This window comes from Hypomesus transpacificus, chromosome 2, assembly GCF_021917145.1.
Source record: "Hypomesus transpacificus isolate Combined female chromosome 2, fHypTra1, whole genome shotgun sequence".
NCBI classification, from domain to species: domain Eukaryota; kingdom Metazoa; phylum Chordata; class Actinopteri; order Osmeriformes; family Osmeridae; genus Hypomesus; species Hypomesus transpacificus.
In genome coordinates, this window is record NC_061061.1 from 7,273,996 (window position 1) to 7,344,752 (window position 70,757).

Genomic DNA, 70,757 nt, shown 5'->3' on the forward strand with positions numbered 1-70,757 from the left:
ATACCCATTTGAATCCTGTGAGTTACGAACCCAGGCTCAAACTGAAGAGCACATTGAATGTGCTCTGGAATCTGGCATGCCTGTTAAAGGTGTGAAAGGACCAAGCATTTTACTACGTGTCCCACATTTTAATATAATTGAGTCCTGTGTCCCAGATTACATGCACAGTGTCTCTTTAGGTATTGCAAGGACAATGGCCAAGCTGTGGTTAAGTAGTGAGAATCATCAAACAACATGGTATATTGGCAGATCAATTCACATGTTAGATGAGAGGCTTCTAGGCATCAGACCTCCATACAATGTTTCAAGGATACCTCGTTCCTTAAAGGACAGAAAGTTCTGGAAAGCGCACGAATGGTTGATGTGGTTGCTATACTATAGCATCCCGGTGTTGAAAGGAATTCTGCTTGAAAAGTATCTCCTTCATTGGTCTAAGCTTGTCCATGTGTAGCTATCTTACTGGCTGAGAGAATCAGCTTAGTTGAAATTCAGCAAGCTGAGGAGCTACTACTGCAATATGTGGTAGAGATGCAAGACCTTTATGGGCTTGAGAACATGACTTTCAATACACACCTTTGCCTTCATTTAACAAGGAGTGTTAGAAACTGGGGTCCGCTTTGGGCTCATTCTGCATTTGTATTCGAAGCATACAACAATGATCTCATGAACATGATCAGAAGTACACAAGGTGTTGCTCTTCAAATCCTTAAAACATTTAGGATGCAAAAAGCCTTACCAGCACTGAGAGAAAAGACCATGGGCAATGCCAGTGTTGAATGCAAAGACTTGTTTGATCAATTTTCACTGCCAAAGAAGTTGAAAAATGTGTACCAAAAAGGAAAAAAAATGATAATGATGATTGCTTGGCAATACACAGTGTCTTTCATACATTCGATAGGATCTCTGTGAGATATTACAGGAGAATAGTGGTGAATAATGAAGTAATTAATTCGGAGTCTTGCACTAGGACAATTAGACCCAACTCGTACACTGTTGTACTTAACGATGACAGTTTGTTTTCAGTGAAAACGTTCCTCATGTTACATACTGGGACTGACAACACTTGTTATGCAATAGGGCAGTACTTCAACAAAACAAAACATTTAACCTGTCTTTGGAGGGTGGATTTTGGGACATTCCAGGCCCTGGCAAAATAACGGAGATTAGGTATGTTGCCTGCCCTTTCCAGTTCTCTGTACTCCTGCAATGCTCCCTTCATTCTGTTCTCCTTCCACATGTTGTACCTGCCCTTTACTTTTCCCTGTTTGTTCACCCTCCCTTGCACTTCACTCTCCCTTGGTCTGTCTGTCTCTTTCCTGGGTGCCATTCTATTCCGCAAAATGAACAATTTGTAGTTAAGGCAAAGTGCAGAAGAGTACACCTACATACATTAACAGTAGGCTAGGTTTACTGCTTGATAGCTCACTTAATGTGTCGTGACTACCACACAAGGCCTAAATATGCTTTTACTTCAATGTTTTAACAACATGGCCTTTATTATTACTAATTGTTCAGGATATTATTGACATAAAATAATCTGACCCAAATTACAAGGCCCACTACACACAGCTCTGACGGTTAGCAACCTTAGCCTCTAATTCCTTCTAAAAAAAAATGCCTAGGATACATCACTTAGGTTCTGTGTTGTTAGAAATTTGACTTTTTCACTTTTAATCAGGTTATTTATGAATAAACTATTGACACATTTCATTTTATACCCTAAAAATGTTGTCCCAAATTACCTGAAACATGCCGTCCCAATTTACCACACCATGTTTAGTAATTTGGGACAGCAAGAAAAAGTTCAAATAAAATTAATATAAACATAATTTCACATTTTAATTTTTTGTTTTAGTACACTATTACATTACACATATTTGCTCCACATTGGTGTCCACATTAAATTAAGCATATACATTTTACAGCCTTATATTAAAATCCACCTAAAGCACATGTCATTTTTCTCACCTCTTGACTTTGGGGGTCAACTTCCTGTTTGATGCTGACCACACATCCTGTGTGATGTCACCTCCGTTATGTCATGTGACTTTAGTTATATGCCTCCTAAGCATTGTATGAGCACCCCTAACTTTACCATAGCCTTTTCAAGGCAAAAGTAAAATGATTTTTCCTTATGTCCCAATATACCTGAATAAACCTTACCTATGTGTCTGTGTACATTTAGCTGTCAAAGTAAATCACAAGAAAACAATTAACAACACATTTTTGAAAAAGGTTTTCATATGTTTTATTGTAAATGCTGGTCATTCTTGTCAACACTGCCTTGCAGAGCGTGCAGTAATGTTGGTGGGAGTGATTTCTGTGAGACCCAGATGGAGGGAGGGTATAGTCTGGGTCAGTCGCCATCATGTCATATACTGTTTGACCTGCAATAACATGAAAGGTTTTAGCTTCATTACATGGGACCAAAAGAGTTACTATTAGACAGAAATTATACTAAAGTAAGAGTAGATAGCCTATATGTTACAACCCTTTGGCCATGACAATTAACGGAATAAACAGGAGAAATTTCGCCGATAATAAAAGACTTGAACTTGAACATAACCTGTGCCCCATAATTCGTCCAAAACTACACGTAGATGTAATGTTAGATATTTCACATTTGTCGACATCACTTAAATATCTTACCTTTATGAAAATGTTGAGCGCAAACATACATAAAACGCGATATGTAAGCAAAGGTGACGTTTTTGCGCTGGACCGCTGCAACCCAGGCGATCCGCTACATGCTACCCCTGTACTTTCTTCGAAGTGGGTAAGGAAAAAAATCTATCCCCGTTGTGAAGTATGACCTTTGCTGTCGTGAGATCTTCTATTGCAGCCGCTCACGCAACAACAACGTCCCATTTTGACACTTATATTAAATGAATCAATAGCAAACTCACTGAACACCACTGTATGCGTCCCTGGAAAATGGTGGCTACTCCCATAATGCCCTTTGGTTTTCGCAACTGTGACGTCACCTGACAAAGACCTAGCCAGAGAATATCTAATATAAACAGGCTCTGACCTAGCTGTGGTTGCTAGGGGTTCCGAAGACTCTGGGCGGCCTTTAGCCAGCTAAGGCCGCGTTCACACTTGACTCCTTTTTTCTGAAAAAAGCGCTGCCTTCAGGGCCTTTTGAACGCCTTTTCAGAAAAGCGCTGGGTGACGTCAAAGAAAAGCGCTGGGTGACGTCAGGCGTCTTTCTAAAGAAAATGTTGTAACCTGAACGGGAATCATATAGTCTAGCGATACATTATTATCCGTTATTTTCCGTTGGTTAATTATCGACAGCTAGCAACTACTATGGCCAATAAAATGCAATTACTTGCTTTAACTTTGGCGTTTGAGGAGCCATAGCCGTAGCCTGGTAACTAAGGTAGGTTACTAGGGAAGGTACACGCGTACCCAACTCTTCTCGTCCTGATTGGTCAGCTGTCACAAAGGTGCTTGATGTCACTCAGCGCCTTTCTGAGTTTTTAAAAGGCGACCGCTTTTTTTAAAAGGCGTCCGCCTTTTTCTTTTTCCCACGGGGTTGCATGTAAAAAGGCGCAGAAGGCAGCGCCTTTTTCTGTAAAAAGAAGTCAAGTGTGAACGCAGCCTAACATTTCTAGACAGCTGCTTTTTAGCCCATGTACTAACATCGCCACAAATATGGCTAAACAAGTGACCTGCCCCGGACCGTTTTTGCCCTGGATTCCTCTACTAGCCTGTCATCTGGTACCTTTGCCCTGCCCTTTCATCCTGCATCAGCGTGTACCGAACTCAGCCTAGATTCATTGCCTTCTGCCTGCTCCGTTAGGTGCTCTGCGATTGTATCATCAAACCCAGTCTCCACTAAGTATTTGTTCCACTATGCTGGTTTGTCCAGCCTTTATTGAGCTCTGTTGGTTGAACATGATGTTTAGATAGTGTTTTGTTTTTGGCTTTGCTGAATATTGCAAAGTAAAGGTGTCACTATTTTTACAGTTGGTCTATTCTTTTTTCTACTCTCTAACACCGTGTCCTGGATGCGAGCGTATGACTGTCGCGTAGCATCGGACGCTCTCTGTCCACACTGTATCCCTCAAATTCACTTCTGATACGTAAACCAACCACGTGTAAACTAACCTCGTGTGCTAGGCTACAGAGCTTTCAACGCGAGGGACAAAAAAGTAAACAGAAACAGGGCGTCCGACAATGTTTTTTGCCAAAACGTTGAGCTTATTATTATTTAAAGGGGAGATTGATTCCTAAACCGATTTAACCTTGTCATAGTTGAATAACGACAGTTCGGTGGGTAAAATGAACATACAGCAGAGCTGCCAACTCTCACGGTTTCGCCGTGTGACACACGCATTTCACCCATTTCTCACGCTCTCACGCCACACCTTGTATATCTCACGCTGAAAAGGCAACGCCAAACAAGTAGCCAAACTAACGTTGCAAACATTAACGGACGACTCACAGGTTAACCGAGTGAAGCAACATTGACGCGCAAACAGCCGTGCATGGCCGCGGGAACTAGGGGTGCTCGAGGGTGCTGCAGCACCCCCTGACAGCACGAGAATTTAAAATGAAATGACTTTAAAATCCACCACCGTGGCACAGCTCCGCAGTAGCGGACTGGCATTCGGGAGCACCGGGAAAGAATAACTATGGAAAACCAGGGTAAGAAAAGTAGGGTGGGGCTGAAAAAGTAAGAGACAAAGAAATCACCTTCACTAGACAAGGTTTTACCGATTTAAAAACGGCTGTTTATTTTACATGAAGCTCAACTATTTTGCGCTCAAATAAAGGCCAAAAATGTTTTGCCTTGCGCGCTATGCGCGCTCGCTTTAAGGATTGAACTCCTTAATTCGCATCCCATTGAACACAGACTATGCTTGCATTAGCAGGGCAGCTGTGGTGGCGTATATGGGGGCCAGTTCTGGTGGGCTGGTCTGGATCAAAGTCCAGGGCCAATTTTTACTCCCAGTTCCTCCCTGCCACCCCGCAACATTAAGCCCCCGCCAGCACCCCCCTGATAAAATATGTTCCTGCGGCTATGCAGCCGTGTAAACTCGCCTTTGGGGGGAGTGAAGCTCGCAAAAGCTCGCCCGGGGGGGGCTACCAAATCTCACGCCAAGGTTTTTGGAAAAGTTGGCAGCCCTGCATACAGTGAATATCAAAGTCCATTGAAACCTCTTTCCTATACAAATCTCAAAAATAAAAAAATTGCCTGTAAAACGCTAGCTTTTCAACAAAGCCACCGGTGTGACGTAGGACCGCCCTTTTTGGCTCTGGTCTGTATCTTTGTCACACCCCAAAATGTACATCCAGACCAGCCCGAGGTAGCGTCTATCTCCGATAATAGTTTAGCTGCGCGCTGCTCTGTGTAGGCTACTTATAAGGAATTACAAAGAAGAACGTTTTGAATTATAACAAGGATATTGAAAATGGACCACGGTCGTAAATGCTGTGTTCCAGGCAGTACAGGGAAGGCTAACACTCACAGTCTTCCCAAGGAGCCAAACATTCGACAGGCATGGCTGCTGTTGTCTATGAGAAGATCCCGGCGAAGTTTGACACTCAATCATTCATTTGCTCTGAACATTTCACCCAAGACAGTTTTGACAACCGTGGACAATTTCAAGCAGGATTTGCTAGGAAGCTGAACCTGGAAAGAGGTGCTGTTCTGACCGTATGCTCATTGCAACCACAAGCTGTAAGGACAGTATGATGTTGTGCTAACAGTTATTAACAATGCTAACGTGTCCTGTATATAGCATAGATAGAATGCTAAATACGTTTCTACACACATCAAATGACTCTAGCTAGACTAGCTGTAGTCGGCATTAGAAGGGAAGCTTCCGAAAAAATAGCCAGAAAACGAACAGCAGTCTGGCTTATTGCTAACGCCTGTCTAGATAATCTATGGCTGTGTCTACTACCGCACACTTTACGAAGTACACTGCAATACAGTGCACTTACATATTCAGTGCACTCCGTCGCTGATAAGTGCTGTCTCAAATGGAACACTTACCTTAAACACTTGGCGGAAGTGACGGACGCAAATCTGCTCGCGACACCCGCAAAACCTGCCAAAATGAACGAGTTTCTCCACTCAAGTGGAAAAAGCTGCCGAAAGGGCTCCTCCTTTTCCGCTACGTAGTCAAGATGGCGCCCGTTTAGGGCGAGTAGTGTCCATCGTTGTACACTGCTTTTTTGGACTTTTTGCAGTGCGCCATCCGGGTACTTTCAGTGCACTGAATTCTGCTGGTTTTGTGAGTGAAGCGCCCTAAGCACTGAAAGTCAGTGCTCGAAGTGCACAAGTGTGCGGTAGTAGACACAGCCTATTTGAAAGAACTGGAGAAAGGCAGGTGCTAGATACAGGATACATTAGCATTGCTAGTAACTGTTACTAGTAACACCTAGACTGTAGGCATGTAGACTAAACTAGTTTAGCTTGCTAACGCAAGAGTATAGGTAGAATGTGTGATAATTTAGCCTTGTTTATTGGCAATGGGGCTAACGTTGTTTCATGTTCCTGACTGTGTTTCATTCAAATAAATAACCCGTGTTATGTAAATCTACAATTCACGATGCATGTTTGTCCGGATCTTTGTCAAGTTATTTTTCAGCAAGATATCTAGAGCTAGCCAACTGAAGTCGAGGTGAATCACGATATGGTTTGGTTGCTAAGTTGTAGCCTAACGTTCTACCCACCTAAGTCAATCCAGTTTGCTTCAACAACAGATGTGGAAACAAGTAATGTTATAATTTCAAATGATATGTAGTCAATCTGTTGAAAACAGTGTTGTGTAGACACAATAGATTTATGTGAACGTTTTTATTTCAAGTCTCCAACTTCGGTGTTTCAGTGAGTGCTGCAGTTGGCCGTGTTAAGTTTTTGCTCCCCAGCTTCACTCGTTGAAAACCAACCAATCAGCGAGCAGCTTATCTAAATATTAATGAGCATACCATAAAAGGAGAAAAGCTAGTGTTTTTTTTCGGGAACATTTCAGAGGATCTATCAGGGGGCATAGAACAGCACCCGGGCCATTTTCAACCCAGCCAATGTTACATACCCTATTAGGAGACCTTTAGGAACAGTGTGAAATACCCAGAAAACCCAGTCAATCGCCCCTTTAAGTCATTTTATTTTCCAGGAAAAACTATAGGCCCACTCACTTTTGCACTGGCCCGCCCCAAATTCCATTTCTGCCTACGCCCCTGCAATGGAACATGCAAAGGAGGTCTATGGTGTACACTTCCATAGGTCTATGGTGTACACTTCCATAGACTAGCCTACTAGATCCAAGGTTGTAGCTACATTCTATGGTAGCCTTCAACGGCTCTGGTTTAGCTCAACATCCTGCTAAACATGGCCGTCCCTCTCAACCATTCAGGTGCTATTGACGTCCATCCATGCTAATCAGGGACGGCACTCTGAACAGCATCATCGTCCATGCTCTCAGCTCCCCCTAGGGACGGACGTCCCTGCTAATCAGGGACGGCACTCTGAACTAGTGATGGGAAGTTCGGTTCATTTTACTGATTCGGTTCTTTGAATCTCGTTCAGTAAAATGAACAAATCTTTTTTTGAGTAATTCGTTCATTTCAACGGGGGGGGGGGGGGTTGGGGGCTATACGTCCACTGCAAACACGTATGATATTCTCATGTAGGTTAGTGCATGACATGTGCACCAGCAGATACTATTTCAAAATAAATTCCTGCATTAAATTAACATTAATTAATTAATGACATTAATGACAATTAATGTATCATGAGTTTGTATGATTTGGTCATGTATTATCACACTAGCATTTCATTATCACGTCAAACAATTACACGGCACTAAACTGTAAGTGTAAATGTAAAGTGAAAATATCAAAACCAGTCAGTATGATGATTTGAGTGAATATCATTCATTCACGTCTTACTAAAACAGCGGCCACGCGAAAGGGAATAAGGAAACTGTTTCCTCTACTAAAAAATACAATGCGGGTCACGTGAAAAAAGGATCCAAAGACTCGTAGAAAGACCAAGTCGGGAAAGGAACGAATCGTTTGTTTCATCTAGCTACAGAGCCTATGCAGGTCACGTGAAAAATGATCCAAAGACATGTAGAAAGACCGAGTCGGGAAAGGAACGAATCGTTTGTTTCATCTAGCTACAGAGCTTATGCAGGTCACGTGAAAAATGATCCAAAGACTCGTAGAAAGACCGAGTCGGGAAATGAACGAATCACTCGTTGAGAGGACTCGTTACTCCCGAGTCCTTATAAGGATTAGTTGAAAATGAACGAATCGTTCACGAACGACACATCACTACTCTGAACAGCATCGCCGTCCTTCTGTCCATGCAAAGATCAAGCAGCTATTGCCGTCCGTCCATGGAAGTCCATATGGCATACGGACGTCTTTTTTTTTTTTAAGCGGCTGCCTTTTAAAAACTTCTAAAAAAGCGTTGAGCCCCACGTCTTTTTGAGTTCATTTTCTCACCTTTTCAGAAAATATAAATAAGAGAGTACCCAGCGGCGTAACAATGACTTGGCGGGCCCCTTAACCGACCTATCGTCAGGCGAAATGATTGAGTTTTGAGCTTAGCGAGGTTTAGGGAAATGTTCTTATTATCAGTGCTGCGTCTGAACACATTCATTGAACGAAAGTTTATGGACTCGTTCATACATTTTATTGAACGTGAACTGAACACCTACTGTATTACTGCCGGATGAATGATACTGTGGATGCCTTCATTCTGGTGTCTATGAATGGCACGTTCACTTTTTTTAATTTCGTTTAATAAGGTGCCAGATTTCTAGAGACTTCCAGGCAAAAAACACACCATTAAAAGTCCTGTGTTCAGGTTGCCCAACCAGTCAATCGCTGCGTGTGCTTTCTTTCTTCATCTACGAAAACACTGTTTATGCCTGGGAAGTGTGAGAAAGCCGAAGTTGCGTAGAGGCCGAGAGCGGTATTGCAGACTGAGAGATTTCAATCTGGCAACGGCAGCCACATATTGAAAAAAAGAACTGAACTAATGCTAGTTCATTATTTGGAGCTTTGAAGTTAGTTCAACATCTTGAATTTTGAACTATGAACTGAACTAGTTCATGTTGAAAGTGAACTTTCCCAACACTGCGTATTACAATACACATTGTGAACTGATTGGCGAATGTTTAATTGTATTTTTGTTAGCTAGATACGTTAGCTTAACGTTTAGCCTATCTAGCTTTAGCTATTTTCCGACTACATCCTGCACATAGTTTCCAATATCTAACCTGGCTGCTGCCTTAGCCTATAGGCCTATACGTGCATTTTATGATGTTTAATAGCCATGCCTAAATGCATTTAATTAGGCTATACCAGACAGTAAACTTCATGTGATTCGCCTACCCTGGTGGCTGAGTTTCACTCATTGCTGTTGGGCTGGGAGTCAGACGTAGCGTCCTCTTGAACACCTCGCCACAAATCCAAATGAAGATCATTTTGCCAGCTTTGCCACCCTTTCATCCTGCGCTTTGCATTCGTGCCGCTTCCTGCAGCCATTTTGTGTTTGAAGGGCAAGGAATAGCCTACTTACCGCTTAAAGGCCGATTTATACTTTTGACTGCGTTTTTACGCACACGGGGAACGCCCTCTTCGTCAAGAAACGCCCTCTGCGTGTCCTCTCCGAGCCCCTCGCAGAGCTCTGCATGCACCTCCTGATTTTCCTGACTATCCGTCTGTCCTACCGTCATTTTACGGATACCCCTTGGCTGTGATTGGTCCGTATTAAGAACCGCTTGCGTCAGGGGTGGGGGCGGGGTTGCTGTGACCAACAAGAGAACAGAATCCTTTGACCGCCATTGTTGTAAGTTTTTACAATTCATATTTCAGCTAAACAGTACATGTAAATCAGCATCTGAATTAAAATGTAACGAGAAATGGGCAGTGTAGTTGCTGAAAATTTGCTTATTTTATTGATGAAACGGTTCATTTGTAAATTTGCTCCGACTTTTCGATAACCTAGCTAGCATCGCAGTACAGAGCCATCTACTGTTCTGGCGGTGAATTGCTTTCAGCACGCAGAGCCGTCGGAGTAGTAGTACTTTGACAACATATTACCCAGACATCCTTGATATTTTTCGATGGCATTTTACTTAATAAAAACAAGATAGTTTCATTCAGTAAAAGGCAAATTAGGCAAAATGAATTATTTGCTGTTGTTAAGACTGACGATTGTTAAAATGTTTATTGGGGAGGTGAGAAAAACTGACACATAATTGAGAAATATTTGCGAATCGATCGGACTGTTTCATATGTTTCGGTGATTTACGCGGAGCGAGGCCGAGGGGCCCGGTCAGTTCTTCAGGTAGGGTTCTCACTTCTACATGAGATCGAGGACGGGCCCCCTTTCGCCACGGGCCCTAGACTAGCTGCACTCCCTGCACTCCCTATAGTTATGCCACTGACAGTACCATTCCCCAAACGATTTCAATTGTAATAGAAATTTAAATATATAATTTGGTCAGCTCAGCAGCGGTTGTTTTAGGCCGTAAGGTGAAGCCGTTTTTCGTTTCATTCCGTTCCCATATATGGGGCACTACATTCCCTTGATTCTGATCAAAACACCTGGTTTTGAGCAAGAGAAAAAAAGTTCTGCATGTGGAATCCTGCAGTACATTTTTTATTAGTGTTTAAAGTCAGCACTAGTTCTTTCATCGCGTAATTATATTTTGATGATGAGTGATGAGGAAATCATCACATGCTGACCGCTACACCAATAAAGTGGCCGCTTTTTGTAACAACATTTAAAGGGTCAAGATGTTTTCTCAATCAATCTGGTCAATATCAAGTAGAGAAAACGAGGAAATTAAGGGCAGACCTTCAAAACTACGTGGTAAGGATTTTAAACAATGCGATATGTATCTCACGTCCACAGGGCTGTCAAGTTTTGAAGACAGGCAAGAGTGACACCCCCCCCCCCCCCCCCCCCCGTCATGGGGTCAAAATTAATTAATTAATTGCTTTTTACCTGACATCTTTCAAAGACAGCAATGATTAATGCCTCCATGGCCAGGATATAATAATAAAATATGACATTATTTTAAAAGTCAAAGGAATTAGGCCTATTTACAACCCGCAATGAGTTTGATCCTGCCACCTCTCACATCCCAAGCGCCGCCACTACCAACTACACCAACGAAAAGCTAGATAACTATTGATGCGGGTGGCCTCTTACTTACCTGACGAGTGAGTTTCACCGATACACACCGGCTACATCTATGAACTACTTGTTCTGAGCAGGTGTTGTCAGTGAATAGGCTGTAAAACTGTTGGTTAAGAGACTCTTGAAAAACTGATGCTAATTATCTGGGAAACATTTTTTTACAGCAGTCAAGTTGTCATTGTTTGTGTCAAACAAGTTGTGAATATGTTGTAACATTAAAACAGGAGATCATGACTGTGCTCAAAGTGATGCTCGAGCTCCAGCGGTTTGCTTTGTAGGTGAACAAAACTTTCGGAAGACGTAGCAGAATCCCGAAAAATGACAGGATATGCTTTTTTTCCATTGGTTGTTGCATTAAATCTTACCCAGATACAATGGTGCTATTTTCCGATTGGCTAATGTATAGACCCTTTCTTTTTTTCGATTGGCTGATAAGTGGCAAGCTCGACTAAGAACTCCAGGGGAGACGCGCATGACTGCCGGTGTTACGTTCCAACTGGTTCCCAATTCAACTGGTTCCCCAGCTGTGCGTGCACCTATCAGTCTGCCTCCATCACCAGATTCGTCACAAATATGCAGACATATTACTGGCGATTTACAAGTCGGATCTCATATCTGCTGCGGCAAATATGAAAGCAGGCCAATAGGCTACGTGCGCACTACATTACGCTACCATTTGTGACAAGTTAAATGGAGACAAAATAAAACATTTGCAGACTCGTATTAAGTGGGATTCGATCCCACTAGAGCAAAAATTTGTGCACATGTTAGCCCGTTGACTTACACCGCGTGCTATACCAGCTCTGATATGTAACTAATATGATTACGTACTTGTTAACCACCTTGGCTTCAGGTAACATTTTGATTTGGGTTCTTCTGAATCAACTGGTTCCCGTAGACGCTACCCGAACGTAGGCTACTAATCACGTATTTGGGGTTGTTCCGAGGCAATAGCCGTATTTACCACGACATCAAAGCTCCTTCTGAAACCACATATTAAAAATTCATACTAAGAACGTCGCTGCTAACCCAGACAATACGGGTAACACTACATGGAAACATTTGTTTCCTATGCGATTTGTGTAGCCTATGGCTGAGTGTTTCTTCGCTATATCTTTTGAAATCAATTCATTTCATTATTGAATATTCTGAACAAATGTAGTGAGCGCTACATTATAGCCAAGCACACCATAATAAATGGAAACTAAGAAAATAAAAGATTTGAGTTGGATTCGATCCCACGAGCAAAAACACCTGCAACATTACGAACCATTGCTTTATACCGCTAGCCACTGAAGTCGGCTACACGCATGACATGGTCACGAATGGTTTAAGTACGTTGGCCTTCAGGCAACATGTTGTTTTGGTTCTTCTGAATCAACTAGTTACCGTACACACCACCCGAATGTAGGCTACTCATCACGTATTTGGAGTTGTCTCAAGGCAATAGCCATATTAACCATGATATCACAGACTCTTAGGCTAATGACACCACATATTGCGAAGTAATACTTAAATCGTCGCTGCATGATATAGAAACGTGGGCACAGACATGATCATACTTCTGATAATCATCAGAACACGGTGGGATACATTCAGAAACGGGGCCAAACGGTGGCTTTGCTCCCAGGGTGAGAATCAGCGGAAACATACAAACATCTTGAACTTGAGTTTGACAGTGTTCCTGAAGACACTGGGTTTCCCTCCACTTGCTACAGGCGTTTCATTGACATTTATGGCAAAGGCAAAAGAAAGAGATTTTCTGTTGCTTGTGAGAAAGATGAATACCAGACTCCATTTACAAATCTGGGGAACAGTTTTTACGTGGACCAGTCTAACTTGTTCATGTTTAAGTCTTTTATTTTCAAATGCACAGAACAACACAAGGTAAGACTGGGCACTGAAATTCTTAAGACAAGGCAACGTAAGCACCTAGCATAGCACAGAACATAAATTATGTCTATGCTTAGCTTGAATAAGTAAACCTCCTGTAGCGTGGTTTGCACGGTTAAGATTAGCAATACTTAGTTTATAATAAAGTATAGTAGTTCTTGGGGGCACCACCTCTGATTTGTGAAAGGGACAGAGGAAACCTTATTTAATAATATTGAATAATAGCACTCGTAATAATCAGTCTAATCTTAAGTAGGGAATTCTATGAAAGTAGAGCAGATCATATAACGTGAGAGATAAGCAAGTATTATACACAATGATTTATTTAAGAGAATGTAATTATAGTGAACACATACCAGATAAGTTATGGGTTAGTTGGGCTAAAGCAGTACAGTAGGCCTAAATTCTAATGAGAGCGCACTACACAATGGCTACCTAGAGCGCGTGTGGAGGGGGAGGGGAGAGAGAGTGAGGAAGAGGTACAGAGGAAGAGGCTTCTATAGTGACAATGGACGATCAATAGCAACTGACCTAACAATGGTCAAGTTAAATCATTTGTAAAATACAATCAAACATCAACAATTCAATCACAATATGCCAATATGTCACAAGTAAGAAATATTGCAAATCGCAGTTACTTATGTCGGTTTGAAGAACAGAGTCAATGGTTCGTTATGTCCAACGAATAGGAAACGGAATCTCTCGTCAAAGTTCCGGGCGCAAGTGAATGTGCAGGTTATGAGGTAAAGGTTAGAGAATGTCGCGAACACCTCAAGTTGATCCTACGAACAAGCGGGGGTGATTGTACGTTTGGGGGTTTTATACTCCAAAGAACAGGGGGTCATCCGTGTGAAGGTGACCTCTCTCATTGGTCAGTTATTTCCACCTGGGCATCGTCTTGAGATCTGCCAGAGGTGTGAAGTGGCTGATAGTTTAAGTTCCATTATCTCAAATGTCCATGAAATGCTTAAACTTCAGAATAGAACAATACAATGTTCATAACTGGTTTTGTTAGTATGATACAATTATTTTGATATCAAGATTGACTGATTTAACTATATCTGAAGGGGAGTTATAATCAAACATCAATTAAACACGTTCTAGGTAAATGAGAAAAACACACATTATAACACATCGACTACTGTCATTGAATTAGTGTCCATGAGCCATGTAGTCCTTGAGAAATATGTTTGTAAATCCACGAAAGAAAGTTCTCCCTTATACTCCTTTGTCTGATACTGTGTGACCATGTGGTCTCTGTTCCTGACCCCATGCTGGGTCAGGGCTTTGAAGCGTCTACTTCTGGGAGATAAGAACAAAGGGGGAAGGACCCTTCCGCTTTTCGGGGGTAGGAGAAAGGTGTGGATGGTACCAAGCTTTGTCTGTTGACTCTCTGCTACACTCCTAAATATAAAAATACAATATACTAAACCCTAAATACACATAATAACTATTGCTAACCCTATATACCTACTCTAAACTAAGTGAAGTACAGTGAAGTACAATAGTGCAATATTACTGATAGTGCAACCAGTAGCTGAAAGTGACAGTGTGTAAGTAGCTAGTAAAAAGTGAATCAATGACCATGTCACTGTCCATTCAGGAGCCTGATGGCGAAGTACAGTGAAATACAGTAGTGCAATGTTACTGACAGTGCAATCAGTAGCTGAAGCGACAGTGTGTAAAGTGACTAGTATGAAGTGAATCAATGTCCATATCAATGTCCATTCAGAAGCCTGATGGCCCTTGGATAGAAAATGTTGTCCAGTCTGCGTGTGCGCGACCAAATGCTGCGGTAACGCCTGCCAGAAGGCAACGGGGTAAAGCGACTGAAGTTTGGGTGGTAACAGTCTCTTAGAATCCTGCCAGCTTTCCTGAGGCATCGTGTGTGGTAGGTGTCCTGTAGGGCTGGGAGCTTTCTGCCGATGATAAACTAAGCAGAATGGACCACACTACATAGGGCCTTGCGGTCCCTGTCTGTGCAGCTCCCATACCACACTGTGATGCAACCGGTCAGAATGCTCTCTATAGTGTATCTGTAAAAGGTAGTGAGCATGCCGAACTTCTTCAGTCTCCTCAGGAAGAAGAGGCGTTTACGGGCCGCTTTGACCACCTTGCCCGTGTGAACAGACCAGGTGAGATCATTGCTGATGTTCAGCCCGAGTATATGGAGTTAGATTAGTTTCATAATTCAAACAAACAAACGCAACACGATCCAAACAAACCTAACACGATTCATACAAACATAACACGATTCAAACAAACGTAACACGATTCACAAATGTATTTCGTGATTCACAAATGTTACGCGATTCACAAATAAATGACCCTATTACATTCGTTTGCAACCTGACAAACACAAATTACAAATCCCTGCATTCGTTGGTGTGAATCCTTGCATTCGTTCGTGTGGATTTTTGGAACTTTCCTGACGCGCTTAGATTCACAAATGCATTTTTTCTAAAAGATATCCTCTGCAGCCTATCAGATGTCTCCAATTTTAGCCAATCACCGGAGAATGTCTAATATGGGTAGACGGGCTCTGCGTTAGCCTAGGAAACACGGAAAATGACTAAACATGAATCCTGCCATTCTCAACAATATTTAATCAGGTATGATCATCGGTTTAATAAGATTAACAAGCAATATTTCACCTACATGCTATAAGACGACATTGCTCGTGATCTGAAGGAGACGTTGTCCGTCATTATGGCAGATTGTTGAAGTCCACATAGACACGTTAATGTGATTGGCTAAAATTGGAAGAGACGATCTGATAGGCTGCAGAGGAAATCTTTTAGAAAAAATGCATTTGTGAATCTAAACGCGTCAGGAAAGTTCCAAAAATCCACACGAACGAATGCAGGGATTCACACCAACGAATGCAGGGATTTGTAACTTGTGTTTGTCAGGTTGCAAACAAATGTAATGGGGTCATTTATTTGTGAATCGTGTTACATTTGTGAATCACAAAATACATTTGTGAATCCTGTTACGTTTGTTTGAATCGTGTTAAGTTTGTTTGAATCGTGTTACGTTTGTTTGGATCGTGTTAAGTTTGTTTGAATCGTGTTGCGTTTGTTTGTTTGAATTATGAAACTAATCTAACTCCATACGATTAACCTGAAGCAGCTGACCTTCTCCACTTCAGATCCGTTGATGAGTAGGGGTGCATGCTCCTCTTCCTGCCGCCTCCTATAGTCCACAATCATCTCCTTGGTCTTGCTGACGTTGAGAGAGAGGTTATTGTCCTGACACCATGATGAACTACTTTGCAACTACTTTGCAAATGTTTGTGCCACCTGTATGGCCACTCATCTGCCAAAACCATGAACGATGCAAGATACAAAGCATTCTGCATGGCATCGTCAGCTTTGCCAGAACTATCCATGCCCCTGACAAGTGACGCCCTGTATCAACACTGCAAAAGGGCAAACTATCAAGCAGCCATAATGAGACATTCTCTCACAGGTATAATGTGTGCCCCTTCACCAATTGGCAATGGATGGCACCTTGAGTATGGGGAGTTAGCAGTCACCTGGAGGACTCAAGAAAGCTGTCAGGATTCTAAGAGATTGTTACCACCCATCATTCAGTCTTTTTACCCTGTTGCCTTCTGGCAGGTGATACCATAGCATTTGGTCTCACACACGCAGACTGGACAATAGTTTCTTTCCAAGGGCCATCAGGCTTCTGAATGAACATTGATATGGACACTGATACACTTCTCACTAGTCACTTTACGTACTGCCACTTTCAGCTACTGGTTGCACTATCAGCAATATTGCACTATTGTACTTCACTAGTCTTAGGTTAGTTTAGATTTATAAGGTTAGTATAGGTTATTATGTGTATTGTGTATTTAGAGGTTTACTATACTGTATTGAATATTGTATATTATTATATATTAGGAGGTTTATTATATTTTTGCTTATCATAGATGTAATCTATGTTCTGTGTACTCATATGTTATGTTATGCCTGGTTGCTTTGCATTGTCTTGTCCTACGAATTTTTCAGTGACCAGTCTGACCTTGTGTTGTTCTGTGCATCTGACAATAAAATACTTGAACTTGACTAGAAATCCCAACTAGGATTGCCCCTGTGTGTTGCAGGTAGTCCACTCCAGTTGCAGTTGAGGCAAATGTGAGTCTGGAAGATGTTCCTGTATGTCTGCATGTCTGCAAGACTTTCTTGTACTGATTTGTCACTGCCAAAATTGTGCAAATGTTACCCAGTAAACAGAGGAAAGGGCTACATGGGATGACAGCTCTGACTATAGCAATAGGGATGATACTGATGCTTAAGGATGATATTAATGATTAGGGATGATACTGATGAGTAAAGATGTTACTGATGATTAGGGATGATACTGATGAGTAAAGATGTTACTGATGATTAGGGATGATACTGATGATTAGGGAGGATACTGATGATTAGGGATGATGCTGACGATTAGGGATGATACTGATGAGTAGGGATAATACTGATGAGTAAAGATGATTCTGATGTGTAGGGATGATACTGATGAGTAGGGATGATAATAATGATTAGGGATGATACTGATGAGTAAAGATGTTACTGATGATTAGGGATGATACTGATGAGTAAAGATGTTACTGATGATTAGGGTTGTTACTGATGATTAGGGATGATACTGATGATTAGGGAGGATACTGACGATTAGGGATGATGCTGACGATTAGGGATGATACTGATGAGTAGGGATAATACTGATGAGTAAAGATGATTCTGATGTGTAGGGATGATACTGATGAGTAGGGATGATTCTGATGAGTAAAGATTATTCTGATAAATATGTTACTGATGAGTAGGGATAATACTGATGAGTAAAGATGCGCTGTGTTGTATTTTAGGTTGATTTTGAGCTGCAATAAATCTATTGTAGAATTGTCAAATGTTTGGCATTATTCGGAATTAAGGGGGACGGGGTAGCATTTTGAGTGCTACCCCGCCCCCCTTGAGTGCTTCTTTCTTTCTATCTTTCTGTGATAACACTGTGCCTACTGAACATTTTGATGTATAAAACATCACAGTTTTGCTAAATTTACAATGTGTATGTTTAATTTTGCTTGATGCCAATCTGTAAAGTCTAAGCATATTTTCTACAAATGTACCATATTTCATGGTCTACATTCACACTTGAGTATACTAATGCACCAATACCAGTCTCAAATGTTTAGGTACATGTATAAATGACAGTTTGAGAGCTATTTGTTGCTAAAATGAACACAAATAAAGTTACAAGCAAAACCAGCTGCATAAGAATTTCGTTTTTTTTAATGTACAATTATATACATTTATGGATCGTGACAAAAAACTGCAGGATATTTTGCAGAGAACTTTTAACATAAAGTCCATAAGGGTGTTGTCTATGCAAAAATGCATTTAAAAAGTAGTGCCCAGGTGTGGGAACGAAAATCACTTTCTAGCCACTTTTTCCTACTTCACCTTATGACCTATTTTATCATCCGCTGTTGTGTTCGGAGCGCAGGCATGCCGCTCTAAAGGCCCTTTCCCTACTACTACTCATGTGTATATCAATGCCCAGGGGCGGTCCTAGCACATTTGGCGCTCTAGGCAAGCTTCACTCGTGTAAAACCCTAACCCTTTTGCATGAAAACGGAATTGCAACTTTCAAACGCTATTTTGCCCTGCAAGACTGCATTTCTTTCAAATAAACACAACAACGATCACAACGATGAATAAACATTAATAAAGAACAAAATTCCTGAGAAAATGTCAAGTCTGTGCTGAATTACGCTTTGGCCACAACCCCTGTTCAACGGTGCACACCATAGAGTTAATATAACACACACGGTGCACGGTCACATTCACTCCCTCATCACCTGCAAATAGGCCTAATGTTTTTTAGTCTTCTGTTCTGTTGATGCCTGGCAAACAACAATCTTAGAAGGTCTGGGTCACTTGTGGCACATATTCACTCATTTTAAGCAATCAATCTACCTGAACAAAATTGACAAAATGGAATTCACCAAAATTTCATGACACATCGAAAATGACGCAAATTGCGGTACAGCTGAACTTGAACTGATGTTTCGACTGAATAACAAGGAACGTCAGAAGTCACTGGGTAGCTAGTATTAGCTAACTATCTAGCAATATTACATACAATCCATTCGCTAAAGTTGACAATACAACGCTTGGATTTTTACCATTCCTCACTTGTTGACAAATTGCCGTGTTTGTCTTCCTTAATGCCTAATGCAACAACACTACTGTGGTATCGTGATCATCTGGTTCATATAGATACTATTGCAATACCACCCCACGCCATCAGGAGGTACAGTTAACCCTGGAGGTCAAGACCTTGACAGTATATTAAGCAGAGGCCCAACCTGAGTGATGTCTTTCATCTATAACCTCTGTGAGTTCTTATATTAAATACTGAACATGATCATCTGGATTGAATCCTCATTTAATGGACACTACGTTATCACATATTGGCGACGAGGATACTGGATGGAGGAGAAAAGGGCCTGATTAAAGTCGGATGCGTTGGGATGACCGCAGGTGGCAGACGGTACGTGCAAAGTGCTATTGGACTGGAGGTAACGAGCAAAACGGAAAGATGACTACGATGATGATAGGCACCCTGTCAACTTTTGATGCAAAAGAGCAGACATGGGAAGAGTACTGCGAGGTTCTCGATCAGTTTTTTGAAGCTAATGGGATCGATGATGGTGAGAAACAGAGGGCTATCCTAATCAGCGTGGTCGGTCCAGCAACATAGCTCATGAGAAACCTGGTGAGTCCAGATGTATGGAGTTAGATTAGTTTCATAATTCAAACAAACAAACGCAACACGATTCAAACAAACTTAACACGATCCAAACAAACGTAACACGATTCAAACAAACGTAACACGATTCACAAATGTATTTCGTGATTCACAAATGTAACGCGATTCACAAATAAATGACCCTATTACATTCGTTTGCAACCTGAGAAACACAAATTACAAATCCCTGCATTCGTTGGTGTGAATCCTTGCATTCGTTCGTGTGGATTTTTGGAACTTTCCTGACGCGCTTTGATCCACAAATGCATTTTTTCTAAAAGATATCCTCAGCAGCCCATCAGATCGTCTCTTCCAATTTTAGCCCATCACATTAACGTGTCTATGTGGACTTCAACAACCTGCCATAATGACGGACATCGTCTCCTTCAGATCACGAGCAATGTCGTCTGGTAGCATGTAGGTGAAATGTTGCTTGTTAATCTTATTAAACCGATGATCATACCTGATTAAATATTGTTGAGAATGGTAGGATTTATGTTTAGTCATTTTCCGTGTTTCCTAGGCTAACGCAGAGCCCGTCTACCCATATTAGACATTCTCCGGTGATTGGCTAAAATTGGAGACATCTGACAGGCTGCAGAGGATATCTTTTAGAAAAAATGCATTTGTGGATCAAAGCGCGTCAGGAAAGTTCCAAAAATCCACACGAACGAATGCAAGGATTCACACCAACGAATGCAGGGATTTGCAACTTGTGTTTCTCAGGTTGCAAACGAATGTAATAGGGTCATTTATTTGTGAATCGCGTTACCTTTGTGAATTTACATTTACATTTATTCATTTAGCAGACGCTTTTATCCAAAGCGACTTCCAAGAGAGAGCTTCACAAAGTGCATAGGTCACTTATAATAACAACAAGATAGCCCCACAGCATTGCGGGTAGTCAAAAACAAGAAGTACATATTGTGAACAACCAAAAAATAGTGCTAAAGGGAAGAAACCATAAGAGCATGTAGTTAAACAAGTTAAAAATTACACAACATTAATCTCTAAGTGCAGGTGTACCTGTAGGAAAGCAATAAAAATAGGATTAACTAAAAAAAGTTATAAAGTTAAAATACAACAGTTTAAAACCAGCTACCACTAACCAACAAGAGCAACAGTCTAAGCAAGAGTCATTGTGAACCTTGAGGAAACTAGCGTTGGGTTCAGCAAACCATTCCTAAGTACCATTGTACTCCCGGAACAAGTGTGTCTTGAGCCTTCTCTTGAAGGTGGAGAGACAGTCCGTGTCTCTGATGGAGGTGGGGAGTTGATTCCACCACTGGGGTGCCAGGCAGGAGAAGAGCTTGTGCTGGGACCGGGCGGTCTTGAGAAGTGGGACCACCAGGCGGTTGTCTGAAGAAGACCGTAGGTGGCGGGTGGGGGTGTAAGGCTGCAGGAGAGACTTGATGTAGTCGGGCGCAGTCCCGTTCACTGCTCGGATGGTCAGTACCAGGGTCTTGAATCTGATGCGGGCCGTTATGGGTAGCCAGTGAAGGGAGATGAGGAGCGGGGTAACGTGGGAGCGTCTGGGTAGATTGTAGACCAGACGGGCCGCTGCGTTCTGAATCCTCTGAAGAGGGCGGGTTGCGCATGATGGGAGACCGGCGAGCAGCGAGTTGCAGTAGTCCAACTTGGAGAGGACAAGTGCCTGGACAAGCAGCTGGGTGGAGTGCTCAGACAGGTATCTCCTGATCTTCCGGATGTTGTAGAGGGTGAATCTATCTATCGTGAATCTATCGTGAATCACGAAATACATTTGTGAATCGTGTTACGTTTGTTTGAATCGTGTTACGTTTGTTTGTTTGAATCGTGTTATGTTTGTATGAATCGTGTTACGTTTGTTTGGATCGTGTTAAGTTTGTTTGAATCGTGTTGCGTTTGTTTGTTTGAATTATGAAACTAATCTAACTCCATACAGATAAGCCATCTGCGAAAACATTCGATCAGTTAAAACAAGTAATGAAAGAGCACTTCAATCCTAAACCAAGCGAGATGGTGCAGAGATATGTGTTTGACTCGCGTTCACGTCAGCCTACGGAATCTGTTAGTGCATATGTAGCGGAGCTCACACGACTAGCTCATGACTGTAACTTTGGCACTACACTGGAGCAAAGGTAAAGAGATCGTTTTGTGTGCGGTATGAATGACGACCGGATTCAAAGACGTCTGCTCTCCGAAATAGACCTGACGTTTGAAAAAGCATTTAAGATAGCAATAGCTGCAGAAACTGCAGGTGAAAATGCCCAAGACCTACAAAAGGCGGCCGTAGCATGTAACAGCATGAAAACGGAGGGAAATGAGACAAGAGGAGAATGGGAAAACAAAGAGAGAGATTGTTATCGTTGTCACGGAAGGCACAGTGCAGCCGAATGTAGATTTAAAGATGCCAAGTGTCATTTCTGCGGGAGAGTAGGGCACATCGCTAAGGCTTGTAGGAATAAAAGTAAGGATGATGCCCGTCCCAGTGAAACCAAAGCACACAGAGCAAAGCGGCGCGCACGCTTTCAACCCCGTCCACACAGGTCACACAACGTGTGTGAGAGACAAAATGATGATGATAGCTCTGATGACGAATAAGCATTCATACTGGCATGCCTGAATACAGAAACTTCCATGCAGAGAATTAAACCATTCGAAGTCAACGTGGAAGTGAATAAAAAGAAAGTACACTTCGAAATAGACACAGGATGCAGTGTGAGCCTTATGAATAAAAATAAATTAAATGAGATGTGTTATCATGAGATGTGAGAAGTCATACACGGGAGAAAAAATCTAAGTAGTGGGAGTTTCTGAAGTAAAAGTAAACTATGCTCAGCAAATTAAGACATTACCCCTAGTGGTGGTGAAGGGCACTGGACCTAGCTTGTTAGGTAGAGGCTGGCTGGAGGCTTTAAAGCTCAAGTGGGATGAAATTAAACATGTAAAAACAGATGCATTTGAGCTACAGGAAGTACTGTCAAAGCATGAGGATGTTTTCAAAAAAGAACTAGGCATGTTAAAAGGCATGTAGGCAACAATCCGTGTGTCTGCGAATGCCCGTCCAAAGTTCTATAGGCCCCGCTCAGTTCCGTATGCCATGAGGGCGAAAGTAGAAGAGGAGATAGATAGGCTCCTGAAAGAGGGCATCATAACACCGGTCAAGTACACTGAGTGGGCGGCGCCAATTGTTCCTGTGTTGAAGCCGGAGGGCTCCATTAGAATATGTGGCGATTACAAACTAACAGTAAACAGCGCCTCCTCACTCGAGCAATACCCTATTCCTCGTGTAGAAGATCTGTTCAATACACTGGGAGGGACACGGTTCAATACACCTACGCAAGAGGGACACGGTTCTCCAAACTTGATTTAAGCCACGCCTATCAGCAGATCGTGATGGATGATGACTCCAAGAAATACCTTACGATAAACACACACAGAGGCCTTTTCACCTACAATAGGCTCCAGACGACTGGAAGAGGCAGGACTGCGACTGCGCAGAAGCAAGTGTGCATTCTTGCAAGACCAGGTTGAGTACTTGGGTCACAACATTGATGCTGAAGGCCTGCATCCAGTGCTGAGCAAGGTAACAGCCATCGAGGAAGCTCCGCCTCCAACCACAGTGACTGAGCTGAAAGCATATCTTGGCCTTTTAAATTACTATAATAAGTTTCTTCCTAATCTCGCCACACGTCTAGCACCATTACACAGATTGTTAAGAAAAGACATTCAGTGGACTTGGAAGAAAGAACAAGATGATGCGTTTTGTTTGTCTAAACAGCTGCTGAAATCAGCAAAAGTCCTGGCTCACTATTCAGCAAAGAACTTGTGCTGGCATGCGACGCCTCACCGTACGGAGTCGGCGCCGTGCTGTCACACATCATGGAAGACGGAAGTGAAAAGCCCATAGGCTTCATGTCACGCACACTGACACCAGCTGAACAGTGTTACTCACAGCTCGACAAGGAGGGGTTAGCCATCATATTCGGAATCAAGCGATTTCACAAGTATATCTATGGACAACGATTCACGATCAGCACTGATCACAAGGCATTGATCTCGCTTTTCCATGAAAAGAAGCCGGTGCCACAGATGGAATCACCAAGAGTGCAACGGTGGGCAATACTTCTGAGAGCGTACGAGTACAATATGGTGTACAAGCCAGGCAAAGACCACGCAGACGCATTGAGCAGGCTACAACTGCCACACATTGAAGAGGAGGATGACACAGGACAGGTCCTCATGCTGGATGTGGTGGAAGACCCACCAATCACAACAGCCCAAGTGAAGCAGTGGACTGCGAAAGATGAAATATTATCACAAGTGCTGTTGTGGTGTTTGAATGGCTGGCCAAAGGAGGTGGCTTCAATGTTCAAGGCCTACAGCCAGAGAAGGCTTGAACTCAGTGTCAGAGATGGATGTGTGCTCTGGGGAGTGAGAGTGGTTGTTCCAAAGAAGGGAAGGGCCACCCTTTTAAAACATCTACACTACACACACCCAGGCATCTCCAGGATGAAGGGCTTGGAACGTTCATACGTGTGGTGGCCAGGTATGGATGCTGACATAGAAAGAGAAGTACAGTCCTGCCACACGTGCCAGGAAAACAGAAAAGGCTCCAGCTCCTCTCCATCCCTGGGAGTGGCCAGAGACACCCTGGAGTAGATTGCATGTTGATTATGCCGGCCCTCACTTAGGCAGGATGTTTCTTATCGTGATCGATGCGCATTCAAAATGGCTTGATGTGTATCCAACAAGTAATGCAACAAGCCAAGTCACCATTGAAAAACTTAGACAGTGCTTTAGCACACATGGCCTGCCTCAGACAATAGTATCGGACAATGGCACATGCTTCACAAGCCAAGAGTTTGAATCATTCCTGAAACAGAATGGTATACAGCACATAACATCTGCACCCTTTCACCCGGCATCAAATGGCCTAGCCGAAAGAGCCGTGCAAACGTTCAAACAAGGAATTAAGAAAACAAAAGGAGATACTTTGGAAACCAAAATAGCAAGATTTCTGTTCAATTACAGAATAACACCCCAAAGTACGACTTGCGTGTCTCCAGCTGAAATAATGATGTCTAAGAGACTGCGGTCCACACTGGATCTTCTGCTGCCTGATGTGAAGTCAAAGATTCAAAAGAAACAACTCAAACAGAAAGCACAACATGACTTACACAGCAAATGGAGAAGCTTCTCTCCTGGTGACGACGTGTACATCCGAAACTATGGTCACGGACCAAGGTGTGTCCCAGCCGTCATTGAGATGAACACAGGACCTGTCTCCTACACAGTGCAGACAGGAGATGGACGCGTCATGAGACGTCACGTGGACCAGATCCGTAAACGTCACGCTTCGATGACAGAGACATCCATGCCGGACATGACACTGGAGCCCATGAGTCTTCATGTTCCAGAGAACGCAGCGGAGGCTTTGACAGGAGACTCGGCTGTTCCAGCGTCAGTGGGAGGAGAAGGGAGTGAGCCCACTGAAGGGAGTGAGCCCACTGAAACAGCCCAGGTTCACCCTCCAGCTGATCCGCCAGAGACGAGTACAGACTCACCACCGGTGCTGCGACGCTCTGAGCGCACTAAAAAGACTCCAACTCATCTGAGAGACTTTGTGAACTAGTAGTGAGCTCCCTCAAGCAAGAGCAAGAATGTGCTCTGGGACTCACTGGAAGGATGGTAGTCCACCCACCTTCCTAGTTATTGTTTTCTGATGTTTAAAAAAACAACAAAAAAAAACAATGCACAACACCTGTAAACATTGCCATTGATGTATAGGCTAATTACACTTTTCAATTAAGAGTTACATCGGAATACTATTTTAAGATAGTCAATAGTGTTATGATTTTATGTAGATTATTTTGATAGTTAAAGCATACAGGATGGTTAGTCAGACTGCTACTGTCTATAGTATATAGTGAGCAGTTAAGGTCACAGTTAATGTTGAAGCTCACCAGAGTAGTTTACTCTTAAGTGGGAGGAATGTTGTATCGTGATCATCTGGTTCATATAGATACTATTGCAATACCACCCCACGCCATCAGGAGGTACAGTTAACCCTGAATGTCAAGACCTTGACAGTAGATTAAGCAGAAGCCCAACCAGAGTGATGTCTGTCATCTACAACCTCTGTGAGTTCTTATATTAAATACTGAACATGATCATCTGGATTGAATCCTCATTTAATGGACACTATCACAACTACAAATATCTTAGTCGTTGTATAGCACACCCATTAGGCATTAAGGACATTAAGACAAACACGGCAATAATGGGTGTGCTATGCAACGAGTAAGATATTTGTAGTGTTGTTGCACTGGCTATTGGCTTTATATGTGCGCCCCTATTTTAATCGTGATTTTTTTGTATAACGTAGAATAAATGGACATATCATTTTTGATATAGGCTACCCGCCTCTGTAAAATCCTTAAAGAACTAGGTTATGTGACAGAGAGTAGGAACACGTTCAATGATAAGGTACATCTTTTCTTCTTAACTCCACTAAAGTGCCGGGGCAATTCACGCATTCATGAACGATTTCTTGTCTGGAATTCATCATAGGATAAGACCAGAATTTAAGGATTTACCTTTCGCCTTTGCACATTTCTCTTATTTTTCCTTTCTTTTATTCTTAAAGGAGACATGTCATGAAAACTTCATTTTATGAGGTTATTTAACATTAATATGAGTTCCCCTAGCCAGCCTTTGGTCCCCCAATGGCTAGAATTTTCGATAAGTGTAAACCAAGCCCTGCGTGTTCTTCTCCGCCTTTGACAAAATGAAGGCTCAAACGCTCTGTTTGAAAATCTCCTCCAAGTGACGTAGATACGAGAAAGGTTACCTCCCCTCTCTCTGCTTTGCCCGCTCAGATCATCTGGCCCGCCCATGAGAAACTGAGCTGCCACCGTGCAAGGGCGAGTGCGATATCGGTTTTTCCTGGAGAGACATCATGGCGAGCAAACAAATGAAGCATAACAGTTGCTCATTGCTTGGATGTGCAAATCAAAACAAAACTATTTTTTTAGTTCCTTCATCCAAGCTTCTGCACAACCAGTATCTTAATTTGATTTTCGCTGGAATTACACAACTTCACAAAGTTTTGTATGTCTGCGCCAAACATTTCAGCCTGTTTCCTCAACTTGAGCCAATACAAAACTGGCATTGCTGAAATAAAATTCTGGATCATTACTAACTCTCCTTGATCAAGCTACAAACCTTGGACAAGTAAGCTAACTAACGCTATATAATTTTGTTGCTTTACTGTATATGGTTACCTAGCTTGCTACCCTTAGAATGTGGCTGTAACATTAGCTCTGCAGCTAACAGCTGAGTTACTGTTGCTTATGTAAAGATAGATGGCATCACGTTAGCCTGACGTTGTCATACTCATAATTCTAGTCAGAATATGAGTCTGAGAACTCTCCGTTGGGCTTTGACTACGAGGCGTGTTTCAAATGAGCCTGGAAAACAAATGCCTCTTCGCTCAATTGGATAGATCTACAACCAATCAGAGCAACAGAGATATTATGATATGATATATGATATGACTAACATTAAGCGCCGCATAGTTGTTGTCAACAGAACTAAACTGAGAGGCAGCTAAATCTTTACTGACTAAACAGAATGAATACAAACGATTTTTGCCGGTTGTAGGCTACTTGTTCACACGGTCAACCTTTTTGAGCGAAACAATAAAGGGCAATGCATATACGAACAAGTTCTCCGTTTAGAATTACAACTCCACAAAAGAAAAGGAGAAACCACAATGGCCACTGGGTTTTCATTGTGTCCCATCTTCTTCGCAACCATCGGGGCCAGCTGATAAATTAAACTTTTACCGAATCCGTAGGAAGGACGGCAAAAACATATTTTCCATCGACAAATGCCTTGATTGCGTCTCTGTTCCTCTTTCAAAATTAATGCGCTGTCGATGTCTTCTAAAACAGGCTCGATGGCAGAATCATAACATCCCAGATCTCCAGCGGTAGCCATGTTTGTTCAAAACGAATTCAACTTAAGCGCTCTTTTGTGTCGTGGGTGATTACCTTACTGTTGATCATCTGTCCATCATCGTATAAAGCCCGCCCTGGCAATTTCATTGGTTCGCCCAGATTCTGGTTTTCTGTAGTTGGTCCCCAATACGAGACCCTCCAGACCCAACTTCCCGACCAAATTTTTTGGGGGGCGGGGAGAAGTTGGGCTGGCAGCCAGGCTAGCATCACGTAGGCTATGTGTGTGAATACAAACGCTGTGACGCCAGTGTTGTGCACTTCTTTGTTATTTGGATAACCGTTCTGCTGTTATGGCGCGCGATATCCGCCTTTCTCTTCATTGAAATGACTGCGTGCACCTCTGCAAACCAGGGTGATCAGATGAGAATGACTCAATTTGAGGCATCTTACAGCAACGGGGGCTACGAGCCATTGTGACACATCCGTTGTAAACATTAGCGCATGTTGCCGCCCCTCTCCTCCTCATTAGCATTTAAAGCTACAGACACCAAAACAGCGCGTTCTGAGGAAAGCTCCCCAGCTAACAAAATGATGTCCCCAGGACGTCCCCGAATGTTATCAGGACGTCGCAAGGGAACGTCCCCAGGACGTGTTTTTGTAGGGTCCCCTGAAAGTCCCGGGGACAAACGTCCCCGGGACGTCCATGTAACGTCCTCATAACATTTAGGGGACGTTCAGGGGACGTTTGTCTGCGACGTCATGGGGACGTTCCCTTGCGACGTCCTGATAACTTTGCATACCAAATGCAGAATCAATTTCTCAACCTTAATTTATGGTCACATTTATGCATTTAGTGGATATTTGTTGTATACAAAGTATAAAATGCATATTAGCCTATAGTGCAAAACTAAACTGAATGTGTTCACTTAAACTCAACAAGGTAATTTGACATCTTTATTTTTTTTAATCAACTTCAAGTATAACAGGCTGCTGCTAAGTATTGTGTATTGTAACTTATTATGTGTATGCTTGTAGAAGAAAAAACACGATTTACAGTATAAACAAACACTTTATTCAAATACATTTTTAAAGCCTGAATTAATTCGCATATGTTAATTGTGTCAACCCCTCCTCATTCCCTCCCTACTCCTCCTCGTCCTCCACCAGTTCGTCCGGAATCAACACCTGCAACATGAATTAGCTACACAGATCAAATGCAAAGAACATTAAGTGGAAGTGTATTTTATCCATATGCTCCTGGAGTTATTTTTAGGACCGTAACAAGTGAAACGGAAAGCTTCCCTGACCTTCAGTATCCAGATATTTACAACCATCTTAGTGCTAATCAACTTTCCTTCATCTACTCATCGTGAACATTTGTCCGACGTAGCATATCATTATGCTACTTTTCTTGCAAAACGTCTTGGTTTATTGTAGCTGTAGTCTAACTGTCCAAAAGTAGCTTGCTACTCTACAGTAGAGCTAACGCTACTTGACTAGCTAGAGCTGTAGCCTTCACCTGTGTAGCTTCAGCTGTTTTGTATTTTCTGTATCCTTAAAGAGACCACACCACTAGTGTGTAGGCATCCGATTTAAAGCAGCTAGTTAGCTAGTGCTATCGAGAACATTGTTAACTATTGTACAAATTAAGAAGATACTGTTGGACGTCTCGATTTAGCCGACTTAGAAAACCAGTGCCAACTCAAATTGGCTAGAAATTAATATACATTAATTTTCGATATGGCTATTTCACGTTGGATAAACATACAAATACATAGATAGTAGAGCTAAAGTTTGTATTAAAACATTACCTCAAATTCTGTCCTTCGGGTGGCCCACGTTCACAGGAGTGCGCTAAATTACTCTAAACTATAGCCAACTACACAAAAAACACTATTAAAAACACAAAAACAAAGAACTAAACTATCAACACTAAAACTTCAGTTTAAGATATATCTACACAAATTGATTATCAAACGGTATTAAATGAAGGATGCGGGATCAAAAAGTTTTGCTGTCTCTCAACGACTTCTTCACTCAACAACAGGGTTCACGTCACGAGCGGTGACGTCCGCGAGGAACATTTCTAGCTGGTGCTTGGATAGGCTGGATCCAGCTTAGATGTTTTGTTTCAGTACATCCCCAAATTATTTATGACTATAATGTATTACTTCGCTCAAATGCAAGTTATTGGTACCATACATTCGGAACGGCATTGTGACGTCAGGTAGGACACTATTTGGCCCTAGGACACTATTTGGCCTGACAGTACCACACAAACAATTGATTTAATACTGTACAGTTTCCAGAGTGACAGTAGGCTATAGCTCGAGAAATTTCACATCACAGAATGACACACAAACGAAAATATCAGTTCGGAATTTAGATGGTTACGTTATGACCAACGAATGACGTTCTGGAACCCCCCGAAACTTTTAAACATAATGTCATATCATAACCAACCAGGGACGTTCCTGGGACGTCCCGAATGTCCCCCGATAGTTTTAAACATAATGTCATATCATAACTAACCAGGGACGTTGCTGGATTCTAATGTCCCCGAATTTTTTTAACATAACGTCGTATCATAACCATCCAGGGACGTTCCTGGAACGTCCCCTGAAAGTTAAAAAATAAATGTCTAAATTGTGACCTTTTAGGAATTTTGATAACGTTTTAAGGACGTCCTAGGGACGTCCTAAGGATAACGTCACGGTATGACCTATAGGGGACCAAATTAGGGACGTCCCCAGGACGTGTAGTGGCTATAATTCTGCACCACGGCTGAATTTCGGGAAAGAGACTTCAGATACAGTATTAGGGGACCACTAAGGCCTATATAAAAGCATCCAAAAACAGCATTACATGTCTATTTTAAATTTCGCCCCGGATAGCTTTTGCCTCTTCATTATTTCATTCTTCAAAGTTCTTGAACACACACAAACTCAAATGCCTCTCTGTGCTAGCATGTTCTGATAACACCAAGGCCTACCCCTTCCTTTTTTAAGGGGTACGTATACCTGGCTCATTTTAGATGATGTTAGATTTATTTTTTTAATGTCAAAATACTGGTTGGAGATATAGAACGGGGCGCAAAAAAAAACTGCCCAGCAAAAACGCTTTTTTGGGGGGGCGCGCGCCCCCCTCTGAGTGGCGTCCTAGGCGATCGCCTGTAGGAAAGACCGCCCCTGTCAATGGCACAGAGTTTAGAGAAGGCATGATATTGATCTTTGCTGCTCTTAGAGGCAAAGTGAAGTTCTGAACTCCACGTAGGTTTGAAAGAGGTCTTTCTTTTTGGCATCTGAAAGCCTACACTAGTAGTAAATTGCGACGGTGGGCAGGAAGGATCTAAAGGGCGAGAAGGAGGACACGCAACAGCGGTCCGGACAAAGGTCTGGAAAACCGGACTGTCCGGACGAAATCCGGACATCTGGTCACCCTCATTGAATAATATATTATAATAATATAATAAAACCGCAGATGGAAGACTGCCGACATCCGGCAAAAACAATGAAATGCAAAGGCTAGTATGCTCCAGATAATGTCTAATAGGTAGATGGGCTCTGTATGCTTCCTGGGCTTCTTCATGTTTCCAGGGGACTAGCTTCAGTGTAACACACTAATAACCACATGAACCATTCCATGGTCAAACAGTTAAGGTTGGTAGCTGGCTAACTAAACATGGATCAATTTCAACCACAATTTGTCTGTTTTTAATATTGACCATTTCATATTCAAAAGTTTGTGATACATTTTATAACATGTAGGCCTATAGCTGTTCGTTTTGCGTTAAATCCGCTGTAAACGTGTTTGCTAGGGAGTTAATTATTTCAAACAGTTCTGACTAATCGAAGGGCACTCAAAACCACACTGTTTAATTAAATGAACGACATTAGCTTGCTACAGCTCGTGTGTCTTCTTGAAATACAACGAATGCATCTGACGGAATTCTAATAACTGTTACCTATGTAAACTGTAATATAAGAGGGAGTTCCATTTTGAGTGTAAAAAAACAACAAGAATACGTTGTAGTGTGCACAGTCCAGTGCTTTAGTCCCATTTTTTGGGACAAATCTCTTGGGCAATATGTAATTAGATTCCAATGAAGTGAAACTGTCCCACAAGTCAACAAGAAACATTGATGATTATGTTTATAGTTGATCTTGTGACACAGACATCTCTCTCCTCTATAAGACAAAGGGTCTTATTTTACTGGCGATTGAGCACACACTCAGACAACCTTTATTATCAGAATATAGGGACTTGTCAGGGCTCAAACTGCTATTATAAGATTTTCAGAGAACTCACTACTTCCTACGTTTGTTCCTCCACTTCCATTATCTTCTGCAACTTGGTTCTTCATTTTTTCATTTCCCTCACCTCCCTGTCATTCCTCTTTCAGAACCATGGTTTTGTGTATGGTGACTAGACTCCTACTGAAAGCCAGGAGGTCAGCCTACTGTGCCAGGCTTCTCCACACACAGAGTGTCTGTGTGTATGGCTCTGCCCAGGGCTTCAAGCAGGAGGAGATAGTGGAGAAGCTCAGGGCTTTCCCCGGGGGATCTGTTGACCTCGTCCTAAAAGAGTCTGGTATCGCAGTGCTAGTAGTCAATAACCCAACTCGCATGAATGCTTTCTCTGGTATGTAATCAGAAGTGCATACTAAAACTCAGTCCATGTTAGTATGAGTATGAATCACACACACAAATTACTGCTGTTCTTTGACACAGAATTACTGATTTTCTAGTGCTGTCAAACGATTAAAATATTTAACCGCGATTAATATAGTTAATGTCATAGTTAACTCGCAATTCATCGCAATTAATCACAGATTTTTTTGTATTCTAAATGTCCCTTGATTTCTTTTCGTCCCATAATTTTTTCTCATTCTAATGCTCTTATCAACATGGAAAAGTGGATCGGATTGCTTAGTGCAAATGTTTATTTTATCTTATTGAAAACAACATTGCAATTGCCTGGCTCTGACGAGGGGGCAGAGAATTTGCATCTGCTGTGTGCTTGGCCATCAAGTGGTCTTTCCGACTGGACGTGCTGCGGTGATTGCTCAGTTCACAATGACAAAACACACAGATCACTTTGGTCTTGTCAATGGAACCATTTGGCAACTTTTTAAAAGTAAACTTCCCATTCAGAATCTTATTGGCATCCATTTCGGCGTCTCTCGCTCGCCATCCACTCAAAACGTAGCCTACTACTTCTTAGCCGGCTCACAAGCCCAAAAAAGTGTGTGCCTGTTGTTTCGTTTCCGGTCTAGCTAGATCCGGTGTGGTGTTGTAGTTTTTTTTTACGTCAGTAGTTGTTGCAACAGCATGTGAAAAAAAACGACAACATTTGCTAGGCCAAAAAGAATGTTAATCGCGTGATTAAAAAATTGACGCCGTTAAAATGGGTTTGCATTAACGCCGTTAATAACTCGTTTAACTGATAGCACTACTGATTTCACATTCCTCCTGACTAATAAAACAGCCAGATGAAAGCTATCACCATGTTGCTAATGCTACACATTTCAAATTCTAGTGTAGGGTTTCAGTTTAGCTGAATATGTCCATTGAGGTCTCTAACTTTACTGCTGTCCTTCTTGCTAGGCACCATGATGCTGGAGCTGGAGGAGAGAGTTACCCAGCTGGAAGGCTGGATGGAGGGGAAGGGTGTGATTGTTCAGGGGGCAGCTGGAACGTTCTGCTCTGGGTCTGACCTGAATGCTGTCAAAGCTATATCCAATCCCCAGGTTAGCAAACTGTTCCCACCAACCGCTCAGGGTCATCTGACCATCTCTCCCTGCTTCTTGCTGGATTTTAGTCCCTCTATCACATCCCCCTTCCTTTTGCTCTCATGCAAGTCATGTCAGGTATGATTTTACAAGAACCCTTCTTTTTCAGGATGGGATGAAGATGTGCATGTTCATGCAGAACACACTGACCAGGCTGCTGAGGTTGGAAATAGCAGCCCCTTCATTAAATGAATGGACTGAGTGGATGAATAAATGAAAGATTAACAGATGACAAACTAGAGAGAGAGCAGATGAATGGATCAATGATGGATGAATTAACAAATAAATGAACGAACGAGTGAATTTGTACATCCCATGAACAACTTGTTTTATCCTATTGCAGGCTGCCCATGATGTCTGTGGCTCTAGTGGAGGGAAGAGCCCTTGGTGGAGGATCTGAGCTCACCACAGCCTGTGACTTCAGGTACAGCAACATAATAAACTCACCACAGCCTGTGACTTCAAGTACAGCAACATCATAAAAAGAGGACAGTCTGATCTATAGAGCCTGTAGCTGAGCCCTGGTATCTAATGACAGTGGATGAGATTGACTCGCATTAGTCTACTGCTGTACCTCTTGTCCATTATAAGTAACAACTCTCTCTTTCTGACTCACTCTATATGTCACTGGTTCTGAAGGTTGATGGCTCCTGGCAGTAGAATACAATTTGTCCATAAACACATGGGTCTGGTCCCGGGGTGGGGCGGAGCTGCCCGCTTGGTCCGCATCGTGGGAAGCCAGAACTCCCTAAGACTGCTGGGTGGTGCAATGAAGGTGGACCCAGAGCTAGCACTGCAGATGGGCCTGGCAGATGGGGTTCTTGGGGCCCAACCTGGGAACTACAATACCAGAAACGGTACCAGTGCACTTCTGGAGGCTGAGAAATGGCTGGAATTCTATGTCAAGGGCCCTGTCCCAGTAATCCGGGCTGTGAAGCAGGTGGTGATGTCAGGGAGAGAGCTCTCCCTACAGGAAGCATTAAGAACTGAGAAAGATGTGTTTGGGACTGTATGGGGAGGGCCTGCCAATCGGGCGGCATTGGCTAGCAAGGCCAAACACAAGTGATGCGGAGGGAGGAAAAGAAAACGACCATCTGTTGTTTTGGATCGGTTCTGCTTTTGATGAACCAGACTTTCGACTGGACTAACAGGAAGAGGAAGGATATTTACACGGAAATTCTTAATGCAGTGGTGTATTGACATCCATTGATGTGGTATGCAACCAATTATGATGTTAGTATGACTGTGTCAAATAAACTATGTTCTTTACAGACGTTGATCATGTGATAAGGGGTCTCATTTATAAAACTGTGCGTGGTCTCATTTATAAAACTGTGCGTAGGATTCTTACTAAAAGTGTTCGTACGCCCAAAAGCCTAAAATGGTGTACGCACACAAACATTCAGATTTATAAAACGGTGCGTACGTACGCACACCTGTACGCAATGTTCCCTTTATAAATCACAGATTACCCACAAGTGTGCGTGCGTGAATCAGCATTGTACCCCGCCCTGAACACGCCCATTTGTAACCATTAATAGTCAATGCAAAGCCCCTTATGAATGCCAATCTAGTATCTCATCATGACCCTGGCTTGCGATTGTTCTTTATGGTGAATCATAGCGCATGACAACTTCTCAGACACTGTTAGCCTATTGGTGAAGCCCGAAAACTCCGGTTGATCACCAATTTAAAAAAACTGCGAGTGGCATCAACTGTGATACCGCGAGTCGAGATACAATTTGAAAACAAAAGCGTTTTGTTATGAACAGTAATCTATTAAAGTCTGGACTGATAACGAGGACGTAGAGTGTAGCGATTGCACGGGAGTTTAACGACTGTATTTCCAGTTTTTGACATATGAGGATATTTGCACAGTATTAAAGAAATATATTTAGTTATACACTGTGTTCTGCAGTTATCTAAAGGTAGGATATGTGATGTTATCCTGTATTCCATGCAGTCGGGGAATCTCCCCTTCCTGCACTCCCGTAATGGACAATCATATGGTGAGGAAGCGCTGAATTTGTATTTAAAATCTGAGTTGGATTGTACGAGGTGTTAATGGAACAAGAATCACTCAGTACAAGCGCAAATAACACGGCTGGATGTAATCGTCATGATAATCATGGAATTGAATGAAAATAACGTGTGTGAGGAAAACAAAATATATAAATATTATGATGTTCTTCCCACATTCAATTTCTGCAGTCTGACTACAGTACGGTCATCTGCGTCGCAAATTCCAACTGTTTCCAAAATGTGCGGAGGAGGACCGCACATTCTCCCGTCAAGTTTGTTTTTTATAAATCACTACCTTTGCGTGGAAAGTGGCGTACGCACATTTTCAGACCCGTTTTGTGCGTACGCCACGTTTATAAATGAGACCCCTGGGGCCTCATTCTGGGCCTCAAATCGCAAAAGTTGCTATTTATCATGCCAAGAGATTTCTTGGAAGTGTGCGTAAATCTAAGAATGGTCAATACTATGCATAGCTGAGTACGAACAATTCCAAGTGGTGAAACAAGGCAATTGCGTCGTGATCACGGGAACTCTATGTAGGCCTATAAGATTGAAATCAATAATGAAACGATTTTGCAAGGATTTCCATGAAATACAATTTAAAAATCATGAAATATTGTAATGATATAGCCTAATTGAACACCATAAGGGGAGTTGTTAATATTGGCGAATTGATGTAATGTAGTGTAATGTTACAATATGCTTGTGGACCACTATAAAAGACAGTAAATTAACACGGAATATCTAAGAGAAGATGGCAGATCTAGCTGTGTTGGAAGTTTTAGTACACGCCGCATTTTGCCGAGAGCGCATTTTCAGAGATAGATATGACTTCTTTGCAGAAAGTAATGAGTGGCTCATTAGTAGATATCGTTTCCCTAAACCTATTTTAGTGGAATTATGCGAGGATCGCTCATCTCAGGTCCGTGAGTTAAATTCCTTATATCATTATAACGGAACATGCATGAATACGAAAAACGTTTGTGAGTCCGTTTTTTATTTTTTTTGCAAAAATGGAAAAACAGATTTGGACGTGTTATTTTGTTTTCTCGTTTTTTAAACACAAACCATAAAACAACTTTATATTTGGATTGTTTTCACGTGGGTGGAGGTAAGCGTGAAATGCCTGTCATTGGCCGAATGTGTCGTCAGCACTACCTGTTCCTTCAAAGTAAAAGTTTCCCCCATCTAACTCGATCTATCTGGGTTATCTATCAGTTACATTTTAGGGTGTTCACGTTTATAAACTTGCCAATTAATCTTTATTGACTTGGGAGTTCGCCCCTCCAACTTCATTCAATGCATCTACTTTTTTAGGGCCTACTGATATCTACAGGTTAAATAAACTAATGTCAAAATGCTGTAGGCTTAATCGTGTTTTTCCATTTATATTAGTAATATTAAAAGATCACATCAATCAATTTTATTGGCCTCTTAGTGTGGTGGTGTTGCTGTAAATTGTTTGCTAACTGATAATGCTTATAGATTCAACATTCCATTGAACTTCTTTCACACAACTGTAAAAATATATACATCATGGCAATTTTAAATGTGCAGAGGAAAATGGAATGTGCAACTGAAATGCAGGGATAGCAGCACGTGAGGTTCTTCTGCACTGATGATCCTGTGCACCCTCTTCAGACACAGCTTGTGCATGTGAGGTTCTTATGCACTGATGATCCTGTGCACCCTGCTCAGACACGGTTTATGCATGCCGCCAGGCGCTTGACCTCCTCCCTGTAGTCTGTCACAAATTCCCCCCCAGTCATCTACAGTCGGGGAGGAGATCTTGTCCCAAGCGGAGGAGTTCAAGTATCTCGGGGTCTTGTTCACGAGTGAGGGAAGAATGGAGCGCGAGATCGACAGGCGGATCGGTGCGGCATCCGCAGTGATGCGGGCTCTGCATCGGTCCGTCGTGGTGAAGAAGGAGCTGAGTCGAAAGACGAAGCTCTGTATTTACCAGTCGATCTACGTTCCTACCCTCACCTATGGTCACAAACTATGGGTAGTGACCGAAAGAACAAGATCGCGAATACAAGCGGCCAAAATGAGCTTTCTCCGCAGGGTGTCCGGGCTCTCCCTTGGATATAGGGTGAGAAGCTCGGTCATCTGGGAGGGGCTCAGAGTAGAACCGCTGCTCCTCTGCGTCGAGAGGAGCCAGCTGAGGTGGCTCGGGCATCTGATAAGGATGCCTCCTGGAAGCCTCCCTGGTGAGGTGTTCTGGGCACGTCCCACTGGGAAAAGGCCTGTTTCAACCCTATAACCTGTTCTAACCTAAGTGGAGTATAGTACAATAGTGCAAATTTGCAGATCAGTGACTAAGTCAATGACCATACAGGAGCCTGGTGGCGAGGTACAGTAGTGCAATGTTACTGATAGTGCAACCAGTAGCTGAAAGTGAGTATAGAGTATAAGTGACTAGTGTGCAGTAAATGACCCTTGGGTAGAAACTGTTGTCCAGTCTGCGTGTGCGCGACCGGATGCTGCGGTAACGCCTGCCAGAAGGCAACGGGGTAAAGAGACTGAAGGATGGGTGGGAACAGTCTCTTAGAATCCTGCCGGCTTTCCTTAGGCAACGTGTGTGGTAGGTGTCCTGTAGGGCTGGGAGCTTCCTGCCGATGATGAACTCAGCAGAACGGACCACACTTCTTAGGGCCTTGCGGTCCCTGTCTGTGCAGCTCCCATACCACACTGTAATTCAAGTCAGAATGCTCTCGATAGTGCATCTGTAAAAGTTAGTGAGGATGACCTGGAGGATGTCCATACCAAACTTCTTCAGTCTCCTCAAGAAGAAGAGGCGCTTACGGGCCGCTTTGACCACCTTGTCCATGTGAACAGACCAGGTGAGGTCATTGCTGATGTTCACCCCGAGGAACTTGAAGCAGCTGACCTTCTCCACTTCAGATCCATTAATGAGTAGGGGTGCATGCTCCTCCTCCTGCCGCCTCTAGGTCAAGCGCCTAGCGGCATGCATAAACATCTGAGCGGGGTACACAGGATTATAAGTGCATAAGAACCTCACATGCACAAGCTCTGTCTGAGCAGGGTGCACAGTATCATCAGTGCATAAGAACCTCACATGCTGCTATCCCTGCATTTCAGTTGCACATTCCATTTTCCTCTGCACATTTAGAATTGCCATGATGTATATATTTTTACAGTTGTGTGAAAGAAGTTCAATGGAATGTTGAATCTATAAGCACTATCAGTTAGCTAACAATTTACAGCAACACCACCACACTAAGGGGCCAATAAAATTGATTGATGTGATCTTATAATATTACTAATACAAATATAAATGGAAAAACATGACTAAGCCTACAGCATTTTGACATTAGTTTATTTAACCTGTAGATATCAGTAGGCCCTAAAAAAGTAGATGCATTGAATGAAGTTGGAAGGGCGAACTCCCAAGTCAATAAAGATTAATTGGCAAGTTTATAAACGTGAATACCCTAAAATGTAACTGATAGATAACCCATATTAGGCTAATCGAGTTAGATGGGGGAAACCTTTACTTTGACGTGAGAAAAATCCAAATATAAAGTTGTTTTATGGTTTGTGTTTAAAAAACGAGAAAACGTTTTTCGTATTCATGCATGTTCCGTTGTAATGATATAAGGAATTAAACTCACGTACACGGACCGTCTCAACTTGTCCACCTCCAGTTGCAGCAATGTCTCGCCTGTGTGCGGCTATGGCCTTTTTTGCACTTGATTTTAAATCAAACCACTTTTTTTTTATATCTGCCAATGAGTGCCTCTGAGAAGATGCTGCGTTAACAGTAATCGCTACCTTTTCCCAAAACATATTCTTTTTTTTGTTGGTCAAAACACAGCTAAGTGTTCCAAATAAAACTTTGTGTTTGTACTCAACCTGCGACAGTAAAACCTCAATTTCATTTTGCGAAAAATTATTTTTCTTTCCTTTCTTTTCTTGCTCCATTTTCATTACCAATTTCTAGTAGAACTCGTTAGCTCCCTTTTTATTGGTGGTGATTCAACTAATTTAGATAATATGGGGCGTTTCGTATGCAAATGCTTGCTTCGTGCACGAGTTTATAGACTAAGAACAGGTGAGATTTATCAAGGATAATCTCCTAGAAGTGTGCGTACGGCGCTCGTACGAATGTTTGATAAATCGCACCTCAACTGTTCGTGGGAATATTCCAAACCTCCACGTAAGAACAATTTCTACGCACGCTTGATAAATGAGGCCCCAGGATGCCTAGCTATAACTTATGAGATATATTTGTGGCCTTACTCCCAGAAGCCTAATGCAGCTGGCTGTTCAAGGTCAGAAAGAGCCTAAATTGGAAGAAGTGTCCATATAGGAAAGTACCTGTTTTGAATCCCCTGAGACAAGGGACACTTGGTAAGATTACTTAATGTCTATGTGTAACATAGTTATTTGGGTCCAGTTAAATTCCACTAAATTGGCAGAACCACGCCATCTGCTGCTCAATTGTATACCTGCTCCGTAGCTGTAGCGCAGCATTCCTCATAACATCGGAGGATTTTAAGAAGGTAACATGTGGTGAATGCTCGTGGACAATATAAATGTAAAATAAGGTGAAAAGTATTTAAAAGTTGACCAAGTTGTTTAGTAGAAAATTATAATGACTCGAAGTCCATTTAGCAGTGTTTATATTTTGTTACCAAGTGTTAATTAAGGTTTAACCACTCGAAAGTACAGATATTCTGTATGCTAACTCTCCCTCGAGTGGAAAGATAAATTGTTGCGGATCATTGAACAGTATGGACCTGTCTTCCCGAGACACAAAATGGACTGTGGTGAGGCGGTGGATTTTGTCCAAAGGATACGCCTGCTAGATGACAAGCCCTTCAGACTACCATATAGGCGAGTCCCACCATCTCACTATGACAAACTTCGTACTGCTCTAAATGAGATGGAAGAATTGGGAATTATTCGTAAATCTCAAAGTGAGTATTCATCCCCCCTCGTCTTAGTTGTCAAGCCAAACGGGGATCTCCGCATCTGCAATGACTTCAGATGGTTGAATGCAAGTTGAATTCTCCTCCCCGTTTGGCCTGCATGAATATAACAGGATGCCTCAGGGTCTGACAAATAGTCCTGCAACTTTCATGCGAATGATGATGACCATCTTTGGCGATCAGAACTTCACAGCCCTTTTGTGTTACCTGGATGACCTAATGGTCTATGCTCCATCTGAACAGGTTGCACTTGAGCTTCTGCAGATGGTTTTCTCACGTCTCGCTACCAACAACTTAAAGCTCTCGCCTAAAAAGTGCCACTTTCTTCGCCGGTCTGTCAAGTTTCTGGGGCACATTATATGTGAAGATGGTGTCAAGACAGATCCGAGTAAAGTACAGGCTATACATGATGTGCAGGAGGCTGACCTGATGGAGTCCGATGGAGAAACGCCATGTGCAAGAAAGATTCGGTCCTTCTTAGGAATGGTTCTTTACCATCATCATTTCATTGAGGGCTGTTCTGCTAAAGCTAAGCCACTGTTCAACCTTGTGACTGAGCCTGCCACAACAAAGGACAGAGGAAGAAGCCGCAAACCCAGATTTAAGAAAAGCCGTGTGAGACTGTCTCCGACTGACTGGACTGACGAATGTAGAGCTGCATTCCAGACCTTGAAACATGAGCTGGTGCACAGTGTCACCTTAGCCCACCCTGACTTCTCTGCACCATTCATCCTTGCGGTTGACGCCTCTTTTGATGGTCTAGGAGCCGTCCTCTCGCAGTTGCCACCTGATGGGAAGATTGCCAGACCAGTGGCGTTTGCCAGCAAGACACTCTCACAATCCCAACTGAACTATCCAGCACATCGGCTGGAGTTTCTCGCCCTGAAATGGGCGGTCTATGACAAATTTAGCCATTGGCTTAAAGGGAGTTGTTTTTCAGTCTGGACAGATAATAACCCGTTGACATATATATTGACTAAGCCAAGGTTAGATGCATGCGAACAGAGATGGGTTTCAAAGCTCGCAGCCTACAATTTTGATTTGAATTATATTCCTGGTCCGAAGAATGTGGTTGCCGATGCACTTAGCAGAGAGCCATTTGTTCGATCATGCATGAGCCGCCGTCTCTTAACTGAACCTTTTGCCTTGTTACGGAAACAAGTCAGTGGAATGATGGACAAGACAGTGCAAGAAGCGTTTCACTGCACTAATAACTGCCAGTTGGTCGTCGATCAGTCTGCAAAAGAAACTGCCGTTGCTTCCCCCCCCCCTCCGTGCTCCCTCTCTTCGCAGGAGGTTTCAGCGGTGTTGGACGCACACGGCTCCGGGGGTGTCAGTCAAGTGAGAGGCACGGGACCAGATATCCCACAGCTTGTCAGTGTCGATCCAAGTGCTTCGCTGCCAAGAAGTGAGCTAATCAACCTACAAGAACAGGATGACGTCTTGGGCAGGGTTTTCTGGTATGTCCAGCGTCAGAGGAGGCCCTCTAGGCGTGAACGTGCTTATAAATCTCGTGGGGTGTTGAAGCTGCTGAGACTTTGGGCCAAGCTCGCTGTCAAGGATGGCATGCTGTACAAAGTAAAGAAGGACAAAATGATGAATAAGACTGCTTACCAATTCATTGTTCCAGACTCCCTGAAGCCGCAAATCCTCCATGGTCTACACGACTCAGCCGGTCATCAGGGGCAGGTTCGCACACTGTCCCTGGCCAGACAGAGGTTCTTTTGGATAGGGATGGAGCGTGACATCATCAATCATGTACGGAAATGCTTTTGCTGTGTTGTCGGCAAGACCCCAGAAGCACGGGACCGTGCCCCTCTTGAGAGCATTTGCACTTCTGAACCCATGGAACTGGTCTGTATCGATTTTTGGACTGCTGAGCAGACCGACAAGAAGAGTGTGGATGTTTTGGTTGTGACAGATCACTTCTCTAAGCTGTCCCACGCCTTCCCATGTCGAAAGCAGTCAGCAAAGCAGGTTGCCCGCCGCCTATGGGATGACTTTTTCAGCGTGTATGGTTTCCCAAAACGCATACATTCGGACCAGGGAGCCAATTTTGAGAGTAATCTCATTAAAGAGCTTCTAGAGATGGCTGGTATCCAAAAATCGCATACGACCCCGTACCATCCTATGGGGAACGGAGTTGTCGAACGGTACAACAGGACTCTTGGAAACATGATACGTGCCCTGCCTCCTCAGTCGAAGGCCAGGTGGCCACAAATGTTGCAGTTGCTGACGTTCTGTTATAATTGTACTGAACACGAGACAACAGGTTTTGCACCCTTCTTTCTAATGTTTGGTAGGATCCCGCACTTGCCTATTGATGTTGTATTCCGGCATGCCCTCACCAACGATGCTGTTGAGGATCGCTGTGAGTTTGTTTCTCGCTTGAAACGTGACCTGTCGGAAGCTGCAGGTATTGCCCGGCAAAACAGTCGTACGGCGCAGGCTCGTCAGGCAAGGTACTACGACCGCAAAGTGAAAGGGTCGCCCCTTACTTTTGGGGACAGAGTTCTGCTTGCAAATCGTGGTGAAAGAGGGAAGAGGAAGATTGCTGACAGATGGGAATCAACGGTTTATGAAGTGGTGTCGGGCAAACCTGAAATCAATGTGTATCGCATCAGAGATCCTGTAACATCTAGGGAAAAGGTTGTCCACTGGAACCTTCTACTTCCTGTGAGTTTTCTTCCTGCTGGGGGTGATGATGCCTCTGGGTCAAGTTGTCCATCTGTTGCTGGTAGCGACCAGTCTAACCTAGTGGTCCCCACGGATGTACAGGACAGTGAGACAAGGACAATTGACTGGCTGATGCAAATGGATGATGCGAGTGATGGTGATGCTGCTGCCAATGGGTTTGATGGTCTTCCGGTTGTGGCTATGGATGCTCTGCGCACTGAGAGTGACGTGTCTGTAACGCCAAATGATCTGTGTGAGGGTCTAAGTGTCTCTGGTTCATCGGTTTATGCTGCACAGTTGCCTTCTCCCGAGTTCTCCGCTGAAGGTGTGGCACACCAGGGCGCATCCTCCCCACCCTCATCAGTGGCTCAAGTCCCCTCCCTTGTACATTCAGCTGAAACACGACCAGGTGCATTTACACAGACTGATGTAGTGTGCACACAGCCACCGCCACTTTTCACTAGGGTGGGTAGACATGTAAAACCCCCAGCTCGCCTTGTTTGGGAAATGAACGAACAGATTGTAGGTGACTCAGCGTCAACAGTTGATTCTTTGTTTTCCTTTGTAAGGACCATGTTTTCTGTGTAGATTGCTGGATAAGTGTTGTTGTTTTTTTCACGCTAGTATTTACCTTACGTATTATGGTGGTGAGAGCAATGTTTGTTGTATGAGAGATGTAAACGGCATCTCTTATGTCTGAGTTAGTAAGGGGATTGGCCGTTCCCTTGCTGACTTTATTCCAGAAGGAAAGTCTTTGACTGACTTGAACTACGTACCACTCTTATTGTCACACAACTGTTGTATCTTTTGGGAGTTTTGCCGATGGCATTATGTCTTCTTTTTCCTTGTTTATTGTACTCCATTTTAGCAGAATTTAAGAAGGGTGTATGTAACATAGTTATTTGGGTCCAGTTAAATTCCACTAAATTGGCAGAACCACGCCATCTGCTGCTCAATTGTATACCTTCTCCGTAGCTGTAGCGCAGCATTCCTCATAACATCGGAGGATTTTAAGAAGGTAACATGTGGTGAATGCTCGTGGACAATATAAATGTAAAATACGGTGAAAAGTATTTAAAAGTTGACCCAGTTGTTTAGTTAAAAATTATAATGACTCGAAGTCCATTTAGCAGTGTTTACATTTTGTTACCAAGTGTTAATTAAGGTTTAACCACTCGAAAGTACAGATATTCTGTATGCTAACTTAACATCTGCATGTCCCGTCTTTCCAGGCGTTATCTGCTGTTAACTGTGTCCATTGATTCACCCATGTTTGTCTTGTGAATGCAGTAAAACTGGGTGTTTACAACCGACTGGCTCCGAGTGGTAGAAGACATCTTACATAGGTCACATATGTAACCAACAAATATCGTACCATATCAACATACAATGGGGAGAAGACTATATAAGTTACATTGTCCGGAGAAAACCTCAGTCTGATCCTGGGATCACGCTCACCTTCCATTGGGAATCTTTGTTACCTGAGAACCAATAAAACACTTTGCATCAACCCTGCTGAGTTCCAGTGCTGTTTTTAAATTTTGAGAATTGGCTGAAGACGTACAAAACATTTGTTTCATCACAAGTGTTACTAAATTTAAAAGTAGAGTGTCATGAATATGTACTTTTAAGTTAAAGTAGCTATAGTGAACATATGGGTGATCATATGATAAAATTGGGGGCCAGATGTCTGAGCGGTTAGGGAGTCGGGGTATTAATCAGAAGGTTGTTGGTTTGATTCCCGGCCGTGCCAAATTACGTGTGTCCTTGGGCAAGGCACTTCACCCTACTTACCTCAGGGAGAATGTCCCTGTACTTACTGTTAGTCGCTCTGGATAAAAGCGTCTATCAAAGGCACTTTTGGACAGATGTTACTGCTGTGTTCGAATGCCTGGACCAGGGGCCTGTACTACGAATCAAGATTTGGCGTTAGCGAGGTAACTTAAGGTTCAACCCAGGGTTTTCTGTACTACGAAGGTGGATCACTTGTTACCGGGGTAAATCGCTATGGTAACACATGCTGAACGGCTAACCTGGTCGGGAGCAGGTTAAGTTGGAGATCAGAGATCAACCGGTATAAAAACCCCGCCCATTCTTGACGATAATGTCGTCACCGTTCATAGAAGATCCTGTGGAGCTTGATGCGCGGATAGTGTGAGGTGCGCTCAGAAGAGCCAGAACATTTAGACACCGACCAAACCCTTTCGCATTCCCTCATGAGTATCTTTATGAAAGATATAAATTCTTAGCAGAGGGAAGTACGTATATTGCCAGCTTCTTGAGCCGTATGTTGTCAATGCGACACATTGAAGCTGTGCACTCAGTCCCACATACTGTATGCATAGCGTTTCGTTATTTCTATGGGTACTTTTATAGTGTGGGTGATGCGGAGAACCTGAGCAAAAACAGGGTCTGCCGCGCAATTTGCTACGGATTTTCTTTCATGTCTGTTGCCACCATATTCTGATTAATGGAGTGATGAAAAAGAGATATCCAAAGTGCCCTTTGTGAAAACTTTGGACTCCAATATGTTGACAAAATGAAACAAAGATTTTCACTCAATGTTCTGATTTCCATTCTGGAAATTTATGCAAAATGATATCAAATTTTACTACTTAACACATAATTTGCTCATTTAAACATACATTTACAGGAAACTAGTAATGAAAACAATATTTGACCTACTATTAGTTTTCACATGGGGAGGTTTCATGTTGATATGTTATCCCTATTCACTGGGGTGTCTCCCCTTAACCCTTTTGTCCTTGGGTTGCTTTGATCCATTTCCTAATAATTTCCATTCCAGAAATTGGGGTTTCTTTCAACTAAAACATTTCAAACCAAAAAGAACAACGTGTATCTGTAGAATGCTCTTCACAAGTTAAATAAATGATCATTTCACTACTACTCATTGAATTTTGATGTTTCATTTACTTTTATACAATTTTTCAAAAATAATAAATAGGACATTGAAAGAGAGAAGTGGTGAAAAACCCCTCAAAAGACTCAAAAGGCACAACAAAAAAGCCACAAAAAGGTATAAAAAGACCAAAACGTAGAAAAAAGTTTTAAAAATACATCCTCATTGTGTTCTCCCTTCCCTAGGAACACAGACAAATGATGTCAGTGTAACTAAGTTTAGTGTCATTCATTCAGTCATGTACTATCTCTTCTCACATTCCAGTTTTTCTATCTAGCCTAGTTTTTTTATTAAAAGCCTCTTATAATCGAGCTCCAGGGTTATTTTATACAGGGCCCTCACATTATCTGCTCCAACCCGAGACAAATAAAGAAGGCCCTAGGCTCAGGGGGAGGAAGAAGTTCCTTTTCCTGCTGAGTTTAACACCATAGCAATTTACTCAATTGAGTCATATTTGAAATGAGCACTTTAAGGACTTGTGTCTTATGTTGAGACCACCACCATTAGTAAGTCATTACAAACACTTCAATCACAGCCACACATTCACACACTCTCATCATCTGTGTTGCAAGTGGTAAATAAAACTCAAAAGTGTACCCCCAAAATTAGCAGCCAGACACAGTTTCCTGATAATCTACGACCTCCACTTGAGAAAGTAAATGGTATATTTGATCAATGTTCAGCAAGCACATATGGCATACATACTGGCGTATGACTATTAGTTTCACTGTTACCTCTGTATGGCACAGTGGGGCGACATTGGGTGGTGGCAGCAACACCACTGTATTTCCTGTCACTGCAGAGAACAGTAATACATTTCACTCCTACAATATTCATAAATAATTGTTGAATGAACATGGTCATATAGATTACTTGAAGCATACATATGCCTGGGCTTCCAACCTGCTGCCACCAGGGTCTGAAGGAATGCCCCCTTCCACTCCTTCCATCATGGGGTGACCCTGATAACTGGAGAGGGCCAGCTCCTCGGCAGGAGTCCTGTGGAGGAGCCCTTCCCCCCCAGTTGCATAATTCTTCTTCCTGTTGGCTGCAAGCAATTTCATTGTTCTATAGGCCTTTTTTTGCTATACAATATCCTACAAAAGTGACTAATTCAGGCAATTCAGCCTTTTACTTGTTGGTCTTAAAATATGTGCAAGTATTGCCTACTGCTACTAACCGTTTTGAATTATGGTTTTATATTTATATATTTTTTGCTCCCACGATCGTTTGCCACTGCAGGGTTGCAACTAAAATAATACAGCAACAAAAGTTTAACGTTGTGGAATGCACACGTGTAATTATGGTCACATCTTCAATAAGTTATGTAGCTTAAGCATTGTCTGCAATTTTCTGCCAGCTTGGCAGCAGCTACTTTGTTGAATTTTGACTGTATTATATGTCTGTATTCCTGATATGCTTGTATTACAATATTGCGGCTCTTGTTTCGTCCATGTTTGCAATTGGACATACGGTGCAAACACCGCCCCTTTATGTGAACGTGCACGTCTCTAGATTGGAAAGATCTGGGTTGAGTTAGAGAATTGATAACCGCTGTCGTAGTACTACTTATCGTGATTGGGATTGTTAGGCTTCGCGTAGCCGGCTAACTGAAAGTAATCCAGAGCATGTTGATCTTGATTCGTAGTACAGGACCCAGGAGAGGTCCTCATTATTGAACACAATGAGGAACGTGAGGCAGGAGACTCCACTTCAGCTCCATCAATGTGAATGGGGGCTTGACCCCCCCCCCTTCCATATACACTCACACACATTTCTTGAAGTCCACAATTATATTCTTACGATGAGAGAGAGGTTGTTGACCTCCTCTCTAGACTGTATCATCATTGTTGAAGATGTGGCCAAGGATGGTGGTGTCGTCTGCGATAGGATGATGTTGCACGTGGCCAAAAGAGGAGATGTCACCCATTCTCACCTCTTGGGGTCTACCTGTCAGTAAGTCCAGGATCTAGTTTAAAATGGAGGTGTTGAGACCCAGGATCCTGAGCTAGACCAGCTGTGTTTACCAACATCTTTAACACCTCCCTGGAGACGGGGACGAGTCTGATCATAGGTGGGAAGCTGACAACCTGGTGACCTGGTGCAGCCATAACAACTTAGAGCTCAATGCTCTTAAGACAGTGGAGATGGTTGTGGACTTCAGGAAGAATACAGCCCCACTCACCCCCATCACCCTGTGCGACTCCCCAGTCAACACTGTGAAGTCCTTCCGCTTCCTGGGCACCATCCTCTCCCAGGACCTCAAGTGGGAACTGAACATCGGCTCCCTCACGGAGAAAGCACAACAGAGGATGTACTTCCTACGGCAGCTGAATAAATTCAACCTTCCAAAGACAATGAAGGTGCACTTCTACACAGCCATTATTGAGTTCATCCCCACCTCTTCCATCACCATGTGGTATGCTGCTGCTACTGCCAAAGACAAGAGCAGACCGCAGCGTATCATCCGCACTGCTGAGAAGGTGATCCGCTGCAATCTGCCTACCCTCGGGGATCTGCACACCTCGAGGACCCTGAGGCGAGCGAGGAAGATTGTGGCCGACTCCTCCCACCCTGGCCACTCCCTGTTCCAGATACTCCCCTCCGGCAGAAGGCTGCGGTCCATCAGGACCAAAACATCGCGCCATAAGAACAGTTTCTTTCCATATGCTACTGGCCTCTTCCACAAGGCCAAGGAGTCCCACTGACATTCATTCATTATTTAACCCAGTATCTGATTGCACTATGTTGACCACTCATGCTGCTCATTGGGTGTGCTTCGCCTTCGGCAAGGGCACAACCTTTGTTCGCTCAAATATATATTATATATATTTTTTTCCATTTCCATTTTCCACCCCTAAGAATCAGTCAATATTTGGACTACATAGACAACGTAGGTGTCAAAAGTTTCGTTTTGCTAGCAATTGAGTTGCTTGTATTTTTATTTAAGTTCTGTTGCACAGTTTAGGAGGTTACAACGTTTTTGTGGCAAAAAGTGTCTTCTGTCAACGAAGTTGACAGGTACTCTGTGCTAGCCTACGTTGCACACGTTAGCAACGACACATGGATACAACGTGATAGAGACGTTCGAGTTTGGATTATGAGTGAAAAATACCACCCCCCAAAATTCCCAACCATTGGAACTGCCATCTCGGATTTTAGATTTAGGTCGTGAAAGTCTTTGTAATTTGAGCGAGTGCAGGTCGCCCGTGAGACCGCCTAAAGGCAGCCATGCTAGAAAGCGTCTCATAGTAGTATTTTCTTAATTTTATAGTTCAATTTTACACGAAAAACCAGAAAGAGGGAAATGATATGACAATATGACTATGTGAAGACAGCCAGGTGGTGAGATTGTAATGTAGGTTGCTGTAAAAACTTAGATCTGTTTGCTATGTGAAAGCCCCGTCAGCCTCCATGGACGATTGCGGCAGCTGTTGTCGATCTGCGTCTGATGAGTATTTTCATAATTTTGTACCAGGGTCAATTCTACATCAAAAGGAAGAGCAGTGTTTTAAAGATATGGTGAATGCAAAGACAGCCAGCGGGCCAGCATATTTATGTGATTGTGTAAAACTTGGAATTTGAGTGAGACCGTGTCTTGTTTTGACGTTAGCCTCAGAGTCAGACCCGGCTTGCCCACTGGCAGTGTGTTGTAGTAGGCTTCTGTCTTCAATGCCACAGCTATGGTTAAACTTTATTATGTCAAAATGTGTAATTTCCGGCGCTTTCAAACAATCAGTGAAGTGTGGCTAGCAACAGCAGCTAGCTTGCCTTTAGCAAACTGCTTTTGAATTAACCATGTCCCCCTAAATTAATATCAAACTTATTTACGTTTTGGGGGGCTTATTTTCAGTTAGCAGACGGTACTGTTTGAATCGCAATTCCATCGGAAATACTGCCAGTGACAATGTTGTTACAGTAGCTTGTTTCAAAGGGGGTTCGCTTGTTTCATAGGGGGTTCGCTTGTTACAAAGGGGGTTCGCTTGTTTCAAAGGGGGTTCGCTTGTTTCAAAGAGTGTTATTAATGAATTATGCAATATGAGTAGGCTAAATGCTTGAAAATATCACTAGAAGGGAAAACGGACCCACCTGCAACCGACACAAGCAAGCACACCCTACAATTTCCCCAGAAATTGTACCCTCTATAGTTTTATCTATATTTGGTGGCCAAGCCTCCTCAAGTGTGTCTACCTTTTCTTATTGTTGGTGGCCAGGCCGCAAAGCGGCGAAGCCACCTTAAGTATTTCTACCTTTTCTTATTATTATTATTAGGGGCAAAGCAGCAAAGCTCCAATTGTTATTGTTAGTATTATTAGTATTATTTGGGGCCAAGCAGCAGAGAAGCTGCTGTGGCACCTAATGGAATTGTTAATTTTTTTGGATTCCTCCGTCAGGAGGAGCCCTATTGTAATTGTTGGTATTATTACCAGGATGCCTCCGTCAGGAGGAACCCTATTTTAATTGTTGGTCTTATTAGGGTTCCTCCGGTAGGAAGAAACCTATTGTTTTCGTTAGTTTTATTATTATAAGGGTTCCTCCGGTAGGATGGAACCTATTGTTATTGTTGGTATTCTTATTAGGGTTCCTCCGTCAGGAGGCCCCTTTTGTAATTGTTGGTATTATTAGGTTCCTCCAGTAGGAGAGAACCTATTGTTATTGTTGGTATTCTTATTAGGTTCCTCCGGTAGGAGGGAACCTATTGTTACTGTTGGTATTATTAAGTTCCTCCGGTAGGAGGGAACCTATTGTTATTGTTGGTATTCTTATTAGGTTCCTCCGGTAGGAGGGAACCTATTGTTATTGTTGGTATTCTTTTTATTAGGTTCCTCCGGTAGGAGGGAACCTATTGTTATTGTTGGTATTCTTCTTCTTATTATTATTTTTCTTCTCCTTGCGCCCCAATATCTCAAAAAGTCCCTTGTCATAAATTTTCTAATTTGGCACATTGATACTACATCCAAGTGGGTACCCCCACACCAAATATGGGCCACATCAGACCATAGGGGGCGCCACAGGCCACGCCCAAAAGTCCAATTTTCAAAGTGATTGCATTTCCACCCCATTGCTCCAATTCTTCTGAAACTTGGTGTGCATGCCTCATTTTTCATGAGGAACAAAAAAGCCTCAAAGACCCATAAGGTCCGCCATGATGGATTTTCCTGTACAGTGATAATTTTGGAAAACCTTCAAAATTCCTCTTCTCTTGAATCAAAGGTCTAATTGACTTGATATTTGGTACATATATGTATTATTGACGTGTTTAAAAATGTTACTTAAGGTAATTGAATCAAGTACAAAATGGCTGAAATGGGTGTATTTATGTAAATGTCCACATTGCCACAATATGTTTGTGTCACTAAATCAAATGTATTTTTGAAGGATGGTTCAAACCTAATAGGCTTTAAGGTGACATGCCTTTGAAGTACCATGCAAAGTTTCACCTTGATATGTCAAAATATGACTGAATTACAGCTGTTTGAAATTGGACCAAATCTAACAATGCTCGCCATTGGAGAAACAGCTTTTTTGATTATCTTTAGTGAACTTTGTGTATTCCATGGTTTTTAATTTTTTATTCTGACAAAACGGTTTCTAGTCTTCAGATAAATCCTCCGGTTGTAAAACATAGCAATGTGTTTTTATTTGAGCCCATCACAGCACTCCAATCATCTGTTTAGCGAGACTGTGTAAACCACTGCAAAACAAGTCAGGTTCACCACAGTAGCTAGCTACTTGTAGTCTACGCATGGTAGAGATAACGCTAATGGTTATCTCTAATGAAGTAAATTGATTGTTCAGGTGGATCCCTTGTCTGTTGCACAAATTCATTTCAGTAACCTAAGCCAGGACACATCCCCACTGATGCTAGGCATGATTTGAAATTCCCTTCAATAACAAGTTATGGCACTCCAAACAACCTTTTATAAAAACTATAAGTAAGTTATTTTTTGCAGCAGCAACCCAGTCATCCTGTTGTCCCATTTTTATAGGAAATGTATAAGCAGTTTCAACCTTGGCTGAATCTAACAACGCTTACCACAGGAGAAACAGCTTACTTTTTCATACAGTAACTGGACATGACAATATTCAACACTGAGAATAGCTCAATGGGCTTGGATGGTGACCTGTAAAGTATAAGGTCGTAAGTTGGAATCCAGACATAATCTTATGGCCTTTCATAATTTTGATTATCTGTTTAGTTCAATGGGATGACATCATTCTGAAGTACCACAAACAATTTCACCTTGGTATGTCAAAATATGATTGAATTAGAGCAGTTTCAACGTTGGCTGAATCTAACAACGCTTACCACAGGAGAAACAGCTTACTTTTATATACAGTTACTGAACATGACACTACTCAACACTGATAATAGCTCAATGGGCTGGGATGGTGACCTGTGAAGTATAAAGTATTAGGTTGGAATCCAGCCATTATATTTGTGGCCTGTCATAATTTGTATTATCTGTTTAGTCAAACAGGACGACATCATTGTGAAATACCCTGCACAAATTCATGCAATTTCACCTTGAAATTCCTAACCTTTGTCGCAAAACTGACCAAAGCTAATAATCTGCCCTTTCTATTCATACAATCTCAACAGTTCTCACAACTTATTCTCGCAAGCAGCTGAACATGAGCTCTGCCCAGCCCAGCCCAGCTGACCACATGACTACTGTTAATTGTGCATTGCCTGAGATTCTGGAAAGAGATCAACTCAAGAAGACTTTCAATATCCTGTAAAAGGCCAATACTCTGCCCTTTCTGTTCGTAACATTTCAGCAGTTGGTGTGTAGCAGAGAGGATAGAGACTGACTTGTAACCTTATGCTCATGAGTTTAAATCCCAATTCAGCCTGTTGTTGTTGGCCAAACATGAAGTAGTTTTGCTCTCTTGTTGTCCAACTCTCGATCTTCTACAGTGTACATGTTTATAATATTTTGCGGAGGAACCTGCATCGCTGCTTGCAGCTATATTTATTCTTGTAATTTATCTCATGAACACATTGGTAAAAAGTTTTGAAATTTGGCATATTGATACAACATGCCACAACTACGGCCCAAACACAGACTGGCCCACATCAGATCATAGGGGGCGCCACAGGCGACGCCCAAATGTCCACTTTTCAGAGTGATTGCATTTCCACCCCATTGCTCCAATTCTTCTGAAACTTGGTCTTCATGTGTCATTTTTCATGAGAAACAAAAAAGCCTCAAGGACCCATAAGGTCCACCATGATGGATTTTCCTGTACAGTGATAATTTGGGAAAACATTCAAAATTCCTCTTCTCTTGAACCAAAGTTCTAATTGACTTTAAATTTGGTACATATATGTATCATTGACATATTTAAAAATTTTACTTAAGGCAATTGAATCAAGTTCAAAATGGCTGAAAGGGGTGTATTTATGTAAATGTCCACATTTACTCAATATGTTTGTGTCACTAAATCAAATGTCATTTTTGAATGATGGTTTTTCAAACCTAATAGGCTTTAAGGTGACATCACTCTGACGTACCGTACACAATTTCACCTTGATATGTCAAAAGATCATTGAATTACAGCTGTTTAAACTTTGGCCAAATCGAACAATCCACACTGCAGGAGAAACGGCTTTCTTTTTTAAAACAGAAACTACCAGCTTTTTTCAGCCTTGTAGGTAGCTCAATGGGTTGAAACATTGTCCTGCAAAGTGCAAGGTCACAGGTTCGAAACTAGGCAAAGTCTTTTGGCCTGTCATAATTTTGATTACTTGTTTAGTTAAACAGGCAGACATCATTCTGAAATACCACGCGCAATTTCATGCAATTTCACTTTGAAATGTCAACCGTTTCTTAACCTTTGTCCCATGCTGACCAAAAACTAATACTCATATCACGCAGTCGGTGCACAGCTACATAATCAGCGTCAGCCACTTGGGTACCCATTATGCAGTGCGGCATGTCCAAAAAGGCAAAGACTTGTGGAAAATAGTTCGGTTACAACAGCCTTGCGAGGGATTTCAGTTGTTTTGTTCGTTCAGTTAGATGTTTGTAATGTTATTGTTTGTTAGTTAATATAATCTTGTTGGTCACCCTGATTGTGCATGTTGTGTATTTAAATGGGACCAGAGAGTCGGCTGCTGTACTCTCACAACTTATTCTCGCAAGCAGCTGAACATGAGCTCTGCCCAGCCCAGCCCAGCTGACCACATGACTACTGTTAATTGTGCATTGCCTGAGATTCTGGAAAGAGATCAACTCAAGAAGACTTTCAATATCCTGTAAAAGGCCAATACTCTGCCCTTTCTGTTCGTAACATTTCAGCAGTTGGTGTATAGCAGAGAGGATAGAGGACAGACTTGTGACCTTATGCTCATGAGTTCTAATCCCCGTTCAGCCTATTGTTGTTGGCCAAACATGAAGTAGTTTTGCTCTATTGTTGTCCAAGTCACGATCTTCTACAGTGTACATGTTTATAATATTTTGCCATTTTGCGGAGGAACCCGCATCGCTGCTTGAAGCTGTATTTATTGTTTATTTATTTTCCCAACCCTAAAACTTTGTCAATATTTGGAGTACACAGACAACCTAGGTGTAAAAAGTTTCGTCTTAGTAGCGATTGAGTTGCTTGTATTGGGATTTACCTTCCGTTACACAGTTTAGGAGGTTACATTTGGAGGATTATAGGGGCCAAAACTAAATAAATATTATAACACAAAGTTTAAATAAATGACTAATTATATAATGTAATACCTAATTGACAGACAAAATATATAAATGACAAATTAAATGAGACACTAAATATATAAATGTTACATGTATTTTTGTGTATATATATATATTTACGTTTTAATGTGCTCACATTTATTTATTTATACTTACATTTATTTATTTATCCTTACATTTATCCACAGTGTAACTTGCTGCAGCAAAATAAATCCATCGTCCCACGTCACGGGGCGGGTTAAAGCCTCTGATTGGTGGTTCAACTTGAATCGACTGCTTTTGACTAATCCAAGATGGCAGCACCTTGTGCGGATTCAATGAATGAAATATTGAATGCTACAGTGGTCGAAATGTTGGCTGAAGAGATGGAGGCACCTGCCAATTCATTTCTTTTTTACATCATAGTGAGAGCTTTGCTGAAATTATTACATTTACATTTAGCGGACGCTCTTATCCAGAGCGACTTACAGTAAGTACAGGGACATTCCCCCTGAGGAAAGTAGGGTGAAGTGGTCACAACATCATTTGGCATGGCGGGGAATCGATCCGGCAACCTTCTGATTACTAGCCCGACTCCCTCACCGCTCAGCCATCTGACTCCCTAGGATCCTCCCTAATTATAGGAATGATATTGGCCCTAACTGACACAGACATCAATGAAAATGTGTTCACGATCCTGAGCGAGATGATACAGCATAGGGGTGGGCAAATCGATCTCAAGACCGATAGTGGCCGGTTTGGGAAACCCGGCAACTATCGATACCAACGTTGGTATCAATAGCCTGATTGATAGCGTCATAATATCGATACTTAAGTTTCATTCCACAATGAGCACACAACTCCCTTTACATCATAGTGGTTGTGCAAACACCGTCTAACTTCGCTTAAACTCACTTAGCCCCTCCCCTGCTAGGCTGAGTTGTTGCCGGCGTGTACGTGCAGTAACACGACTCAACGGCACACATTAACTGTATTTTTGACAAAACTCGTTTGCCTGTGTTTTATTATGATCATAATCATGAACAATTAATTAAAGGAAACATTTTAAATGTTCATTCAAATGTTCATATTGATGATGCATTCACTTAATCAATTATGAGGCATTGCTTTCCCCGACACGAAAGTAGATAAACTGCTTTTCTAAGCCAAAAGTATCGGTATTGGCAATACTGGCCCTGTATTTACTCCCTGGTATCGGATCTATACCACATTGTGCAGTGTCGCACACCCCTAGCAGCTGTAGAGTGAGGCGATAGAGGATCCCTCTAGATTGAAGAGAGCTTGATTGACTGGTGGAGTCTGCCTGGTGTGTAATACTGTTCATTCACCAATCAGAGGCTTTAACCCGCCCCCTGACTTGGTGACAGGGGACAACGGATTTATTTTGCTGCATAAAGTTACACCGTGGATAAATGTAAGTAAAATAAATAAATGTAAGTATAAATAAATAAATGTAAGTATAAATAAATAAATGTGAACACATTAAAACGTAAAAGTATACATATATATATACACACAAATACATGTAACATTTATATATTTAGTGTCTCCTTTATTTTGTAATTTATATATTTTGTCTGTTAATCAGGCATTACATTATATAATTAGTCATTTATTTAAGCTTTGAGTTATATATCACCCCCAAAAGATCCCAACCATTTGGCTTTGTTGAGAAAGCGATTTCGAGTGGAACTGAAATCTCGGATGTTTGATTTAGGTTGTCAAAGTCTTTGTAATTTGAGCGAGTGCGGGTCGCCCGTGAGACCGCCTAGTCTTTTAGGCGGCAGCCATGCTAGAAAGCGTCATAGTAGTATTTTCGTAGCAAATTTTATAGAAAGAGGGACATTTTATGACGATATGACTATTGTGAAGACAGCCAGGTGGTGAGATTTTAATGTAGGTTGCTTTAAAAACTTTAATTTGTTTGCTAGGTGAGAGCCCCGTCAGCCTCCATTGACGATTGCGGCAGCAACAACAGTGTTGTCAACGAGTGTTGACACTCGTCGACAGGGTCGGACTGGCCATCGGGAGACTCGGGAGATTTCCCGAACGGCCGGTCAAAAAAACGGCTGCTACAGCCACGGCACTATTCAAGAAAAAAAATCCTAATAGTTTATGCTCACTTTGAGGACGGCTTTAATACCATTCAACTGTTTAACTGGAGCGATCCAAAATCCAAAGGGTGGGGGTGGGCATTTCCCCTGTGTAAACTCGAACGGTGCACCGTCCATTTTACAGATCACGATTTGTCTAAAATCAATCGTCTTCCGGGTACAGCCAATTCGTTGGAGCTATTTTAGCTAACATCGTTGTTTCTTTAGCAAAGAAATGGAAAGGAAAAGAAAAGGAGAAAAACAACGGACACAGCAAGCAAATGCTGCACAATGTAAAGTATAGAATACATGTTTACGCCTTCAAAAGACGTAGAGTTTGCAGCCCGAAGATGCGGCTGTACCAGAGGCGCCAGGTGCAAGTAGCTGTAAGCTGTAATTTCGACATTTAGAAAATTCTAATATCATTCCAAACCATATTGTTTTAATTTTTCTAAAACATTATACATTTGGTATTACTGTTAGCCAATATATAGGCTATACATTTTAAATGAAGTAAAATGAATGGCCAAGAGAAAAAGGCACTCATCCAAATATGCACAACATGTTTTCTGGCTTTAAATAATAACTGTGCTATTTGGCTTAAATGCAAATGTCTTGATTTTTTTGTTCTGTGTATTAAAGCAGGCACAGGTGACACAGGGAAAGAGATGGAGACTGCTGTGGTGACAGGGTACAGTGGAGAGACTATGACAGGTGCAGCACCAAAACTGTACACAATAGTCAGTCTGTTAACAGGGTTATTATATGGAAATTAGTTTGTTGAATTGATTGTCATTATTGAATATAGTTAACTGATTATTGTTCTTTTGCAACATCAAATAGCAGAGGCAGAAACAGAGACAAGTATGGAAAAAGAAAGTAACAGACAACAGTGTTGTCGATCTGCGTCTGATGAGTATTTTCTTAATTTCGTACCAGGGTCAATTCTACATCCAAATGGAGAGCAGTGTTTTAAAGTTATGGCGATTGTGAAAACAGCCAGTGGGTCAGCATATTTTGTTATTTGTGTAAAACTTGGAATTTGAGTGAGACCGCGTCTTGTTTTGACGTTAGCAAAGCAGACTCGGCACGCCCACTGCCACTGGCAGTGTGTAGTAGTAGGGTACGGTACTGTCTTCAATGCCACATCTAATTACCTATATTAATATCGAACTTATTTACGTTTTGGGGGGCATATTTTCAGTTAGCAGACGGTACTATTTCAATCGCAATTCCATCTGAACTGCCAGTGACAACGTTGTTACAGTGGCTTGTTTCAAAGGGGGTTCCTTGTTTCAAAGGGTGTTCTTAATGAATTATGCTATATGAGTAGGCCAAATGCTTGAAAATATCACTAGATGGGAAAACGGACCCACCTCCATCAGAAGCAAGCAAGCAAGCACACCCTACAATTTCCCCAGAAATTGTACCCTCTCTAGTTATTTCGATGTCATCTTTAAATTTAGTGTGTAAACAGGACTGGGTGTTCTAGGTTTGCAGACAATGACCAACCGTTGCTACGTTACAAGAAACAAGGAACCAATCCGATTGGCCAACGCTCTTCATCACTATATTTAGGAGCTAGAAACTGTTAAACTGTTCAAACTGTATTTCTGTTTTTACATCTTTCAATTATGAATACTTTTCAGAATCGGAATGGGTTTTATTCGCAAAGAAACTTCAAACAGACGTAGAAGTAGAAGTGCACCATCATTGTCTTTTGCAGGTTGAATTTCTTCAGCTGCCGTAGTAAGTAAATCCTCTGTTGTTGGTGAGGGATCTGGGCCCGTATCCTTAAAGATTCTGAGAATCCTCTCAGAGAGCTCCTAACTTAACCTAAAAATTCCTTGCCAGGAGTTTTAGCTTAGAAGTGATTCCAGAACATTTTCAGTGAACTCTGAGCCAGGAATGGATGGAAAATCCTATCTTAGTGAGGAGGTGTGGTTGACCCCGTTGCTAGGTATGAGTCATCATTTCAACTTTTGGTGATAATGAGCAAAGGATGTACCTTCAAATCAATAAACATAATTATACACTCTAATCTTATGCAGACTATAATTGTCAATAATATTTCACATTCAAGAAAATATCTGGAAAATGAATAGTAAGCTGTAGGGGTTATAGCCTAACATTGGAATCTAAAATATGTGAAAACTTAAGCTCACTACACCCTGTTCAAATAATGATTTGTGTCTTATTTGCTCATATTAATATCCTAGCTGGCATATTTTGTACTTTCACTTCCATATGGACCCCATTGAAAACAAGATGGCCTATCTCAAGGGGCTGTCCTTAATGAAGTAGAAATTGCAACGTCACAACTCAGTGTGGTCTTAACGAGGGTAACACAGCTCAGCTTTTAACAATGTCTGTGATTGCTGGCTGGTCTATTTATGAAGGCTTGTTAACAAATATCCTACAAACACAGAAAATTGAGAAAAAAAGGAATCGCAAGCCGAACTGGACTGAGGAGCAAGGTTTGTTGCTGGCCCAGTTGGTGAACGAACATAAAGGTATGTTACGAGGAAAATTTGGCCCAACTGTCACTAGCCAAGGCAAGAGGCGCGCCTGGGACACAATATCCCAAACAATCAATGCCTCTTTTCCACTGGTGGTGCGGACAGGCGATGATTGTGAGAAAAGGTGGTATGTGCTGCAGTCCAAGGCAAAAGATGAGATGAGACACACAAGCAGGAATCCTCACTCACAGGTGAGCAAAATACTATGGCCTACCACATAATCCGGCAACTTGCTCCTGCTGGCAAAGTTAATTTACATGCCTAAGTACTGTGTTCATTGACTGTTTCTTTCTAGGGGGTGGACCACCTGCAAAGCGGCTGTCCCAGGTGGCCGACACTGTCTTTCAAGTCCTGGGACACTCTGAGGTCAGTGTCACCGGGCTGCCAACAGGCATTGACACGTCAATGATGCAGGCCCTTGAAATGCAGCAAAGGTAGGACACAGGGTTATTCATATCAACAGTGTTTATTCATTGCAGAAGCCATTTCATGTGTTATCCATGCTCATTGTATTAAATTAATTTAATCAAAACAATAATTAAACTAGGCCTATGTATTTCTGTAGCATGGAGCCATCACAAGAACCGGGCCCATCAAGTTTGCCGACAAGATTGCCGCCTGAACCATCTGCAGCTGCTACTCAGGATAGCCCGGCGGATCAAACACCATTCCCATCCGCAGCACCTGCTCCGTCAGCATCCTGTAGTGGAAATTTTGGTCATATGCATAGATGTATGTGTATGAAATCTATAATCTTTTATGTTCATTGGTAAGAGACAGGAAGGGAAGATAATTAAGTTGAGTTCAAAGGAATGTGAGGTGCTGATGAGCCAGCTTGCCCTGGGGGATGGGTGAAGCATCTTATATGGCCTTCTGTCCTCTGGTTACTGTAAGGGGTCAATGAGACAGTTGCTCTGAACTTTGGCTAGAAGGACTGTGTCCTGTTTCATTGTTTGTGTTAATTAAAAGTATTGTTTGAAGATGGTCACACAAAGGACAGTTGACCATTTGACTGGTCAACCCCTGTGGCTTTATTATCTACTGCTCTGAAGAGAGATGCCACATCAAAGAACTTTGGGACACACTGGACACTTGGTATTGTTTCAAGCTGTCACTAAGTTGAGTTAGCCAATCACAGAGTTTGCTTCATTGATTGATTGACCTTATGGAATGCCATTTGATCTTAAGTTTATATAAGGCAGTGCATGTGTGATGGTTGGCCATCACTCCTGCGAACGATCTGTGTGGATGGCACCTCCTTCGTTGAGACTGATCAGCAAAGCTTTGTTTAAACATATATGTAATTGTATAGTCTAATAAATTGTATTAAAACCATATCCCTTGACTATTCAGATCTACACAGTGCCACTCGAATATTTCCTTGACAATCCCTGCAGGAGAGAAGATTGCAACTCACAATTGATGTGTTTGAACAACAAAAAAAACGTCCTTTCCCTTCAGGAGGAGTACTACCGCCTTAAAATTGAACACCTAAAAAATAAACCATTTAGAGATTGTGTTCTGTGTCTTGCATTTAACAATTGCAGGTGATGTGCAGTACAACTGTGGTAGTTCTTAATACCATCACAAGTTCTCAAATGACATGGGGCTACAGCTTGCCTGAAATGTAAATTTGTGAAGTTTGCCCTGTAAGGCAGTCCACTCTGGGCGAGGTTCCCCTGTGGAATGTGAATATCTTCTTCACCACCATCTTCATTGTTGTCTCCATCCTCATCGCCATCCTCCAGAGGTTCTGCAATCTGTCTAACCTTGCAAATATTGTGTAATATTGCACAGGCTATGATGACTTTGCTGACTCTTTCAGGCCTCAGCCGCACCTCTCCGTGGAGAACATGAAAGCGCCTCTTAAGCTGGCCTATGCCACGCTCCACCACCGCTCTTGTTGTCTTGTGGGCCTTACAATAGAATACAGACCTTTAATTATTTGATGGAAATATTGCACTACTTGGATGCTCTAACATATTGCTTGCATTTCATTTCCATGATTTTTGTATTGTTTGGCTTACCTGTTATAGTTTAGTTGGGGCCCTTGGCGTGGCTGGAGGTAAGGTGTAAGGAGCCATGGTTTGCATGGGTAGCCACTGTCCCCTAACAAGTGGCAATTAGCTGGCACATAGCGTCTCTCAAAAAGCTGTCTGATGCCACTCTCGGAGAGCATTCTCGCATCATGTGTGGAGCCTGGCCGTTTAGCCACAATGTCCAAGATCTTACAGGCCGCATTGAACACTATTTGCACATTGATGCTGCTATGGAAGAATTCGAGTGGCACTGTGTAGATCTTAATAGTCAAGGGATATGGTTTCAATACAATTTATTTAGACTATACAATTACATATGATTAAACAAAGCTTTGCTGATCAGTCTCAACGAAGGAGGTGCCATCCACACAGATCATTTGCAAGAGTGATCCCGAACTATCACACATGCACTTCCTTATATAAACTTTAGATCAAATGGCATTCTATAAGGTCAATCAATCAATGAAGCAAACTCTGTGATTGGCTAACTCAACTTAGTGACAGCTTGAAACAATACATCTCCAGTGTGTCCCAAAGTTCTTTGATGTCACAGCTCTCTCCAGAGCAGTAGATAATAAAGTCACAGGAGTTGATCAGTCAAATGGTCAACTGTCCTTTTTGTGACCATCTTCAAACAATACCTTTAATTAACACAAACAATGAAACAGGACACAGTCCTTCTCTAGGCAAAGTTCAGAGCAACTGCCTTATTGACCCCTTACACTAACCAGAGGACAGAAGGCCATATAAAATGCTTCACCCATCCCCCAGGGCAAGCTGCCCACAGAGCCATCAGCACCTCACATTCTTTTGAACTCAACTTAATTATCTACCCTTCCTGTCTCTTACCAATGAACATAGAAGATTATAGATTTCATACACATACATCTATGCATATGACCAAAATTTCCTCTACAAAGCTGCGGAAATTCTTCCTGTTGACAAAGACAGCCTCGTCCTCTGATGGCGCAATTATTCTCACGTGTTCCATCAATTACACCCACAACGCCAGGGAATCCTGCAATGTCCATAAATGCCCTTTTATGTGTGTGTGAAGTGCGGGCATCCAGCGGGAATGAAACAAATTGTGTCACAATATTAGGTTGTGACAAAGCTGTCAGTGTTTGGGTGATGACTCTGCTGCCGGAGGATTGGGACATACCCAAGTCATCAGTGCTGCATTGTTGCATTTTCCCTGTTGCCAAATGCCTCAGGGTTGTGATTACTTTCTTCTCCGGTGTAATAGCGTTGTGGCGTCGAGTTGGTGAAGTAATTGCATCTCTAAGGAGATCCACCACAAACATGATTCCTGCACAATCCAATCTGTAGCGTCTCAATAATTCCCTGTCATCCAGTGTTTGCAGGACATCTCTCCTGCCTCCTCTGTTGGCCATTTTGTGCAGCTGCTTAGGGTAACTCCTAAACCACTAAAAGTCCTCTTCCCTGCTCTTAGCAGATCTCGCATTAGGAGCCCTTTTAAGCGCTAGGACTCTTGAGGAATAGCTTTTATATTAACTGGGATTGTCGTGTCACTTTTAGGGGAAATTCTAAGAAAACGTCATGCTTCTGAGAATTTTCTTAGAATTTGGCCGCTAGGAGCCACTTTTTGCCACACACTTTTTGCCACACAAAAATTCTTTAGAGATACGGGCCCAGATGTTTAGTTCCTAATCGCGGAAGGACTCAGTGTTGACTGGGGTTGCACAGGGTAATGGGGGTGACGGTCTTAAGAGCATTGAACTCTAACATAAGGCTTTAACAATTATGAAATTAAATAAGATACCCTTTTCATTTCACTATTTTTTCTCCTTTGTCAACCGTAAGAAGATATTGCAATGCATAACAATGATGGATATACCTTTAACACTGTCTCACCATTCTGGTTTCAAGTCAACACTTTTTTCACCTTCATCATGCTGACATACTTTTGTCTGTTATGATATTGATAACTGGTATGCAATATACTCTTCCTCACTATATTTGCTCATTTTTCTAACTTCAAACTTTTTTCTGTTTCTCAGTCTTTCATTCTTAAATACTTTTAACCCTTTAAATTGTATGAAAATAAATAAGATACTCTTTTCATAACTGTTTTTTTTTCAATTTTCAACAGTAACAAAATATCGCAATGCATAACAATTACAGATATACTTTAACACTGTCTCACCATTTTGGTTTCAAAGCAACACTTTTTTTTCACCTTCATACGTCTGACATACTTTTGTCTGCTATGATATCGATAACTGTTATGCAATATACATCTTAATCACTATATTTGTCCATTTTTCTAACTCCAAATTTCTTTCTGTTACTCAGTCGTTCATTCTTTAATACTTTTAATGCTTAAACATGTATGAAAGTCAATAAGATACTGTTTACTGTTTACTCTTTTTTCAACAGTAAGAAATTATTGCAATGCATAACAACAACGTTTTTTTTTGCCTCGTCAGATATTTGTGTTTCTCTGTGTCTTTCACAGACTAGTTATTATGCCCTTACATGTTTTGGAAAGGGTATCTCCCACGTTCCACCTTCTTGCGCCAGCTCTGACTGTAGAGAGAACTGTCATTGGTCAACCGCCTTCTCAATGTTGCCAGATGCACAATAATTATCCTCTCAATACGATCATTTTGAGCCTTTGGTTCGATACTTCGCCATTTCCAATCTGGCAACACTGTGAGCACCTTGCCGCCTTTGTTATCATTATTGCTTCAATATATGAGGACTGAAAAGTGTCTTTATTTTCTCATTTTAAAATGTGGCCATATACACAATGTATTATTTAAAATGTGTTATTTGTTATCATTATTGCTTTAATATATGAACAAGACACATTAAAGACATTAAACAACCACTGAAAGCCACATAAGCACTGGACTAAATGCAAAACAAAAAGATTCGTTTTACATTTGCACTTTGCAATTTTGTTAAGGTTCAATAAATAAATGATCATATAGCATATTGCATTTGGCTATACGAAGTGTCCTCTTTTTCACAAACTCAAATCTGGTCACCCTACCTACATTTGACACTACCTTGTTGGTTGGGAAGAAGAATAGGCACAGAAATGGAGGACCTTGTGAACTTCATCTGTTCAGATAATAATTAATTTAGATAATTAATTTGGAGAAGAGCCCACTTAATATCCGAGACATCCTCTTGGTATTTAGCGTCCTGTGTTGCTGATTGCAGAGTCCTGACACTGGTGTAAAACTCAGATGCAGCACAGTTGGCACGTTCACTTTATTGTCTTTGCCCTTATGTAGCATCATACAATGTACATTGAACAGTACTAAAATAAGTAGCCTATAATAAATGTAAAACGTTTTCTGTTGCGACAGAAAATATTTTTTGTGTAGGCAACTGTAATTCGTCAATTATTTTGGTTAACGTTTAATTTTTAAAGTCTTAAAGGTCACATTACATGAAAACTTCACTTTAGGAGGTTATTTAACATTAATATGAGTTCCCCTAGCCTGCCTTTGGTCCCCCAGTGGCTAGAATTTTCGATAGGTGTAAACTAAGCCCTGGATGTTGAGAGGCAGTAGCTCCAGTGTTGCGCACGAACTTTGCGCACGAACGTTGAGCGGAGACAAACGCGAAACAACAAACACTCACTTTGAGCGGAGACCAATGCAAAACACAATACGATGTGTTGAGCCAAACCAAAGCCGTCAAAGGCTACCATGAATGTAGCTACAGCAACCGTGGATGACTCAACACGATTTGTCACGTTATTTTGTATGAATTGCATTTAAGTGTAGGCTATATATTTACGCCTTTATTTTATTTTTTACATACAAAAGTAGGCCAATCAACAATGGAATCTCATGACAATATAGACTTGAAAAACAATATGTTATGGTTAGGGTTTGCCTAGGCTACATATATTTTAATTGTTTCGAGAATTGTTAATAAAGACTCATTTAAAATGTTACATTGTGTTATGACCCAATGAAATACATTTTAAGCCGTCAGTTTAAATTGTTTTATGGGTGGATTTGGAGCTACCAGTGTATGTATTGTACACCAATGTATTTCATAGGGTCATAACACAATGTTAACATTTTAAATGAGTCTTTATTAACAATTCTCGAAATAATTAAAATATATGTAGACTATATCTAGGCAAACCCAAACCATAACATTGTTTTTCAAGTCTATATTGTCATGAGATTATACTGCTGATTATGTAAAAAAAAAAATAAAGGCGTAAATATATGGCCTACACTAACATGCAATTCATACAAATTAACTTGACAAAAGATTGAGTCATCCAAAGTTAATGTAGCTAGCTACATGCTATGGTAGCCTTCGGCAGTTCTGTTAGCTCAACAGCCTGCTAAACATGGCCGTCGTTCTCAACCTTTCAAGTGCTAGCGCCGTCCCTGCTAATCAGGGACGGCACTCTGAACAGCATCGCCGTCCGTCCATCCCATAGAGTTAATATAACTAGAGTAAGCTACTTCTGTCTTCCAATATGGCGTCCCCATTCATTTCTATACTTCTTTTAACCTCAAAAAAACATAACTTGCAAGTAAAACAAAAATGAACACGCACGTTTACAAACTCTCTTTGAAATTTCATAGGCCTATACTTCCTAACTTCTTTTCTTTTTCTTTTTTTTTTACTCAGCTGGTTACCAATTCTCACAAGTATACTTTTCCACTTCTCTTCTGGACTTAGAATCATGTAACGCCTTAGTAATAAATAAGAACTGTTATGACCACCATAAGCCAATACAACTGTCTTCATACAACTTCTCAAACTATCACCAATCCAACATATTCTAATCCTAGGGTCTCAAACAGACACATAACACGATATCACATGTGAATTTATCACCCTTTAGTGTGTACGTGTACACACTTTCCCTGCATGCTTTTTTAGGACTTGACACGTAAAGGATGATTTTTCCTCCGGCCTCACCCAATTATTTCTTATGACTTTACACGTAAAGGACACAGTTTTCCTCCGGCCTCTGCCCAATTATTAATAATAATAATTAGGCAATAGCCTAAACCACACACATTTACACAATTCAATCACACAGAAGCCAACAGAATATCTCACCTGTTCTTTTAAGATCCCGTGTCAGCAACAGCGCAGCCAGTAAAACCCCCCCCCCTAGAATCGGCCCCGCTGTCTCCGTCAAATTTTGGAGGTTAAGGCAGCTGTTCCAGCCGGATTGATCAAATCGCCATCAGAGGGAGAAGTCTGTTAAACGCTGAGCAGACGAGGATCCCGGGTTTTGGCACCAAACTGTCAAAGAAAATTCTTGCTGGACTGTGTAGATTTGAATATAGTCAAAGATGGCGGTTTCAATACAATTTATTTAGACTATACAATTACATATGATTAAACAAAGCTTTGCTGATCAGTCATTAACGAAGGAGGTGCCATCTACACAGATCATTCGTAAGAGTGATAGAGAACTATCACACATGCACTGCCTTATATAAACTTTAGATCAAATGGCATTCTATAAGGTCAATCAATCAATGTAGCAAACTCTGTGATTGGCAAACTCAACTTAGTGACAGTTTGAAACAATACCAAGTGTCCCAAAGTTCTTTGATGTGGCCAGTGGCGGTTCTGGCACATTGTGCGCCCAGGGCGAGTTTATTCCCCCCCCCCGGAGGAAGAAATCGTGTGCTGCCCCCTACCCTGTCGGCTGCCCCCCGACAGCGCCCCCAGAATGAGCACCACTACAACCTGGCTTCGACAAACGAAAACGAAACTGCTGCACGGCAAGCAGGGGTGCCTGCAGCTGCCTGAAGGGGGCGCCAATATGCCATTTCCCCACTAACTGAAATGATCGATAAGAGAAAACCGCGCAGATATTTCTTTTTTTAATGCTCGTGTGCCCCCCACGTTACATGAAAATATGCCGCCCCGGGCGGCTGCCCGGTCTGCCCGTGCCTAAAACCGCCCCTGGATGTGGCATCTTTCTCCAGGGCAGTAGATAATAAAGCCACAGGAGTTGACCAGTCAAATGGTCAACTGTCCTTTGTGTGACCATCTTCAAACAATACTTTTAATTAACACAAACAATGAAACAGGACACAGTCCTTCTAGCCAAAGTTCAGAGCAACTGTCTCATTGACCCCTTAAAGTGACCAGAGGACAGAAGGCCATATAAAATGCTTCACCCATCCCCCAGGGCAAGCTGCCCACAGAGCCATCAGCACCTCACATTCCTTTGAACTCAACTTAATTATCTTCCCTTCCTGTCTCTTACCAATGAACATAGAAGATTATAGATTTCATACACATACATCTATGCATATGACCAACATTTCTACAACAGCTTGCTTGCTTTGGTTGCATATAAAAATGCATAGCCTACTTATTATTTATCAAGATTACATACATTTCAAAGCATAATTTTTTCTGCTCATTTACAACTCAAAATACTAAGAGTGAAGAGTAGAATGAAATAGTTGTCTTCTCATTGCCCCTGCAAGAGGGAATGGTGATCACTGATCAGCAACCTCATAGTTGAATCAACACGAATACATTTGGCAGACCGGTGTAAAAATCTTTATGACTTAGATTGACATTATACGTTTTTCCCTTCTGGTGATATTTTCCGGCATTTAGGCCGAATCCCAATACTCCCCCTTACCCCTTCCCCCTTCCCCTTAACTTACCCCTTCCCCATGGCCCTCAAAAGTAAGGGGTAAGGGCTACATAGCCCTAGGAAATGGGACGTCATGGTTACAGGTACGTCATCTAGCACGTATCGATATCTCCAAAGCAAGGAGCGTTATGCACTGATATTAAACTAAATTCGCTGCTAATGGAGTTTACTTAGAACTGTAGACATGCTAGTCAAAGAAATGCGGGACTGTTGTGCAATTGAGAACTGTAACATTAACGTACCAAACTAGAGATTTTTGGAAACGTTTCAATTAGGAAAATGGTTGCAAATATATATGTTCATGACTGTATATAACACAAAACAAGACTGTCATAATTTTTTTATCAATTAATTAAGCCGATAATATAACATTTATCGGACTCTCTGGATGATTTGGTCGCCATTGTTGCCGGTCGCGCAGTTTTCAAATAGCCCTAGGTTTTAAGTAAGCTCCCGATCTTACTTGGTTTTAAGGGGTGTATAGCCCTTAGTCTTAGCCCTTCCCCTAGCTCCAAAAGAGTATTGGGACACCACTAGCTCTCACGGGAACGCGCAAAACTAAGGGGAAGGGGTAAGGGGAAGGGGTAAGGGGGAGTATTGGGATTCGGCCTTAGCCTACTCATATTGCATTCACTCATTTATAAAGAACCCCCTTTGAAGCTTATTCTAACAACGACGTTACCAGCAGTACCTGTCTCAGATGGAATCGCGATTCAAATAGTACCATCTGCTATCTGAAAATATGCCCCCAAAAACGTAAATAAGCTCGACACTTATTTAGGGGAAAATCCCTCATTCATAAAAAGCTCAGTGGTAGCAATCATTGTCAGTAACAACGCAAAATGTGATATAGCCCTGTGTGGAGAAGCTGCCCCAGTAAATTGTACTAGTGCAGTACAGTACTAGACTACTATTAGTCTTGGTAGCGATTGCGTTGGTTGAATTCGATTTAACTTTCGGTTGTACGGTTTAGGCTCAAATTAATTATTTTCATGAACAGATTGACAAAGTTTAGGCTGTGGCAATGAAGTTCAGGTTAGTAGTCAGATAGTTTCACCTATTGAAATACTTTTGATTTAAGTGAGCAAGGGGAATGCCGAACATGTTCTGTCTATCCTAAACAGCTGTGGATGTTTTTGTTAGCTACTAGTGTGTCTTGCGTAGGCTACAGCGTTGCAGTGAGCTACACTGGTTTAAAGCCACATATATGTGAGAGAACAAAGGTTCACTCTTGCCGATGGCAAGCACACCCAATAATAATATATATGAGAGAACAAAGGTTGGACTCCTGCCGATGGCAAGCACACCCAATAATAATATATATGAGAGAACAAAGGTTGGACTCTTGCCGATGGCAAGCACACCCAATAATAATATATATGAGAGAACAAAGCTTGTGCTCTTGCCGAAGGCGAGCACACCCAATTATGCAAACAAATCAGAGCTGATTCCCAACTAGGAAACACTCAGGTGTTGAGGTCCTTCAATCGCATGAGCGTATGGTATATAAAGAGGACCTCTTTGGGCTGATCTTGTGTGGAAAAACAACCAGATGTAGAGCAACACGAAGAAAATAAGAAAAATGCTTGCAATAGGGAGAGGAAGACAAGTACCAGGACAAGGGAGAGGAGTGGGACAAGGGCAAGGGAGAGAGAAGAGTTACAATGCGTGGTGGCACTCAAAGAAGGGCAAGAGCTAGGGTAACTGATGAAATACTGTAAATGACAGCTTTATTGCATATTTCTGTTATCTTGCAGTAATGTCCTGTTGCAAATGAAGCCTTTACTGCAGCAATGGTCTTCTTTTTTCATAAACCGTACATTCTATAAAGCCACTCTGAGATGGGTCATTCATTTTTTGTTCTGAATTTCTACAGCAAAAGAAACAAAATGCATGCATTTACTAAACCCAACAAAACAAAAATGTAGAGGCTTCAGAAGAAACTGCATTGCAAAACAATCTATGATCCATATACTGTTAAACCTGACATATAAAAGAATGCAGTTTCTGTAATTCCATCGGATGTTAGTGTTTTCATGACATTGTGCTATGATTGACTAAATGTTTCTGTTGAAAGAGGACATGTGTTGGTGTTTTGACATGGTGTGTTTAGTGTATTTATTTGTAATACAGATTTGTGAAAATTAGTGTTGGAAATTAGCTTACAGTGTGTGAATTTGTTTGCCGTTTTGTAGGTGTGTTGGTGCGTTAAGAGTTTAGGAAAATGTAAAAGGTATTTTTTTCCCCTCGGTTCGGCGCCTGTACATTGGGGTTCACCCCGGTGGACGAGAGGGTAGCCTCCCTCCGCCTTCGGGTGGGGGGACGGGTCCTCACTGTCGTTTGTGCTTATGCACCAAACGGCAGCTCAGAGTACCCACCCTTTTTGGAGTCTCTGGGGGGGGTGCTGGAAAGCGCTCCTCCTGGGGATTCCCTCGTCCTCCTGGGGGACTTCAATGCTCATGTGGGCAATGACAGTGAGACCTGGAGGGGCGTGATTGGGAGGAACGGCCCCCCCGATCTGAACCCGAGTGGTGTTTTGTTGTTGGACTTC

General features: G+C 42.0%; 2 protein-coding genes across 6 annotated transcripts; both read left to right on the forward strand.

Annotated features, from left to right (window-relative positions):
• The first annotated feature begins 22,976 nt into the window (after positions 1–22,976).
• Positions 22,977–25,511, forward strand: LOC124475897 (uncharacterized protein K02A2.6-like). The gene is given in 6 exon segments (XM_047032759.1): positions 22,977–23,204; positions 23,207–23,343; positions 23,345–23,688; positions 23,691–24,483; positions 24,485–24,630; positions 24,946–25,511. Coding segments are annotated over 6 exon segments (2,214 nt in total).
• Positions 25,512–31,006: 5,495 nt separating this feature from the next.
• echdc1 (enoyl CoA hydratase domain containing 1) lies at positions 31,007–34,908 on the forward strand. Of its 5 annotated transcripts, none has more exons than XM_047033007.1 (6): positions 31,007–31,363; positions 32,243–32,481; positions 33,447–33,589; positions 33,741–33,793; positions 33,975–34,055; positions 34,271–34,901. In XM_047033007.1, the coding sequence occupies exons 1-6, from the start codon at positions 31,356–31,358 to the stop codon at positions 34,695–34,697; spliced, it is 951 nt and encodes a 316-aa protein (XP_046888963.1). In that variant the 5' UTR covers positions 31,007–31,355; the 3' UTR covers positions 34,698–34,901. The 5 variants fall into 5 exon arrangements, with proteins under 5 accessions (XP_046888963.1, XP_046888972.1, XP_046888990.1 ...); XM_047033016.1 differs by having other exon boundaries at positions 31,007–31,232; XM_047033024.1 differs by lacking the exon at positions 31,007–31,363 and adding an exon at positions 31,371–31,499 and having other exon boundaries at positions 32,243–32,430.
• Positions 34,909–70,757: the final 35,849 nt, after the last annotated feature.

What these genes read in the sequence shown, in the direction of transcription:
- echdc1 (XM_047032999.1), top strand. Translation starts at nt 31,471, where the DNA reads ATGAACCATTCCATGGTCAAACAGTTAAG. An exon ending in TCGCATGAATGCTTTCTCTG is followed by an intron (nt 32,482 to 33,446) that starts GTATGTAATCAG and finishes CCTTCTTGCTAG; the next exon opens with GCACCATGATGCTGGAGCTG. An exon ending in ACACTGACCAGGCTGCTGAG is followed by an intron (nt 33,794 to 33,974) that starts GTTGGAAATAGC and finishes ATCCTATTGCAG; the next exon opens with GCTGCCCATGATGTCTGTGG.